This window comes from Chiloscyllium plagiosum, unplaced genomic scaffold, assembly GCF_037043375.1.
Source record: "Chiloscyllium plagiosum isolate Xiang-an unplaced genomic scaffold, Cpla_swu_hap1 HiC_scaffold_32, whole genome shotgun sequence".
Classification (NCBI taxonomy): Eukaryota; Metazoa; Chordata; class Chondrichthyes; order Orectolobiformes; family Hemiscylliidae; genus Chiloscyllium; species Chiloscyllium plagiosum.
In genome coordinates this window covers 3,535,032-3,599,768 of record NW_028270170.1, presented here as the reverse complement: position 1 = coordinate 3,599,768, position 64,737 = coordinate 3,535,032, and the positions used below count along the sequence as shown (strand labels likewise).

Below are 64,737 nucleotides of genomic sequence, written 5' to 3'. Positions count from 1 at the left end.
AAATGAATTTATTCATCGCTCTGGAAAATAAACACCAACTACTTAATTCGAGCCCATTGACACAGTGAAACCCAAATGCAGATTTCAAGCAGTCAAACATTACGTCATAATCATTCCGTTAGTGTCATGTGGTTAATATCATGTGATCAGACATCACATGATTGAATTTCCACAAAAGTATCAAACCAGAATCAGCGACCAGATTACCAGAGAAGATGATCAGGGAGAGAGGAGACCAGATAAATAACTTGTTATTGGTACAAGACAGTTTTTTCATGGATCCTTACACAAAAACACTTTTTGAAAACAGAGAATGAGGTTTTCACAATATTGTTTTTCAGATGTAACACATTTCCTTATGAAAGTCACACATTCAGGGGTCTGACTGAATGTTTTTAACTTCATCATAACTTATGATTGTCTGGGATCTTGGTGGTCTGTGACAGATGAATGTAATACAATCACAATAAGGGACAGAGCATTCGCAGGTGCATACATCTGAAATTTGAATCTACATCTCTATCCAAAAACATCCCCCCCAGTGTGCGGTTTTTCTTTAATCATCTCTTTCACCTGTTATTTCTCTCCCTTGAATCAGGCAACAATTCACCTTCCAGCATTTTGCCCAAGTGGCCATTCTATGCTTGTGACTATTCAAACACAATAGGAATCACTGCCAAGCCTTAATGTGCCCTCACTCTTGTCATCCACATCCAGGAAGCTGCAGCCAGTGGAGCTTCCTGGTTTTACTCCCAGGATGCGGGTGTCACAGGCAGGGCTGGCATTTAGTGCGTATTCCCCATTCTCATCCTGGAGAACAGCAGCAAAACGAATTTGCATTTCTAGCATCTTTCTTGTAATAAAAGTTTCTGAGGTACTTGGCAAGAATGTTAAAAAGCAAAATACTGCAGATGCTGGAAAGCAAAATAAAAACCAAGAAGAAATGCTGCCATCCTCAGTGTAGAGAGCCAGGTCACATTGGTATTTAATCAAAACTGATCAAACATAAAGTTTGACACGGAGTCTCTAAGACAGCATTGCGGAAGATGACCAGAGCTTAGTTATAGCAGTAAAATTTAAAGAGGGTCATTAGGGAGGAATGGAGAATTTTACTCAAGAAATTCCATGTTTAGGATTCAGATAGAACTCACAACCATCAATAGTGCAGCAACTAATGTCAGGGACATTGGAAAGCTGGAATCAGAGGAGCACAGATTTCTTGAAGCTCTGTCGGTCAGGAGGAGGTTACAGAGACAGAACCAGCTGAGACCATGGAGAGATTTGAAATCAAGGATGAGGTGACAGTAACAGGCCACTTCTTTAACCACTTGCAGTTCACCTGGTTAAGGTACATCCACAGTGTTGTTAGGTTGGAGGTTCCAGGACTTTAACACAATGACAATGAAGGAATGGCAATAGATTTCCAAGCTTTAACACCATGGGTACCTTTGACGAGAGTTTTCCAATGGTGCGTGATTCCTTGTATCCAGAATGATTGAACCACAGTACATGTAGAATTGTAACAAGAAGGTTGCTATAATTGCCCCCTCAGTTCTCATTTACCATTGTAAATCTCTATAACTGTTCTCTTTGGTCTTTTCACAACAAAGATTAATCTTCAATTATTGGTTAGTTCAGCACAATCTTGGAAGATTGGGAGCTGTACTGTCCTACTCATGAATTTACAATAAATTTTTCTTCATTTGCTTGTGTGCAGTGTTGTAATATGTTGAAACAGGAATGTGTACATAGTGTTCACTTGAAGCTATTCTACTGAATAACACCAGTCGGTGAGGCTGTAAGAAGAATGAACAAAAATAATGCAGAAATTGCCAATAAAAGCAGGCATAGTTGTGTGCTGGACCATCTCCAGCTGTTTCTCAGTCCCAAGAGCTGCATTCTTAGCCATGAATCTCACACCTTGTTAAACTGGATTTGAACTCTCATACAGAAATGTTACATTTGCCAATTCATGTCCGATCAGAGTGAAATGGTCTTCAGATTCCTCTTTGAGATCAGATGATCAAATCAGGGGAAAGGTGCTTCAGAATAAGCTATACCCCAAGCCAAGCTGTTTCAGCAGGTTCTAACATGGCATCTAACTGACAGTGTGGAAATTTGACCCTGGATAGCCTGTCCACCAAAAGAAGGAACAATCTGATCTATTATCTTCTTATTAGTCTGCTATCAGCTTTGGTTGATGACAGTGCCATCAAGTGGCCCTTACTAAGCCACCTTCTTGATTGGCATCACATCCATCACCCTAAACATCCACTCCCTCCACCACGGTCTGTACCATCAACAAGACACATTGCAGCAATTTACCAAGGCTCCTTTGTCAGCACCTTCCAAACCCATGGCCTCTGCCTGTATGAAGGACAATACTAGCAGATACAGGTCACACACCATCTGTGCAGCAAATATATTGCTGTTCCTTCAATGCCACTGGGTCAAAATCCTGGGATTTCTTCCCCAACAGCTCTGTGGGTGTAACCTACACCACATTCAAGAAGGCAGCTCACCACCACCACCACCTTCTCAAGGGCGGTTAGGGACAGAGAGTAAATGCTGGCCTTAGCCACTGATGCCCACAGTGAACAAAAGGAACAGCTTGGAATAAAAATTGCTGGAAATATATCGCAGATCCGGTAACATCTGTGGAGACAAAAAGAGAGTTAACTTTTCAAATTGTGTGCTGCCATCATTGGGCTGGATTCAGAGTTCAGGGACCCGATTCCACACTGTGCCCTGAACTAGTATCTCACAGACAAGAGGAATATATGTGCATCTTTTACCGACTCCTCTGTCACTCTGTGTGAGCTGACACCAGTAATCATTTATCTTCTACAGAGGAATTTTTTTTTACACAAGAGTTAACCCGTCTGATAATCAGCAAGAACGGATAGCATTCCCTAATGTCCACCTGCATAAACAGATTAAACAGCAATTTGCATACCGCCTTCCATTCGCTTTCCACACTCAGCAATTACCATTTGTCCTTTAAGATCAGAACGAGTGTAGCCTGCGGGAAGTTTGACAAATGAATTTCCACAGCACTATTTCCAGGGTGTGGATGGGGCGACATTAACTGATAGCAAACACTGTAAACAGTTCATAACTCCTTTAACATTTCCCTGGTGAAAATAGAGAGCCTCCCACCCCCCTGCTCCCCTGGCCTGGTGATTAATTTGGGCCATCACTCTTGTGTCAATGTACCTCCCCAGCTCACAGAGTCCCCTGTCCTTACCACAGCGCTGATAACAAGCGGATGGAATAATGAGACATGTCATTTCACTTTTCATTCTGAAGGCAATCCCATTACATGAGTCAAGCTCCTGCCTGACAAGTCATGAATCAACCAGTCTTCTATGAAATTAAAATCAAATTATCAGAGCTGCTCACAGGATACCTGTAACTGCAGCAGGTAGAGGCAAAATAGAGGTTGTTTATTTGTTAAATGAGGGAAAGAACAGCATGGAGAGAGGGTGAAACAGCTCACCCACAGCATTAGAAACGATCCCAGAGCTAACATCTTGTCTTGAAATTTCAGCGTTTCAACCCCATTTGGAAAGTAAAGGGGTTTTCCAGAATTCCTGCAGCCACTGTTCAATCCTTCTTTTCACACTAGTTCAGAAAGAGACTATTCAGCCCATTATGCCTATGACAGCCCAGTGACAGTGCTGTTCAATCAGTGCCCCTCCCCATGATCCTTTCCCACTCTCCTGCAAAGTTGTTCTTTTTTTAAAGAGTTTGTCCAAATGTCTTCTTTCACTACCCTTTCAGGCAGCTCAACCAGACAGCAACAGCTCACTGCCTCCAAACTGTGTCCTCATCAACCAGCCCTTCAATCAGGTTCCACCTGACTTTCATTCTCACTGAGACTGAAGCTGGTAAAGTTCAACTCCCACTGCACAGACTGGGTCAGCGCTGAGGGATTGCTATACTGTCAGAGAGTATGTAGTGAGAGTGGGCTGCACTATTAGAGGGCCTGTCATGACAGAGCACGACACTGTCGGATGGAGGTTTGTGGGGTAATGCTGAGTAGCAACACTGTCAGAAGGGTAGTGCTGTACTGTCAGAGGGTCAGAACAGAGGGAGTGCTGCACTTTCGGAGGAACAGTGTTGAAGGAGCTATTATCTGAAATGTACTGCTTGAAAATGTTGGAAGCAGATTCAATTGTTTCTTGGGGAATTAGATACGTACGGAAAGGGAAAAATGTGCAGAAATGTACGGAAAGTCAGAATAATTTACTAATGCTTTCAAAGAGCCAGTGCAATCACAATGGGTCGAATGGCCTGTGTCCTGTCTCATTCTGTGATGTCCTATATGTAAAACTAAGCTTTCTCTGTGCTTCACCAGTAGGTGGGCCTTGGACCAGAGACAGAAACTTGAGAAAGGCTCTCAGTGAGACATGGAATTGTTACTGAATACAGAGACACAAATTGCCAAGGTCTTCGTGAACAGGGACAGCCTCTCACCACAGTATCACTGCCAGGACATGAAGGCTAATCAATAACTGCTGCCTGCTGTAAAGTCTATGGCACAGAGAACTTCTGGGATGTCCTTCAGTCATGGCTATGCTGGTCTGTAAAGGAGTAAGTTAAACATGATTACACTAACCCTGCCAGAACCCAACCTTGAACCAGTGACTGACCAGTCAATGACCAGGAACCAGCAAGGACTGTGTGTGCCTCAGTCACTGACAAGATACAAAAATAAATGTCCACAAGAAAAGGCTGAGCAAAGAGCCTGAGAGTTGATAAATCAACTCGGTGAGGGAGAATACAGGTCTGCATTACTGCTGCACTATAATCCACCTCAGGCCATCCTAACGTGCTACTTACTGACATGGATTCACTATTGTGATGGGAGAGAGTGATGATTAATTTATGCACAGCAAGATCCCACAAACAGCAAAAGAATAATACTGGTGTTTCCACCCATTCTTCAGCATTGAGAACACAGTTATGATGGGATTGTGCTTCCAGCAAGTTTAAAGGATTAAAGTGCAACACTCCCTCAGCATTGACCCTCCGTCAGTATTGCACTCCATCAGTAGTGACCCTCCGACAGTGGATCACTCCCTCAGCACTGACCCTCCGACAGTGTGGCACCCCCCAGCACTGACCCTCCGACAGTGTGGCACCCCCCAGCACTGACCCTCCGACAGTGTGGCACCCCTCAGCACTGACCCTCCGACAGTGCGGCACTCCCTCAGCACAGACCCTCTGACAGTGCAGCACTCCCTCAGCACAGACCCTCTGACAGTGCAGCACTCCCTCAGCACTGACCCTCTGACAGTGCAGCACTCCCTCAGCACTGACCCTCCGACAGTGCAACACTACCTCAGGACTGACCCTCCGACAGTGCAACACTACCTCAGGACTGACCCTCCGACAGTGCAACACTCCCTCAGGACTGACCCTCCGACAGTGCAACAGTCCCTCAGTACTGACCCTCCGACAGTGCAACACTCCCTCAGCACTGACCCTCCGACAGTGCAACAATCCCTCAGCACTGACCCTTTGACAGTGTGGCACCCCCCAGCACTGACCCTCCTACAGTGCAACACTCCCTCAACACAGACCCTTTGACAGTGTGGCACCCCCCAGCACTGACCCTCCGACAGTGTGGCACCCCCCAGCACTGACCCTCTGACAGTGCAACACTACCTCAGGACTGACCCTCCGACAGTGCAACAGTACCTCAGGACTGACCCTCCGACAGTGCAACACTCCCTCAGTACTGACCCTCCGACATTGTGGGCGGCACGGTGGCACAGTGGTTAGCACTGCTGCCTCACAGCTCCAGAGACCTGGGTTCAATTCCCGCCTCAGGCGACTGACTGTGTGGAGTTTGCACGTTCTCCCTGTGCCTGCGTGGGTTTCCTCCGGGTACTCCGGTTTCCTCCCACAGTCCAAAGATGTGCAGGTCAGGTGAATTGGCCACGCTAAATTGCCCGTAGTGTTAGGTAAAGGGTAAATGTAGGGGGTATGGTTGCGCTTCGGCGGGGCGGTGTGGACTTGTTGGCCCGAAGGGCCTGTTTCCACACTGTAAGTAATCTAATTGTGGCACTCCCTCAGCACTGAACCTGACAGTGCAGCACTCCCTCAGCACTGACCCTCCGACAGTGGCCACTCCCTCAGAACTGACCCTCCGACATTATGGCACTCCCTCAGGACTGACCCTCCCACAGTACTGACCCTCCGACAGTGCGGCACTTCCTCAGCACTGACCCTCCGACAGTGCGGCACTCCCTCAGCACTGACCCTCCGACAGTGCGGCACTCCCTCAGCACTGACCCTCCGACAGTGCGGCACTCCCTCAGCACTGACCCTCCGACAGTGCGGCACTCCCTCAGCACTGACCCTCCGACAGTGCGGCACTCCCTCAGCACTGACCCTCTGACAGTGCAGTATTCCCTCAGGACTGACCCTCTGACAGTGTGGCACTCCCTCAGTACTGACCCTCCAACAGTGTGGCGCTCCCTCAACACTGACCCTCCAACATTGTAGCACGCTCTCAGCACTGACCCTCCAACAGCGTGGTACTCCCTCAGTACTGACTCTACGAGAATGTGTCAGTGCAGTGATTCCAGTTCCATGGATGCTAATCAGTCTTTGGAACTTTACACAAATTCCTGATCCTCATTGGACAGTCTATTCAACTACAGTGACATCACAGCTGATCCTGGTGCTGTCCTGGATTATGGGTAATTGGGAACAGCAATCCCACATACTCCTCCAGTTTTAAGGTCCCTTCCAGAGTGGGGCCCAATCAACAATGACACTTGCAGTGCCTCTAGACTGGGTGCAACACTGTCAGGGCCTGTGGTTCAAATTCCATCATAAACTGAGGCCCGTTGTGAAGAAAAACAAGGGTGGGGCTGCCTATTTTTCAAAAACCATCTACACAAATTACCCGAGCACTTACTGCAGTGCCTGGTGTTGGAGCTTGCTGTGTGAAAATTGGTTACTGTGTTTCTACACTAGAAAAGCGCTATAGAAATGCAGGTCTTTCTTTCCTCCTCCTCCTCCTGAAATCAATTGCAGCAGTTTTTACTGCTTCCTGGGTAAACCCAGCACAGATTGGAATGATTGATGCTGGAATCTTCCTGTGCTGTCAGGTTCCATACGTAGCAAAGCATTCAGCAATCACATTAGGGATGGGTACAGGGTTGAAATGTGTCCATTTCTACATAGCATCAGCCACCCCTCAGACCTCTGCCTCCACTCCCCCTCAACTCCTCAGAAGTGAGTATTACTGCCTGGAATAACTTTTCACAGTCTTAAAGCAAAATGATTCAGCCAGCAATCATAATTAATCAAATAAAAGATATTCACAGCCCCCTGAGTTCAAAGTAGTAAAACTCACTCTGACATCCCTAACAGTTAATGTTTCCCAGCAGTGTTATACTGCTATAGTGCAACATTAAATTAAAAAGTAACCACGGTAACTGGTTATACCTACTGTCTAATTAAACAAGTCTCTGTGCTGTGCAGTAACATACCTGAAGAACTCACTCATTTGCATAAATCCAATCACCACACTCTCAAGACAGTAATCACCCTTAATAACTTCCCCCCGACAATCAATTTTCAATTAAATTAAAGTACTTGCTACCCTGAATATAAAGCACCCTATTTTTGACCTTTGCGACAGTCTGTCAGGACTAGTTATTAAGCTAACAGATTTGGTGAATTGTAATTGAGGGAGTACATTAAAGTTGGCAATGTGTGAAGCGGGTATTTGGATATTTTTGTGTCTCATTATCCGGAATCCTATCCCACTCCAAGACTCATTCACCCAATGCCCTTGTGTACACTGACTGACTCTGTCCAGCAAGGTCTAGATTTTAAAATTCTCACTCCAGAGTTCTAATCCTTCCCTGGCCTCACTCCCTATCTCTGTTGTCGATAACTCTCCAGAAGGTTGGGTGTTCCTCCAGTTTTAGATTAGATTACATTACAGTGTAGAAACAGGCCCTTCGGCCCAACAAGTCCACACCGACCCGCCGAAGCGAAACCCACCCATACCCCTACATTTACCCCTTACCTAACACTACGGGCAATTTAGCATGGCCAATTCACCTGACCCTGCACATCTTTTGGACTGTGGGAGGAAACCGGAGCACCCGGAGGAAACCCACGCAGACACGGGGAGAAAGTGGAAACTCCACACAGTCAGTCGCCTGAGGCGGGAATTGAACCCGGGTCTCAGGCGCTGTGAGGCAGCAGTGCTAACCACTGTGCCACCGTGCCGCCCAGTTCTGAGCTCTTGTCTGTCTTCCAATTTTCAATGTGAGTCCAGTGGCAGCCGAGTCAACCTGAGCTCCACAGTTCCCTTCCTCAACCCCTCACTCTTTTATCCAGCGTTATTGCCCATCCCTAACTGCCCCTACAGTTGAGGAGCTTGCAGGGACCATTTCAGGGCGGTTGTGAGTCTGGGTCACATGTTGACCAGACTGGGTAAGGAAAGGGGATTTTCTTCCTTCAAGGGGCAATGATGAACCAGATGGGTTTTTACAACAATTGGTGGTATTTTGTTTTTTTTTCATGGTCACCATAAGAAGTGGAAGTAAGGCCATTCAGCCCATCGAATCCACTCCACCAATCAATCAAGTCTGATGGGCATTTCAAATCCACTTACCCACACTCTCCCCGTAGCCCTTAATTCCTTGCAAGATCAAAAATTAATCAATCTCTGCCATGAAGACATTTAACGTCCTGGCCTCCACTGTGCTCCGTAGCAATGAATTCCACAGGCCCACCACTCTCTGGCTGAAGAAATGTCTCCTCATTTCCGTTCTAAATTGACCCTCTGTAACTCTAAGGCAGTGCCCACGGTCCTAGTCTCCCCACCTAACATCGCAAAGATGTACTTTATATTTCATGTTTTATTTATTTAAATTAAATTCCACCAGTTGCCATGGTGAGATTTGGACCCATGTGCCCATAACATTAGCCTGGGACTCTGCAGGACTAATTTAGTGCATTTTTCAACTGTGCCACAGACATCTCTTAAAATGTACCTCTTTGACCAAGGCTCTAATCACGGTCATGATATCTCTGTAAGAGGTTGGTGTCAATCTTTACAAGACCTTCTCTATTTACCCTAACCATGCCCCTCATGATTTTATAAATTTCTATAGGTTACCCCTCAGCCTCCGACACTCTAGGGAAAACAGCCCCAGCCTATCCCTAGAGCGCAAACTCTCCAACCGTGGCAACAGCTGAAGGAAGGGATGCCCCATTCTGTATCCAGCCTGGATCAATAGTACTTAACTCAAACTGCAGCCTGAACCAATCAGAAAAGGCGAACCCATGGTGGGACTGATAGAGGGAAGGAGTCACAAAGTGAAAGTTCCAGTGATGTGCCCATCCATAACCTGCAAACTTAATCCAATCTCAGTCCAGGGGGCGGGACATGTTGGTGTAACAGGGCAATCTTAAGGGAGCTGCCAGAGGAAGTGGTGGAGGCTGGAACAATTACAACATTTAAAAGGTATCTGGATGCATACATGAATAGGAAGGGTTGAGGAAAATGGGTCAAATGCTGGCAAATAGAACTGGGTCAGATTGAATACCTGGTCAGCGCGGGTCAGTTGGGCCAAAGAGTCTGTTTCTGTGCTATGTAAGTTGAAAGGGCTCAGAAAAGATTTACAAAGATGTTGCCAGGGTTGGAAGATTTGAGCTATAGGGAGAGGCTGAAAGGCTGGGGCTGTTTTCCCTGGAGCGTCAAAGGCTGAGGGGTGACCTTATAGAGGTTTATAAAATGATGAGGGGCATGGATAGGATAAATAGACAAAATCTTTTCCCTGGGGTCAGGGAGTCCAGAACTAGAGGACATAGGTTTAGGGTGAGAGGGGAAAGATCTCTTTTCCACACAGAGGGTGGTACGTGTATGGAATGAGCTGCCAGAGGAAGTGGTGGAGGCTGGTACAATTGCAACATTTAAAAGGCATCTGGATGGGTATATGAATAGGAAGGATTTGGAGGGATATGGGCCAGGTGCTGGCAGGTGGGACTAGATTGGGTTGGGATATCTGGTTGGCATGGAGTCTCTTTTGTGCTATACAGCTCTATGACTCTATAAAAAGGAAAAAGATGGAAAGAGATAAAATAGGAAGTTGGAGAAGAAGTTTGAATCATAATGAAGAAATATTCATTGACATTGATTCCTGGGAAAGCTCAGCAGGATGACAAACTATTTTTGGGAGAAAGTGAGGATTGCAGATGCTGGAGATCAGAGTCAAAAAGTGTGGTGCTGGAAAAGCACAGCAGGTCAGCTAACATCTGAGAAGCAGGAGAGTTGACATTTCGATCATCAGCTCTTCATCAGGAAACTACTTTTCACAAGATACATGACACAAGTCCTTAACGGTCCTTAAGCCATTAACGGTCAAGATATGCATAAAGGTCACCTGCTGGGTGGGTGTCAAATCTGGTTGGATAGAACATGGAACATAAAACAGCGCAGTACAGGCCCTCCTGCCCTCCATGTTGCACCGACCTGTGAAACCAATCTGAAGTTTATCTAACCTACACTATTCCATTCTTGACCATATGCCTATCTAATGACCACTTAAATGCCCTTAAATTTGGTGACTCTACTGCTGTTAGACTGCTACTTTCTGAGTAAAGAAACTATCTCTGACATCTGTCCTATACCTATCACCCCTCAATTTAAAGCTATGTCCCCTTGTGCTAGCCATCACCATCCGAGGAAAAAGGCTTTCACTGTCCACCCTATCTAACCCTCTGATTATCTTATATGTCTCACTTAAGTCACCTCTCAACCTTCTTCTCTCCAACGAAAACAACCTCAGGTCCCCCAGCCTTTTTAACAACCCAATCAACCTGGGTGGTAGGGATCTATGTACCTGAACACCGAGATCTCTGCTCATCTGCACTACCAAGAATCTTACCATTAGCCCAGTACTCTGTGTTCCTTTTACTCCTTCCAAAGTGAATCATCTCACACTTTTCTGCATTAAACTCCATTTGCAACCACTCAGCCCAGCTCTGCAGCTTATCTATATCTCTCTGGAATCTACAACATCCTTTGACACTATCCACAACTCTACCAACCTGAGTGTCATCTGCAAATTTACTAACCCATCCTTCTATGCCCTCATCCAGGCAATTTATAAAAATGACAAACAGAAGTGGAGCCAAAACAGATCCTTGTGGTACACCACTAGTAACTGAACTCCAGGATGAATATTTCCCATCAATAACCACCCTCTGTCGTCTTTCAGCTAGCCAATTTCTGACCCAAACCGTTAAATCACCCTCAATCCCATGCCTCCATATTTTCTGCAATAGTTTATCATGGGCAACCTTATCAAATGTCTTCCTGAATTCCATATACACATCAACCACTTTACCCTCATCCACCTGTTTGGTCACCATCTCAAAGAACTCAATAACGTTTGTGAGGCATGACCTACCCTTCACAAAATCGCGTTGACTATCCCTAACCAAATTATTTCTTTTTAGATTATGAATCCTATCTCTTATAACCCTTTCCAACACTTTACCCACAACCAAAGTAAAGCTTCACTGGTCTATAATTTCCACAGTTGTTTCTATGCCCTTTCTTGAACAAGGCAACATTTGCTATCCTTCAGTATTCTGGCACTATTCCTGTAGACAATGATGACATCATGTATTTCTGGAGAGATCATCATTTGAGCTATTCCCTCAAACTCTCCTCAACCATTGGTCCATCATAAGACCATGAAAAATAGGAACAGAAGTCCTTTGAGCGTGCTCCACCATTCAATAGGATCACAGTTGATCGAACATTCCTAATGCCCACTTTCCTGCCTTTTTCCCAAAACCCTCCATTCCCACACATGATCAAGAATTATCCCTCATTGCCCGAAAACAGTGTCTTATTAGATCACTTCAGAGGCCAGTAAGATTTAACCAGATTTAATACAACACACGTTGGACACAATAGTTCCTCTAGTATTACTATAAACCGTCACTCTGAGGAATGGGCTGTTGGTGGGGTTTTGGAGGAAGATTCCTGGTGATTTTTAGCAGGTTTACACTGGACAGTAGAACTAATTATTACTGATTCAGTCTACGCCTGTCCTAGCACACGTCATCAAGATCGAATTCTTTTCGGTCCATAACATTACCTCAATTTGTCCCTCCACAGATGCTGACCTGCTGAGTATTTGCAGAGTTTTCTCTCATTTTAGCAACTACTTGCAGAGGAAAGAGTTCCAAATCCATGAATTCTCACTGAAATTGTAATGGCGATAGCTGTAAGCTGCGGATGAAATCCCAGGTGTGGAACTCAAGAGCACAATGGAAGAGGATTTGACCAGTTGATCCTTGCTGATCTCACATTCACAGCTTCACCAAGACTGCCCATATCCACATCCATCACCTCAGCCAATTTCCACCCTCTCTCATGTTGTTAAAACCCACACTCATGTTTTTGTTGCCTCTAAACTTGATTGCTCCCATTCTTTCCTGACAAACTTACCTCCCACATAAAGCTCATCCAAAATTCTGTTGCTTGCATCCTAACTTCAAGTCGATTCTCCCTCACAACTCTATCAGCTGACTCTAGATCTGAAGGAAGAGATTAGTTCCAGATCAGACAGTGGATCAAAAAATTCTCATCCTTGGATGTTTTTAATCCCTCCAATCCCCTGCTCTCGTCACCTATGTAACCTCGTCCAGTCTTGCAAGTATTTGAAATCTCAACTCTACTGATTCTGGTGTCTCCTGCATTGCTGATTTTAACCATTAACAGCATATTTTCAGCTACGTTTTTGCCGGTGCCCGCTCCAAAGCCTTTCCCTTCAACCTCTCTCTCCAATCAGGCTTTTGGCAAACTTTTCCCAAGACGTTGTCCAGGTTGGCTGAGAGTCTAGATTAAAGTGGTGCTGGAAAAGCACAGCAGGTCAAGCAGCATCCAAGGAGCAGGAAAAACCGACGTTTCGGACAAAAGCCCTTCATCAGGAACAGAGCTTTTGCCCGAAACGTCGATTTTCCTGCTCCTTGGATACTGCCTGACCTGCTGTGCTTTTCCAGCAACACTCTAATCTAGGATCTGGTTTCCAGCATCTGCAGTCCTTGTTTTATCCCGAGGCTAGATGTTTTTACTGATAATATTCAAGATAAACACTAGGGGGAGCATTTGCAGCTTTGAAGACGCTATGTAAACACATAAGTTGATGTTGTTGTCGTCTACCATTCAGGATAGAAGATTGAGAGTGATCATACTAAGGTTTTTGAGACTTTCAAAAGGACTGTATAGGGTAGACAGACAATATTTCCACTGGCGTGGTGTTCACAACAAGGAGGCAAAGTATTAAAATTGGAGCTATACTGATAACGAGCAATTTCAAAAAGTCTATAGCAGGTCACAAATCAGCTTTGTCCACTTCCTGGTACATACCCTCTGCTTCAGGAGTGTCCTGTACGTGTAAGTTAATCCATTGTACAGTTGTGGTGATGATCAGATCACTCCCTTGAAGCCCCCAGCACTGCCACCCGGTGGAACTCAACTCTCTTGCTCGATGTAACAGCTCTTGTTTGATTGGCTGTGTTCACACTTTAATGGAAGTGGCGTAAATGTGTCACGTACTGATTATCACAGGTCACTGAAATTCTTGCTTCAGCCTGATTTCAAGCTGCATTACCTGAGACAGACATTAATGGGAAGTATATTCAGTGACAGAGACATACACCTGGCTGAGTGCAGCACACACAACTCCACCAGTGTCTCAGATATAACAACAATCAGGAAGGAGTGGTTCACTGTTTAGAAAGTAATTTATTGTTAGGGTTAATAATGAGTGATGTTGTCAGTGAGAGGCAGAATACCGAACAAATGAACTCTTCTACCCAAGTGTGTCTGAATGTGGTTGAACATTCATACATGTCTGGGTATGTCTCTGTGATGGGTGTGTGTGGAATTTGCCTGTTTATACGCTGCCGCATGATGTATACACTGAGATCACAGCTCCACCAGCTGATTCAACCGGGGGTTGAGGTACCGAGCTGTGGCCCTGAATGTGTTCAATGTTTTTCAACAGGAATGACAGGCTGCTCCTCAGTGTTAATATTAACCAGTGATAGTCAACAAGGACCACATCTTTAAACTGACTTAAAGAGCTCCTCCTCAGGGACAAAATACAATTTATTCAGTTACAAAATGTTAACCAGTACAGGGGAACCTCGATTATCCGAATACCAATTATCTGAAAATCGGATTATCCGAAGGAGATCTCCAGGTCCTGATGGAAACATGACATAAAGACGTGTCTCCAAGTGATCGTGTCTTTTGTTTACCGTGATTAAACAGGCACCATCTCCAAATGACTGACCCCCCACCTTCTCTCTCTCCCTCCCCACACTTTCCCTGGAGTTCTACACAGGGGTGTATCCTGAACCCCCCTTCCCCAGATAATCTCTCCAACATTGTCCTGTACAAGGCAAAGGTGCAAATTGTCAAAAAGTTGCAGTAAAGAGTTGTGTGTCTGTGTGCGCGCGTGTGTCTGTGTGCGCGCGTGTGTCTGTGTGCGCGCGTGTGTCTGTGTGCGCGCGTGTGTCTGTGTGCGCGCGTGTGTCTGTGTGCGCGCGCGTGTCTGTGTGCGCGCGCGTGTCTGTGTGTGCGCGCTATTTGGAGTCTTACCCCACAAAAGCAGCAGCAGTCTTGATGTTGGTGTCCAGTCCAGCTGCCCCGGAGAGGGGGGCGGTGTTGCACGGGGTTGTGTGGGGCGGGGTTGTGGGGGGGGCGGTGTTGCACGGGGTTGTGGGGGAGGGGGGTTGCGCGGGGGGGGGGGGGGGGGGGGTTTCACGCACTGTGTGCTGCTGCAGTCTCCTGAATAGGGAGCAGACTTTAGAAGTTTCGAACCCCAGAGGAAAGGCATTTAAATCGATTCACCATCTAATCGATTATCCAAATGAAACAGTACCCACCCATCACCTTCGGATAATCGAGGTTCCCCTGTATACAGCCTCGGATATACCATCTATAATCAAGGGCTTTGAAAATCTTTCCTTTCCATGTCTTCAAGGGGAGGTCACAGCAAATTTAAGTCTTTAAATCCCTCGCAGTTCTAAAGTACATCAGTGATCAAAGATTAAGGTCTTCATCTTATTCATTTTTGTGTTAAATCCTTAAAACTTGCAATCTTTGGCGTGAGCAGGAAGTCCATAAGCAAGTGCCACTCTTGAGTGTGAACAGGAGAATCCAGTGGGTCCGGGCACCGAGCGAGTGGTTATTACACGATGACCCCCATCAGGTGCACCTGGCGGTTCTGGTACCGTTTGGAGATATCGGTCTCAATCTGAAAGAGATAACAGAGAAACTCCCACTCACACTCAGGGACTCACACTCCCACTCACGGGCAGGGACTCACTCACGGTCACAGTCACGGTCAGAGTCAGGCACTAATACAGTCAGTGGCTGACACTTGGGATCTGTCACATGACAACAGAGTGGTCGCTGTTGTAATGTAGGAAATTGAGTGTCCATTTCAGCAGATTCCCACAAGGGAACATACTCCAATAGGAGACTATGATAAAGCACAGAGCATTGATATCACTGACTGGGAGGAGAAAACAGCATCCCCTGAACCAGCAAGGCTGGTTGGAGGCTCAGGGATCCAACTGTGGGAAGGAACAGAGTCAGCAGGTGCCGGAGAATGATGGAGATGGACCCCAGGCTGCAGACTCTAATCCCCGACACAATGTGACCCCACTGCAAAAACCGTCTTCAATCACAACTGGGATCCTCTATCAGGAGGAGTGGCCCAGCTCAAGCAATGTCACCCTCGATTCAAAGGGACCATCAGATGACTGAATACCTTGATGATACAATCTGATATCATTGTGCTGTTGATTCAGGGATAAATACTGGCAAAGACCTCACTACTCTTCTTACCAACAATGATGCAAAATCTTTCACATAAACCCAAAACAGTATATAATCACATCTGACAAACAGCACCCGTGGACAGTGTGGCGCTCCCTCAGCACTGACCCTCCGACAGTGCGGCGCTCCCTCAGACTGACCCTCCGACAGTGCGGCGCTCCCGCAGCACTGACCCTCCGACAGTGCGGCACTCCCTCAGCACCGACCCTCCGACAGTGCGGCACTCCCTCAGCACCGACCCTCCGACAGTGCGGCACTCCCTCAGCACCGACCCTCCGACAGTGCGGCGCTCCCTCAGCACCGACCCTCCGACAGTGCGGCGCTCCCTCAGACTGACCCTCCGACAGTGCGGCGCTCCCTCAGACTGACCCTCCGACAGTGCGGCACTCCCTCAGCACTGACCCTCCGACAGTGCGGCACTCCCTCAGCACCGACCCTCCGACAGTGCGGCACTCCCTCAGCACCGACCCTCCGACAGTGCGGCACTCCCTCAGCACCGACCCTCCGACAGTGCGGCACTCCCTCAGCACCGACCCTCCGACAGTGTGGCACTCCAACAGCACTGACCTTCGGACAGTGCGGCACTCCCTCAGCACTGACCCTTCGATAGTGCGGCGCTCCCTCAGTACTGACCCCAATAGTGCGGCACTCCCTCAGCACAGACCCCCGACAGTGCGGCACTCCCTCACCACTGACCTCCCGACAGTGCGGCACTCCCTCAGCACTGACCCTCCGACAGTGCAACACTCCCTCACCACTGACCCTCCGACAGTGCAACACTCCCTCACCACTGACCCTTCGATAGTGCGGCACTCACTCACCACTGACCCTCCGACAGTGCGGCACTCACTCACCACTGACCCTCCGACAGTGCGGCACTCCCTCACCACTGACCCTCCGACAGTGCGGCACTCCCTCACCACTGATCCTCCGACAGTGCGGCACTCCCTCACCACTGACCCTCCGACAGTGCGGCACTCCCTCACCACTGACCCTCCGACAGTGCGGCACTCCCTCACCACTGAACCTCCGACAGTGCGGCACTCCCTCACCACTGACCCTCCGACAGTGCGGCACTCCCTCACCACTGACCCTCCGACAGTGCGGCACTCCCTCACCACTGACCCTCCGACAGTGCGGCACTCCCTCACCACTGACCCTCCGACAGTGCGGCACTCCCTCACCACTGACCCTCCGACAGTGCGGCACTCCCTCACCACTGACCCTCCGACAGTGCGGCACTCCCTCAGCACTGACCCTCCGACAGTGCGGCACTCCCTCAGCACGACCCTCCGACAGTGCGGCACTCCCTCAGCACTGACCCTCCGACAGTGCGGCACTCCCTCAGCACCGACCCTCCGACAGTGCGGCACTCCCTCAGCACCGACCCTCCGACAGTGCGGCACTCCCTCAGCACCGACCCTCCGACAGTGCGGCACTCCCTCAGCACCGACCCTCCGACAGTGCGGCACTCCCTCAGCACCGACCCTCCGACAGTGCGGCACTCCCTCAGCACCGACCCTCCGACAGTGCGGCACTCCCTCAGCACTGACCTTCGGACAGTGCGGCACTCCCTCAGCACTGACCCTTCGATAGTGCGGCGTTCCTCAGCACTGACCCTCCGACAAAGCAGCGCTCCCTCAGCACTGACCCCAATAGTGCGGCGCTCCCTCAGCACAGACCTCCCGACAGTGCGGCACTCCCTCAGCACTGACCCTCCGACTGTGCAACACTCCCTCACCACTGACCCTTCGACAGTGCGGCACTCACTCACCACTGACCCTCCGACAGTGCGGCACTCACTCACCACTGACCCTCCAACAGTGCGGCACTCACTCAGCACCGAGCCTCCGACAGTGCGGCACTCCCTCAGCACCGACCCTCCGACAGTGCGGCACTCCCTCACCACTGACCCTCCGACAGTGCGGCACTCCCTCACCACTGACCCTCCGACAGTGCGGCACTCCCTCACCACTGACCCTCCGACAGTGCGGCACTCCCTCAGCACTGACCCTCCGACAGTGCGGCACTCCCTCAGCACTGACCTTCGGACAGTGCGGCACTCCCTCAGCACTGACCCTTCGATAGTGCGGCGTTCCTCAGCACTGACCCTCCGACAAAGCAGCGCTCCCTCAGCACTGACCCCAATAGTGCGGCGCTCCCTCAGCACAGACCTCCCGACAGTGCGGCACTCCCTCAGCACTGACCCTCCGACAGTGCAACACTCCCTCACCACTGACCCTCCGACAGTGCAACACTCCCTCACCACTGACCCTTCGACAGTGCGGCACTCACTCACCACTGACCCTCCGACAGTGCGGCACTCCCTCACCACTGACCCTCCGACAGTGCGGCACTCCCTCACCACTGACCCTCCGACAGTGCGGCACTCCCTCAGCACCGACCCTCCGACAGTGCGGCACTCCCTCAGCACCGACCCTCCGACAGTGCGGCACTCCCTCAGCACCGACCCTCCGACAGTGCGGCACTCCCTCACCACTGACCCTCCGACAGTGCGGCACTCCCTCACCACTGACCCTCCGACGGTGCGGCACTCCCTCACCACTGACCCTCCGACAGTGCGGCACTCCCTCACCACTGACCCTCCGACAGTGCAACATTCCCTCAGCACTGACCCCCTGACAGTGCAGCACTTCCTCAGCACTGACCCCCTGACAGTGCAGCCCTCCCTCAGCACTGACCCTCCGACAATGCAACACTCCCTCAGCAATGACCCTCCGACAGTGTGGCGTTCCCTCAGCACTGACCCCCTGGCAGTGCAGCACTCCCTCAGCACTGACGCCCTGATAGTGCAACACTTCCTTGACACTGACCCCTAATGAGGAAACACTGTGCTGGTGAAGTTGAGACATTTGTCCTTTCAAGTGGTAAGTAACAGATACTATGGCTCTCTGGGATGAAGAGCAGGGTAGCTCTCCCCAGTGTCCTTCAGCCACACACTGGAACAGTCTGATAGTTATCAGAACGCAGTTTCTGGGAGCTTGCTATGTGCAAACTGACTGCCGTGTTTCCTGCAATGGGAACAGTGACAGCACGTCACTGACTGGGAAGCATTTCCTGATGATCTGAACGTAAATTCAAATGTTCTCTCACCGATGGCAACAGAGGCTGCAACAAACCTTTTACATTTTTAATGTGAACCTCGCTCAGCGTGTGGGATCGAGGGAGTCACTTACTAGCTTTCGAAGCTCTTTGGTTTGCTGGATTAAAAGATCCAGTTTGGGTTCAAGGGCAGCCTGTTCCTCCAGAGATTGCTGTCGCTTCTTGATCATCTGATGTTGCTTTTCTCCCACGGTGCCTGCCTGTTTCAGCTTCTGTTGCAGGAGCTCAGTCACACGGTCAATGTACCTGCAGCAGTGGGGCAGCAGCACCGTTAGATACACATAACGTACTGAGAGTAAGGCTTTCCATTTCCTCCCCAGCCTGGTGCCTTGTAGACTCCCAGGCTTTCATTGCTCCTGGGGCCAGGGCAGGGGGTCATGGTGATAGGGGCCCCTGCAGAGAAGCAGCATCACTGGCCTCTTTAACCCAGGAGTTATCATTGTCGTTACTGATACACTGGTTAATGTGATAATAACCTGCTGAGCAACCAGGGGATTATCAGGAAACTTCAGATAATTTGGCAATGGTTAGGACAGTACAATATAAATTGGGGGAGAATGTCGGGACGTTGGGTTTCACTGTCATTGCTTATTGCCAGTCCAGTTCAGATTGACTCAGTTCAGTGCACAATCTTAGCCTGCTTGGCACACCTTCCTCATTCCTGAAGAAGGGCTTATTCCCAAAACGTCGATTCTCCTGCTCCTTGGATGCTGCCTGACCTGCTGCGCTTTTCCAGCAACACATTTTTCAGCTCTGATCTCCAGCATCTGCAGCCCTCACTTTCTCCAACTGGATTAAACACACATCCTAGATTCTCGAACTCACTCTCCTTCCTCACCAGCTAAAAAGTGGCTGAGGCCAGTGAGTCAATTCAACATTCAACACACAAAACCAGAAACCCAGATCCAACTGAGTAACAGAACAGGCTCAAAGGGCTGAATGGTCTCTTCCTGTTCCTATGTACCCCTCCCACTCCACCTAAACCACAGTACAGTATCACTCCCAAAGGGCAACTCAGTGAATGAAATGAGATCAGCATCAAACCTGGGAGAGGCATGGATCATGAAGAGATGTCGCATCTTTACATTGGTCAGTCTCTGGATGAGATCCTTCACTCGTGTTGTCATGGCAACAACCTTTGCCATATCCTGAGTCTGAATGATAGCTGGAGCTGTTTGGAACTGGTTGATGGAGAGGATGTCTGCCTCCTCATTCATCTCTACAAGCCTCTGGCTCAAGAATTCCTGTAACTGAGATCAACAATTCAAAAATGCAATCCGGAAACCAGCTGCCGACAACAGATGTTGATAGAAAAGCTCACCAACAAATTCGGAACAAAATGCTAATGGTGACCCTTGCAAATGCTGACTTGCAGAGATTGGGGAGAGTAGGTCAGTTCCTCTGATTCTCCCACAGATCAGACTCCAGAAGCAACAATCAATGAAGTAAGAGTGTCCGATCAATACACCTCTATACGTTGCCTGAATTGGCATCGCTAGGCTACTGGAGTATCCCAGGCTCCAAACAAGATTCCAGACTTTGCTACAACTCACTAGGGAGGAGGAAGAATGAAGGGGAACACAAAGGAATTCCAACCCACAGACGACCTTCCAGCTCAAGGACATTTTCCTGCACCATTCCCATGTCCCTGCATAACTAGAAATTAGAACTTCTAAATTGGAAGAAGGCCAATTTTGAAACTGTTTAGGAAAGAATTTTCAAAAGTTGACTGGGGTTGGATGTTCGCAGCTAAAGGGACGGCTGGAAAACGGGAAGCCTTCAAAGCTGAGATAACAGAAGTCCAGAGGTAGTATGTTCCTGCTAGGGTGGTAAGTGTAGGGAATGCTGGATGACTAGAGAAATTTAAGTTTTGGTCAAGAATAAGAAGGAAGCATATGTCAGGTAATACACAGCAGAGATCAAGTGAATCCCTAGAAGAGTATAAAGGCAGTAGGAGTATACTTAAGAGGGAAATCAGGAGGGCAAAAAGGGGACATGAGATAGCTTTGGCAAATAGAGTTAAGAAGAACCAAAAGGATTCTACAAATACATTAAGGACAAAAGGGTAACTAGGGAGAGTATTGGGCCCCTTAACAATCAGAAAAGCCGCCTATGTTTGGAAACGCAGGAGATAGGAGAGATACTAAACGAGTATTTTGCATCAGTATTTACTTTAGAAAAGGTCATGGAAGATAGAGAATGTGGTGAAATAAATAGCAACATCTTGAAAAATGTCCATATTATAGAGGTGGTGGTGTGGATGTCTCAAAACACATATAAGCGGATAAATCCCCAGGACCTGATCAGGTGTACCCGAGAACTCTGGGGGAAGCTAGAGAAGTGATTGATGGGCCTCTTGCTGAGATATTTGTATCACTGATAGCCACAGGTGAGGTGCCAGAAGACTGGAGGTTGGCTAACGCAGTGTATTCATGAGGGGTATGGATAGGATGAATAGACAAGGTCTTTTCCCTGGGATGGGGGCATTCAAAACTAAAGGTTTAAGGTGAGAGGGAAATGTTTTAAAAGGGGCCCAAGAGACAAGCCTTTCACATAAAGGATGGTACGTAGAATGAGTTGCCAGAGGAAGTGGTGGAGGCTGGTACAATTACAATATTTAAACGGCATCTGGATGGGGACATGAATAGGAAGGGTTTAGAGGTACATGGGCCAAGTGCTGGCAAATGGGACTAGGTTAACTTAGGATATCTGGTCTGCATGGAGGAGTTGGACCAAAGGGTCTGTTTCCATGCTGTACAGCTGTATGACTCTATGACACTACATTTGGTGGTTATGAAAGCTCTACAGAAAGTCAAGTCTTTCTTTCATTCAAATGTCAAAAGCGGGTGAAAAGAAAAAAACGTTGCTGGTTATTTCAGGCTGATGTTTTGGACAAAACCAAATCTAGCAAGTGTTCACAGCTGTAATGGTACAAGGACCATGCAATCTCCAAATGTCCCTCACTCGCTGCGATAACCACCAGGCCCACATCATGAACCCAGCCACCACCAGCTTCCCTCTGTCAGGCCTGTGCAAGCAGTGAGCATTCCGGAGGGCAGGGAACTGCACTGGATTCTGCCACCACCCTCATCAGCCAAGGAGTTCCTACTTCTCATTCCACTCTAGGGGCTCTCACACTGAATTAGTCCTGAAGGAGAGTCTAATCGGACCTGAAAAGTTAACTCTGCTTTCTCTCCACAGATGCTGCCAGACCTGGTGAGTTTCTCCAACAATTTCTGTTTTAATTTCCAGCACCTGCAATATTTTGCTTCTATAAGAAATTGATATTGGAATTAATACTGATAGTGTGGGTGTGCTTGATGGGTTATGTGCACAGTAATGCTGCCATACTCCGTCTCACCACAAGCAGCATTATTGGAGATCTGAAAACAAGGAGGAAATGGAGAAAAGGTGGAGGTGAACTAGGAGAAGAATAGATATTGTAACTTCAAGGGAGCAAAGTAGTGTTCACCCCAGGGTCCGTGAAGTACTTCACAGATATTTTCTTTATACTGGAGCACGGGAACAGGAAGAGACCATTCAGCCCCTCATACCTGTTCTGAACTTCATCAGATTATTGATCTGTACCAAACCCACCACAACTCCATAACTAGATAGGCATATGGACGAGAATGGAATGGTGTAGGTTAGGTGGGCTTCAGACTGGTTTCACAGGGCGGCGCAACATCAAGGGCCAAATCTACTGTACTGTGCTCTAACGTTCTATGTTAAACCTTTCTAATAGAAAATGTGCTCACTGGCACCACACTGTGGCCAGAAGTGGATCCATCCCCTCTGCAGTGTTTAACATGCACCTTTTATCACAGAGTCATACAGCATGGAAACAGAACCATTTGCTCCAACCCATCCATGCTGACCAATTTTCCTAAACTAAACTAGTCCCACTTGCCTGCCCAATCGTGAACACTGTATTTTGAACATCTTTCCAGTATTTACATTTCCAGCTGAAAATTACCTCCATGAGTTCGTTAATGAACTGGTTCCTGGTTTCCGGGTTTTCCAGGATAGTTAGAGCATCGTTCCCCTTTGCCACTCCACCATCACCTAGAATCAGAAAAATTAGAAAAATAATTCATTTGTGATAATAAAAGCATTGCATTGAGTTGAATTTCAATATTATCCTTAACTGGTCTGGTACCTGGTTCAGAATATAATATTCAAATAGGCGAAAGTGAGGACTGCAGATACTGGAGATTAGAGTCGAGAGTGTGGTGCTGGATAAGCACAGCTGGTCAGGCAGAGTCCAAGGTGCAGGAGAATCGACATTTCGGGCAAAAGCCCTTCACCACACTCTCAACTACAATATTCACGTGCTTACTTTTCAGAATTATAGCTGAAAAGTGATGACAGGTCAGTGATGAAGAAAAAGGGCTTCTCAATCCTCAAAAATCATGAATGACGGAGGTGGATGAACTTTGTCCATCTCAGTCTAACACTGGCACCTCCACATCAGAGGTGGGTGAGCATGAGAGAGTGTGAACATCTCTGTGTAAACTGCGGTCTGAGCCAGAGTCAAAATTCCATGAGCAGCACTGCCATCTAGTGTCTTCCTATTTAAACTGCGATAGTGCTACCTCTATCACAGATAGAAAACAGCAATCTCCATGTTGTGCTACCTTGCATTTATGTAGTACCTCTTACATTCTCAGGACATCCCAGAGCACATGATGGCCATACACAATGAGATAATCCAACAGGTTTTATTTGGAAGCACTAGCTTTCAGAGCGCTGGTCCTTCATCAGGTGGTTGTCGAATATAAGATTGTAGGACACAGAATTTATAGCAAACGTTTACAGTGTGATGTAAGTGAAGTTATATGTTGAAAAAGACCTGGATTGTTTGTTAAGTCTCTCATCTTTTAGAATGACCATGTTGGTTTCAATTCTTTCATATGTAAATCCCAGACCTTTGGTTAAAGTTACTTTCTCAAGTGAACTTTACCAATTGGTGCCATGTCGGCCCAGATAATGCATTGAAGGTGTGAGGTGCCCTGTGTGAGACTGTCTGTGCCCCAATGTTCAGACTGATTCTAATCTAAAAAAGGGATTTACAGAATCTTACATGGATTCATGCAGTTTTTGAGCAAAATAAAATGTAATTGCACAAGTACAAATTCACCTCACAAACCTACGTGTGAGTGTGCGCATTTTGGTATGTGTGTATACACAAAGCCAATACACCAGAACATCCATCATATCAGGCAATGGCACTCTGTGTGAGAACCTCTCTAGCTATGCTGAAGGCATTTTGAAACCCATTGTACAGGGGATCCCCAGCTTCTGTCGCGACACTACGGATTTCTTACAGAAACTCAGCACCCACGGACCAGTCAAACTGGGAACATTCCTCGTCACAATGGACGTTTCAGCACTCCACACCAGCCTCCCCCACAATGACGGCATCGTGGCAACAGACTCAGTCCTCAACACCAACAACTGCCAATCTCCAAACACCATCCTACAACTCATCCGCTTTATCCTCGATCACAACGTCTTCACCTTTGACAACCAGTTCTTCATCCAGACACACGGAACAGCCATGGGGACCAAACGTGCCCCACAATATGCCAACATTTTCATGCACAGATTCGAACAAGACTTGTTCTCTGTGCAGGACCTCTAACCAACACTATACACCAGGTACATTGACGACATTTTCTTCCTATGGACCAATGGTGAGGAGTAACTGAATCAACTACACAGAGATATCATGAGTTTCATCCCACCATCAGACTCACCATGGACTACTCTCTACTATCGGTCTCATTCTTGGACACATGCATCTCCATCAAGAATGGGCACCTCAGCACCACACTCTTCCACAAACCCACAGACAACCTCACAATGCTACACTTCTCCAGCTTCCACCCAAAACATATTAAAACAGACATCCGCTATGAACAAGCCCTACGCATACACCGGATCTGTTCAGATGAGGAGGAACGTGATGGACACCTGGAAGTACTCAGGGATGCCCTCATAAGAACGGGGAATGATGTTCAGCTCATCGACCACCAGTTCCGACGTGCCACAGCAAGAAACTGTAGTGGCCTCCTCAGGAGACAAGACACGTGCTGCAACCGACAGGGTACCCTTCATTGTTCAGTATTTCCCAGGAGCCGAGAAACTACGGCATGTTCTTCACAACCTGCAACATGTTTTCAATGAGGATTAGCACCTCACCAAGACCTTCCCCACACCTCCACTTCTCGCCTTTAAACCACCAAACCTCGAACAAATCACTGTTCACTGCCCGTCTTTCAGGACTACAGCATACAACCTTGTCATGGCAGATGCTGCAAGACGTGTCAGAGTATGGACATGGATACCACCATTATGTGTGGGAACACCTCCCATCATGTACGTGGCAGGTACTCATGTGACTCAGCCAACATTGTCTATCTTATACACTGCAGGGAAGGATGCTCTGAGGCATGGTACATTGGTGAGACTGAGCAGAGGCTACAGCAACGGATGAGTGGGCACCACACAACAATCAACAGGCAGGAGTGTTCCCTCCCAGTTGGAGAGCACTTCAGCGGTCCGGGATAATCAAACTTGGACCTTCAGGTGACCATCCTCCAAGGCGGACTTCAGGACAGGCAACAACACAAAGTGGCCGAGCAGAGGCTGATAGCCAAGTTTGGTACCCATGGGGATGGCCTCAACTGGGACCTTGGTTTCATGTCACACTACAGGTAACTTCACTTCACTGCACTAAACACAGACACACATACAACCCCCTACAGACCCACACACTCATGCAGACACTCTCATACACAATCTCTCTCTCATACGCTCACACATACACCCTCTCAGACTTATAGCCCTTTACACTCACACACATCTACACACTCTCTAACACAGACACTCATACCTTCCAGCACACACATACACATATACGTTTGTGGGGTGAATTTGTACTTGTGCAATTACATTTTACTTTGCTCAAAAACTGCATGAATCCATGTAAGATTCTGTAAATCCCTTTTTTAGATTAGAATCAGTCTGAACATTGGGGCACAGACAGCCTCACACAGGGCACCTCACACCTTCAATGCATTATCTGGGCCGACATGACACCTATTGTTAAAGTTCACTTGAGAATGTAATTTTAAGAAAGTTCTGAGATTTACATATGAAAGAACTGAAACCAACATGGTCATTCTAATAGATGATAGACTTAACAAACAATCCAGGCATTTTCAATATATAATTTCAGTTACATCACACTGTAAACTTTTGCTATAAATTCTGTGTCCTATAATCTTATATTCAACAACCACCTGATGAAGGAGCAGCGCTCCGAAAGCTAGTGCTTCCAAATAAAACCTGTTGGATTATAACCTGTGGTTGTGTGATTTTTAACTTTGTACACCGCAGTCCAACACCGGCATCTCCAAATCATGTATATACGAGGTTACCTTCAGCACCAGACTCCACGATATTGATTTCCACAGCAGCAGTTGTATCATCTCCCCAGTCGATCATGTCAGCACCATGCTCCTCGCTGTTCACCTTGGAGAAGGTACAAAATAAAACACACTAAAACCAGCAGAACAAACATTAGGACAGGAGAATCTGAGAGAGGAGCACTGCAATAATGATTCACCTCAGCATTGTCTTCTACTGTGATTCCCCAATCGATATCACCTGACTGATCCATTCCAGACACCCCATCATCTCCCCAGTCAATCTGAAACACAGTAGAAAGCACTTCTCTTACTGAAAATAACCAGATAATGCAACAAAGATCAGCTTAGTTACTCATATTCCTTAACCAGTCAGAGTAATTCACAGGACATCCAAGATAATGTAAGGCAGGATTTACTGAAGTGCATCTCAGACTCTGGCAAACTCCTGGCATTAGCCTCACATTGTACTGACTGGACAAGAAAGAACCAGACTCCAATTCAATCCAAACCTATGAAGCAGACAAGAGAAAAATCCCATGGCAGGCAGGCAGTCAGAGACTGAGTTAGATTCATTTTAGCTGGTCGAAATTGGTCCTAGTTCTATTCCAAGGAAAGGAGAAAGTCATTTGGTGAATCTCTGGGAAGTAGTTAAGGTTTCGACTTCTCCTAAATTTTAACATATTACACATAATAGTGGTAAAGATAATTAATTAAATAAAATGCGATTCAAGTGAGTGAATAATATCATTAAATAACTAAAACTCATCAGGAGCGGCAGTTCACGTGAGGTCAAATGAGCATCAAGGCTGCAGCGTGTGGCACTTTCTGGATAACAGTGATCCAGGGCAAACATACCCAAAATGTTCAAAGTTTATGAACTGTCGGATGAATCATAGACATTCTGATGGATCAAGGAGAACAATTACTCCGAGTAAAGGAAAGCATCAAACTTAAGGAAAATACATATAATTGTACAAAATTTCCTAGACTCAAGTAAGCTTCCATTGGACTGGAAAGTATAAAATCCTCATTCAAGGAGTGAGGGATGTAGAGGGGTTAAGAATGATCTGTACGGTCAAGGTGGTGCCGGAGTAGGATGCTCCAACCAGCACTCCTCTGCTCCTTCTGCTCATTTCCCATTTTCTTCTCTTTGTTTCCCCCTTTTGGTGTTTTCCCCGAGGTATGGCGGCTGGAGGCCTGAGCAACACAGGATGGCCCAGGGGATGGAGGCCCAGGGAGAGTGGGGGAGGGTGGCCCGGGCAGAGCGGGGGACGGGTGTTGGACTGGGGTCTGTGCGGGCGGTCAGCAGCTTGTGAGCCCGGGCAGACCATGTGTGGAAGCCCCCAGCCCTGACGTTCCACAGGTTCCTTATGGAAAATCAATAATGCTTATCTTTTTAACTTAATTCTCATTTTTCTAACTTATACTCTGAATAACTATAAGAAAAATAACATTTTTCCCTTTCTTTTTCCTTTATTTCTGTATTTTGTATCAGTGCCTGGGTACTTTGTCCATAAAATGGTGCCATGTGGGGTGACAGTGTAAACCTTCACGCACGCCTGTACTTCCAGACTTGTGACAATAAAAGGATATTCTATTCTATTCTAGAAACAAGAAATTACAGGCCAGTTGATGTCTGGCTTGGGGAAGGTGTTGGAATCGATCATGAGAGAGATCATAGCTGCACTCTTAGAAAAACTCAGGGAGATTTGACATACTTTCACCAAAGGTAAACACATTAAAACAATTTCTTGGAGTTATTTTTGAAGGAGTGACGTGCATTATGGTTAATGAAGATCCTGTAGACAGCATGTACTTGGATTTCCACAGAGCATTTCACAAGGTGCCACATCAAAAGGTTACCGCAAAAAAATTAAAGCTCCTGGTGCAGAGGGTAACATATTGACCTGGATAGAACATTGACTGGCTGGCAGAGAATATGTATTAAATCAGTCTTTGTTTGATTGGCAGGATGTATCAAATGGAGTCCCACAGCGGTCTGTGATGGGGCCTCAGGTTCTTATAATTTACATCAAGGACTGAGGTAAGAGGAATAAAGACAGGGTGGCTAAACTTGCAGATGACACCAAGATTATATTGGAAAGTATTTTGTGAAGAAGACATAAGAAAGTTGCAGCTAGATATAGATAGGGTTGAGTGAGTGGGAAAAGCCTGGCAGATGGAATATAACGTGGGAAAATGTGAAGTTTTCCATTTTGATTAAAAAAAAGCAGAGCTGTACTGAAATGGAGAAAGACTGCAGAATTGGAAGGTGCAGAGGGATTTAGGCATTCTGGTGCATAAATTGTTAAGAATTTAATAAGATACAGAATATAATTCGGGAGGCAAATAGATGTAATTCTTCATAATAAACAGAAAGTAACATGAAAGTAAGGCTATTGTGTGTCAGTTATACAGGGTATTGGTGAGACCACATCCCGAACACTAAATGCAGTTTTGACCCCCTTATTTAAGGATGAAAGTACATTGGAAGCAGCTTAGATGAGGATTCCTAGATTAGTGTCTGGAGTTACTGAGTTATGTTGGACAGGCTGGGCTTGCTTCTCCTGGGGTTTAGAGGAGAGTGAGAGTTGACTTATGTGAAGTGTCTAAGATCCTCAATGGTCTTGTCAAGACGGAGATGAAAAGAATGGTTCCTCTTGTGATTCAACTGGAGGGCACGGTTTTACAATTAAGGGTTGCCTTTTTTAGGACGGAAATGAGATTTCTGTTCTCTCAGATTGTTGTGCAACATTCGAACACCCAGCCCCCGAAAGGGTGGAGGACAGGGTCACTGAATACTTTTAAGGCAGAGGTAGACAGTTTCTTGAAAGGCAGAGGGTGGATGGGAGTGTACAATTTAAAACACAAACAGGTCTTAGTGAACCGTGGAACAGGTTAGAGGGGCTGAATGGTCTACTTTTGCCTCTAACTTGTTTCATCGTAAGTTCCAGCATCAATGGAACCAAATCTTGAGCAAAACTGGCTGACACTGTTCTGAATATTATGAGATCAGATGGACTCAAAGTCATGGGATGTCTATAAATCACCAAAGTCTTGAGTTTTTTCACATGTAAACTTTTAGAATGTTTCTTAAAACTCTGCAAATGCTGTGTTAAAACAAAAAAAAATTATCTGGGCTAATAGTAAATGGATTTACTGATTTGTGTTCCAATGTGTTTAAGTTATTTGCTTTTGACTCACTGATCTCTACCTCAGATAATGCTGTACTGAGCTGCATACAGTGACCCTGGTGTGGTCCCAAGGACAGCATTTGCTAAAAGGAATCTCCGAGTTGGGAAGAGTAGGCTCGTTCCAATTACACTCACCGTGTCTGAGGACTCTGTTGGTTGTTGAATCACCATGTTAGCTGGCCGCTCAATCGCTGAAGGCGCCTGTCCAGTTCTCCACTCGTAGACAGTTGTGTTTCCTTTCAGTTGAATGTGTTTCAGTAAGGGAGCAATTGGCTCTGAGACACTGTCATGCACAACACACTGGAATTAGTCAGCAGCTAAACACAGGCGAGTACGGGTTGTGGAGGGAGGGCGAGTGAGGAGGGAAAAGAGCAGATGAGGGTGTGGGACAGGCATGTTGGAGCAACTGGCCCTATCCTGCCCCTCAATTTACAACAAAAGGAAACACCTGTTTAAAGTACATTTTGAACAGTCTGACATTGGTGCATTTAACAATACATTTAAAAAGAGAGCAATTAGTCATTTTGGTGTCACCGTATACACTGACTGTATACAATTCAATGAATTTACAGGGTCTTCTGAAGGTAAGTACATCACCTCCCCTTTCACATGCTGCACTCTCTTCCTCAATTATCTCAGCATCAAGACACAGCTCAGGTGTCTTGTGCTGTGGATCCCGTGAACTTCCACCAGGCATGCTTCAGCAGCCCGGGATGGCTTGCAGGATTATATTGGATATATGATACAGAAACAGGCCATTCAGCCCAACCAGTCTGTGCTGGGGTCTATCCTATTGAGCATTTGCTCATTTTCTTCATCTAAATTGATCGTACTCCTTGATTCCCTTCCCCACTGTTTGTCTAATTTTCCCTTCTCTCCTTCTCATTTCAAACAGTCTCTGTGATGGTAAGCTCCATATTCTCACCATTCTCTGAGAGGATCCACACCGGGACTTTTGGGACAGCCCTGTAACTCAGTGGTTAGCACTGCTGCCTCACAGCACCAGGGACCCTGGTTTAATTTCACCGTCAGGTGTCTGTCTGTGTGGGGTTTGCACATTCTCCCTGTGTCAGTGTGGGTTTCCTCCCACAGTCCAGGGATGTGAAGGTCAGGATGAAATGGCCGTGCTAAATTGTCCCATAGTGTCCAGGGATGTGCAGGTCAGGATGAAATGGCCGTGCTAAGTTGCCCCGTAGTGTCCAGGGTTGTTCAGGTCAGGATGGACTGGCTGTGCTAAATAGCCCAGGGATGTGCAGGTTAGGGTGGATTGATTCCAGGCTCCAAAGCATTTTTGGGGGAAGAGATTTCCCCATTTTCATCACCTCTTGGGTGAAGACGTCCCCAATATCACCCCTAAATAGCGTGGCTGTAATTTTAAGGTTATGGCCCCATGTTCAAGTGCCCTCAGGCTGCACAGTGTTAAGGGGATATAGGAAATCAGCAGCTTAGGAACCCCACCTGGTGGCAGAAGCATGCAGCTGCAGTCTTGGCAATGTTTCATATCATAGCCCCTTGCCCAAAACAAGGATGGGGTCAAAGACAAACTGAACTTGGTGATTACAGAGTAATTCCTGTTCATTCATTTTGAACAAAACTCAACTGAATATTCCAGTTAGAGTGCTTCCTGCCACATTCTTACCTGCCACACACAAACTCCACACAGGCTTCGTACAGCTCCAGGGCATCAGTAAGATCACTGGTCCCCTCAGCCATACCGTCAAGGCCAGATGGGAGGTCATTGCAGAGAGATAGCAGCTCCTGGTGGACATCATTACCCTGGTCAGTGAGACAGAAACTTCAGTCATTGATAACCAGGGCAGAATGATCCACTCACCTTGCGTTACATTGGCAGGCAAGTTAATTTCTCGCCTTTAAAAGGGGAGCACGAACACTGATCTGGGGTACATGATTAGACCTTAGAAAAGTTACAGCACGGTAACAGGCCATTCAGCCAATCATGTCTGTGCCAGCTGGATAAACAAACTGTCCATTCTAGCACCCCTCCCACTCTGCCGAGGACATGGAGGTCCTGGGCCTCCTTCACCGCCACCCCCTCACCACCAGACGCCTGGAGGAAGAACGCCTCATCTTCCGCCTCAGAACACTTCAACCCCAGGGCATCAAGGTGGACTTCAACAGCTTCCTCATTTCCCCTTCCCCCACCTCACCCTAGTTCCAAACTTCCAGCTCAGCACTGTCCCCATGACTTGTCCGGACTTGTCCTACCTGCCTATCTCCTTTTCCACCTATCCACTCCACCCTCTCCTCCCTGACCTATCACCTTCATCCCCTCCCCCACTCACCCATTGTACTCTATGCTACTTTCTCCCTACCCCCACCCTCCTCTAGCTTATCTCTCCACACTTCAGGTTCTCTGCCTTTATTTCTGATGAAGGGCTTTTACCCGAAACGTCAATTTCGCTGCTCCTTGGATGTTGCCTGAACTGCTGTGCTCTTCCAGCACCAATGATCCAGAATCCACTCACCAGCACCTGGCCTGTCATCTTGGAGTTACAGATTCAGGTTCCTTTTTAATAAATTGAGGGTTTCTCGAGGTACAATTTTGAAGGTGGTTTGACAAGTTAATGAATTATTATGTAAACAGTTTAAAATTAAGATATTTCCCTTTTAAGACAGAGGAAAATTATTTTTCTATCAGAGAGTCATCGCTGTGAAATTCTCTATAGCCAGCAATGGAGGCTGCATTGAATTTAATCGAGACTGAGTTAGACAAAGCTCTGTTAGATAAAGAGGTCAAGGGTGATGAAGTTAAAGGCAGGAAATTGGATCAGCCAGTAGTACGTGTGTCAAATCCTTTTGTCTGTCTTAATATGTGCTCATTTGGGAGTTATGTAGTTGAAGTTGTATCATAATAGATTAGAATTTTTTTGTTAAAATTAAGTATATGACAATAATGACAAAACCTGGTGTGAATTTTTTTGTTCTGAATAGCAGTCAAATTGGTCACGTTCATGTTCTAATTGGGATTTTATACATTTTGTGAAGATTTGCAGAACAGTGGGGCTTGATTATCAGCCGGTTAAGTAGCGACAGTGTACTAGATTGGTCGCCTTATTTAAGGAAGAACACAAATATAATGGATACAGTTTAAAGGTTTACTAGATTAATACCTGGAATGGAACAGATTATTTTATAAGGAACCTTGGGAGAGACTAGGCCTGAATCCTCAGAAGAGTAGGAGGCAACTTGATGGAAATATACAAGGTCCTGAGCAGTCCTGACCAGTGGGATGTGAAGAGTGTTTCCTCTGGTGAGAGATTCTAAACTAGGGGGTCATTGTTAAAAAATAAGGGGGTCAGCCATTTAAGACAGAGATGAACTGAGGGTTTTTTTATATAAATGATCTGGATATGAACATAGGAGGTATAGTTAGTAAGTTTGCAGATGACACCAAAATTGGAGGCGTAGTGGACAGCAAAGAAAGTTACCTCAGGAGGATTACAATGGGATCTTGATCAGATGGGGTTTAATTTAGATAAATGCGAGGTGCTGCATTTTGGGAAAGCAGATCTTAGGAGGACTTATACACTCAATGGTCAGGTCCTAAGGAATGTTGCTGAACAAAGAGACCTTGGAGTGCAGGTTCATAGCTCCTTGAAAGTGGAGTCGCAGGTAGATAGGATAGTGAAGGCGGCATTTGGTATGCTTTCCTTTATTAGTCAGAGTATTGAGTACAGGAGTTGGGAGGTCATGTTGCGGCTGTACAGGACATTGGTTAGGCCACTGTTGGGATATTATGTGCAATTCTGGTCTCCTTCCTATTGGAAGGATGTTGTGAAACTTGAAAGGGCTCAGAAAAGATTTACATGTATGTTGCCAGGGTTGGAGGATTTGAGCTATAGGGAGAGTTTGAGTAGGCTAGGGCTATTTTCCCTGGAGTGTCGGAGGCTGAGGGGTGACCTTATGGAGGTTTACAAAATCATGAGGGGCATGGATAGGGTAAATAGACAAAGTTTCTTCCCTGGGGTGGGGGAGTCCAGAACTAGAGGGCGTAGGTTTAGGGTGAGAGGGGAAAGATATAAAAGAGACCTAAGGTACAACATTTTCACACAGAGGGTGGTGCGTGTATGGAATCAGCTGCCAGAGGAAGTGGTGGAGGCTGGTACAATTGCAACATTTAAGAGGCATTTGGATGGGTATATGATTAGGAAGTTTGGAGGGATATAGGCCTGGTGCTGGCAGGTGGAACTAGATTGGGTTGGGATATCTGGTCGGCATGGATGAGTTGGACCGAAGGGTCTGTGTCCATGCTGTACATCTCCATGACTCTATGACATATGGTTGAGAGTCTTGGGAACTTTTCCTCAAAAGGTGGTGGAAGCCTAGTTGTTAAAACTGTTTAAGGCGGAGGTAGACAAATTCTTAATGAGCATGTGTGAAAGGTTATCCATTGTGGACGGGAATGTGGAGTAATCAGATGATTCATGACTGTGCTGAATGGTGGGGCAGAGTGGTCTCCTCCATTCCTAATCCATATGCTCGTATGACCAATTTTACGTTAAATGTAATGTTGCTGTTCAAGTCAACCATTCCACATTCTCACCACTCTCTGGGAAAGGCATGTTGTAAACAGAGCTACAGAATACAAAAGTAACAAAGCCAGAATTTTAAAACTCACTGCTCAGCCCAACTGGAATATTAATCAAAATTCTGGACCACCACGTTTCTAAATGTATGTTAAGACTGTGGAGAAAATACAGAAGTAAATTTATTAGTGGTACCAGGGATGAGGGGCTCGGAGACTTGGGGATAGAGTTGGGGGGGGCGTTGATGGTATAAACAAGTCTTTTGGAGAGCGAGCACAGACATGATGGGCTGTGTGAATAATTTTGTTTTTTGATATTTTTGAAGTGCTCCTTTTGCCAGCACCAGGCTGAAGCACAACGTGCAAAGTATGATCTAGATGAGATTCAAAGGTTCAAACACGTGACCCCCCTAGCATCAAGGTATCGTTGACTTGCACCCTGTGACTGAAATCACACCAAAAATGCAACTGATTTAGCTTGGGTGAGCAACGAGTGTCTCTTGGTTGGTTACCTGAATGCTGTGTATCTCTGTGTGGATCACAGAGCTCCACAATACTGAACTGAATGATCGTCAAGGCCAAAATGTTCAACGTTCCAACCTACAGGACCTCTCTCCAGTGGTAACAGCAAGTACAGAACAGAACAGGCTGATGATCTGACAGAGATTACTTAATGAAAAATGTTTAAATCACAACAGAAGGACATAAGAAACAGGTGCATTTGGCCATGTAGTGCCCTGAGCCTGTTGCAATATTCAATTAGATGATGGATCACCTATCACCTCCACTTCCTGCACTATCTCCATATCCTTCAATTAACTTTATAACTAGTCTTAGTCTTGATCATACTTAATTATAGAGTATCCACAGCCACTGTGGTAGAGAATTCCAGAGATTACAAACCCCTGAGTTACGATCTTTGTCCTCAGCTCAGCCTTGTTGTATACCATGTGATTGTTTGTAAATGGCCAATCTCTGATCCCACAGCTGTGACTCCTATTCCCTGGCCGGGGGGGGGGGGGGGGGTGGTGGGAAACAGTTTTTGTGGAAAGCTCATGTTGTTCCATGATTGCAGCCATCTGCAAGCCATGCCTAGCAATGACAGGATGGAGAAATCCTATACCCCATGTTACCCTGCCCTGTGGCAATATATGGAATGGAGACCAGATGGGCAAAGAGAAAGGCAGAACTGGTGTTTCCTGATGTCAGGACTTTTCAGAGTCCTTCTTTAAGAGCATGTGAGAGAGAGTTTCCTTCTTCTAAATTAACCGTAGGTCAAGCAAAGCCAGAATTCTATGCTATAACCCAGCTTCAAAGTGAACACACTTATAGCTCACTTCAACATGGCTGAGCATCTATAGCTTCCTTCATAAAGGAATACAGACCTCGTTCTGAACAAGAGTCATATTGAAACGTTAACTTGGTTTTTCTTTCCACAGATGCTGCCAGTTTCTTCAGCATTCTCTTGTCACACCTAAACATTCCCTTCTCCCGATGTTTGGTTACTGTTTTGCTAGAATTATATGATGTGTCAAGAGAACAACACTTGCTGACCCACCTTTATTCCAAACTGCTTGCAGGAAGTAAAGAACCTGTCCCGTAAAGCAGCAGCATTGTTGATGTACTCCAGCTCCTTGCGGCTGTACTCCTGCTGTAACTGTTGGCACTTACTAATCTGCTTCTTCAAAGATGGAATTTCATAATTTACGTTTCGCACAAGTAAACTGGAGAGTTCAGCTGTTATTTAAAAAAAATACAGAAAGCACACTTCTGTAAGAATGCGCATCATACTTAAAGGGAAACTTTATAAACACACAATAGGAAAAAAATATATAACTGAGAGGAAAGACTTATCAAAAAAATAATCAGATGAATGGGTGACCTGAGATGTCTTTAAGGTCGACAGAGATATTTCCACTTGTGGAGGAACCGAATACTCAGGGTCATGATTGAAGGATAATCACTGATTTAAATACTGTACCTTTTCTATTTTCCTGTATTTTTGATTATGGACTGAAATGAGGAAAAAAAAATATTTTTAAACCAAACATTGACAGATTACTGCATGTTCCTGAAAGCAGATCACCTCACACTCATTGTAAGCACTGTTTACACAGCTGCTGATTCAAGTAATACATAGGAGAAGGTGTGGATGAGCTGCAGCCAAGGGTGTGTAAAAATGGAGATTCAGTCAACATCAAGTTGCTGAATGGTTCGTGGACTAGTGACCAGTAATCAATGATAAAGGCCCCACCTCCCAACAACAAAGTAATGGGCTCTCAAGTATTGGACCAGCTTGGGACTGTGAAAAGTCCAGTGAGAAGTCATCAGGCTGCCACCAGTTTAGGAGTTGTCCCTGTTCTCTGCAAAAACTACTTTAATACTGAAGAAAAACAGTTTATTTTTCTTTCAGCAATTGTTATAAGCTGTCACTTTTAACAAGGCAGAGAACTTGTATAGGTGTGACCCAGTTGTGGTGGACCTCCGAGAAGCAACATTCTGATCAGCACAAGATCCCTCTCAATTTATCCTGTTAACACTGAATTTTCTCAGTTCTCCCTTGTCATAACACTTGCTTTTTGTTCCTTGACTGTCTGTGTAAGGTAGATAGAGCTTGTAAGGAGTTAGAAGTTTACGTAGAAGAATTACATGCCAACGGTTCATGCTTGTTCACCAATAGCCGGAGATTATTTATCTGTAATAAACAATTGGTCTTATTAAGTATAACCACCTGCCCTGTGATTTCCATCAACCATAGTTTATAAGTCAGCACATTGGGGAAATCTGTTTTTTCAAATTTTTACCTTTTGTAATGACTCCAGGAATAGCTGGGCTGATTAACTGTGCACTACCCAGTAGTACGGTGGCTCAGTGGTCAACACTGCTGAGTCACTGTACCTGGTTTGATTCCAGCCTCAGGTGATTATCTGTGTGGAGTTTGTACATTCTCCCCATGTCTGCGTGGGTTTCCTCCAGGTGCTCAGATTTCCTCCCACAATCTAAAGATGTGCAGGTTAAGTAGATTGGCCATGCTAAAGTGCCCATAGTGTCCAGGCTAGGTGGGTTAGCCACGGGAAATGCAGGATTACAGGGACAGGGTGAGGAGATGGGTCTGAATGGGATTTTCTTTGGAGAGTCAGTGTCGATTTGATGGGCTGAACAGCCTGATTCCACACTTGGGATGCTATGATACCCAGTGAGAGGTGACAACAATAAATTCAATTAAAGAAAACAAGTTCTTTAACCCCGAAAGAGAGGAAAATGTGGAACCTGTTATGACGGTGAGCTGTTGGGAATAGGAGAAAGTGAGGACTGCAGATGCTGGAGATCAGAGTCAAAAAGTGTGGTGTTGGAGAAGCACAGCCGGTCAGGCATCATCCGAGGAGCAGAAGAGTCAATGTTTCAAGCATTAGAACATTCCTGCTTATGCTTGAAACATCGATTCTCCTGCTCCTCAGATGCTGCCTGACCTGCTGTGCTTTTCCAGCACCATGCTCTCAACACTGATCTCCAGCATCTACAGTCCTCATTTTCTCCTCCTGATCTGCTTCGTTGCTGTATGCACTGCACCGTAGGCTTATCTGCTGCAAGAGGGCACTGATCAAATGCTGAATTGTGGTTCAAGGCAGATCCTCATAAAAAACATACACTGCCCTGAAACACACTTCTCAAAACAGGGGAGTTTTGGGTAAAGTTTGCTCTGAGTTATGCATGTGAACAGCAATCTTGGATGTACTGCATGCAAAGCAGAAAAAAACCCAATGCAATATCTCATGGGCACGCCCAAGAGCTCTGGTGGTGGAGGTTCCACTTTGCATCTCCTGTCATTTTAAGACTCCCAATCCCATTTCCATTCGGCAAGCGAGCTGCTGAGAGCAAAATAGGCAGCTTAGGGTGGGGCAGCTGCTAGCAACTGCAGGTTTTTTTTACATTTGTTCACAGGATGTCAGCTTCTCTGGCTAGGCAGCATTTATTGCCCATTCCTGATTATCCAGAGGGCTTTAAAAGTCAATAACATTGCTGGGGGACCAGAGTCATATACAGACCTGACAGGTCAGGACGCCTTTTTCCTTCCCTAAAGAACATTAAGGGAACTAGATGGGTTTTTAATGACATTCAACAGTGGCAATACAGTCATCATTAGGTTATCTTTAGTTTATTCCAGATTTTTGTTGAAGTTAAATTTCATTATCTACCATGGCAGAATTCAAACTCATGTCTGAGGTCATTAGCCTGAGGTTCTGGATTGCTAGTCCTGTGACATTCCTGCCCCACTTCCCTCGAGTCGTGTGTGCACAGGAGAGTTTGCAATAGCAGAGATGCCAGGGACACAAGTGTCTCAGATTATTTCTGAGATGCAACCTGCTCCTTTGGAGCCTCAGAAATAATGTGACGCGTGGCCAATGTTCTCCAATTACGGAGGTGGTCAGAGGCCAATTGGCCCTGACTAAAACAGATCACAGATTAGACGCACCCCAGATTGCCATGTAACAGGGTGTTAACTTTCTACATTTATAATAAAAACTGGTCACGGATTAATGAGAATGGTCCAGCAGAGTAGGTGTTGCAGTGTGATAAGTGTACATAGCAACTTTCATAACACAGGGAGTTATGCTGGTTGAAATTTTTAAAAAATTTTATGTGTACTGCAATATGCTTCAGATTATTTGATTTGTGTATTGCTTGAGAGTATAATTGGATGTTCTACTATTCCTTCTTTCTTAGATAATGCTGTGGAATTCTTAACATCCTTGGTTTAGGATCTCATTAAAAAATAAAATCACCTAAGACAGGCTCGGCCCACCCTCAGTGCTGCACTGCAGTGAGGACAGAACTTACAGATTGAATTCCCTGGAATGAGGCACAAACCAAGGGGCTTCTAACTCCAAGATTATTGCATTACCCACTGTGCCCCAAGCAGACAGCTAAGCTTCAGGAGCACCTGGCCTTTAATGTGTATAATGTAAAATCTCTGCAAAACAGCTTCCTTACCGAGATAGACATTGTCTTTTTCATATAAACACACTATTTCCTGCCAGTCCTGTAGCAACAAAAAGACACAGAGAGGAGCTTAGTTTGGACTTTTTCTTAAAAGCAAGAAAACCTAAAAAAACCAACAAATTTCAAACAAGTTTACCTTCATTCGCTGAGAGGAGTAACCACCAAAAATATTCTTTGTAGAAGCTTCTGTTCTTCTGAGAATCTCTACAATTCGCAAGCAATGGAAATAATGGATATCTGCAGGAGAGGGAACATTTAATAGTCAATTGGAAAGAAATGGGATACCAACAAAAACACACGTGGCCTTACTTTTATCAGATGATGCTGGGTCTACCAAATACTCACAACCTCGGCGAAGGCTCAGGGCCCGATAGCTGTGAAACCTGCTACAGCACACGCACACTCTTTAACAACCTACATTTATATAGGACCTCTCATATAGCAACATGTCTTAAGACACATCACAGAAGTGTCATAACACAAAAATTTAAAACACAGAACAGGATATTCAGACAGGTGAACAAATATTAACCAAAACAGGTTGGAGGGAGGAACTCTAGAGCTTAGGGCTCAGGCAGTTGAAGGCATGACTGTCAATGATAAAGCGATTAAATTGGGAATGTTCAAAAGATTGAATTTACAATTGTAAGAAGTTGCAATGCAGGAGGAGGTTAGAGAGATAGGGACTAGTCAGAACAATTACAAACTGAAAGGGCGGCTGAGAATTTTAAAATCAAAGTGTAGCAGGTCCAATGAGCCAAGGAGTTGCGAGTGAACAGAATTAAACTCAAAATTATTGATATATTTAAGGGGATATTAGACAGGCATGAGGAGGAAAAGAACAGAAAAATGCTCTGAGAGGATGATATGAAGTCAAATGGGAAGATTCATATGGTACAAAATCACTGCCACAGACTCAGTGGAAATTGTGGCCTGTTTCGGTGCTGCAGTCTATTCAAAGTGCCAAACGGACAGAATTTGCCTCTGATTAATGAGCATTGCCTCTGGACTATTACAACGTTCATCGCAAATCCTTTTTACACATGCAGGCTACGGGGATGACACTTGCAGAAATGGCACTGACATGATCCTGACAGGAGCTGTTTGATCTCCTCATTCTCTGGCATATCCTGGATTGCGTTGTTTATTTTCTCCCGAATTACCAACACCGCATTCTGCCATTTCAGCTTGCAATGCCGTCTATCCACCAGCCAATCTAAGGAACACAATAAACAAAATACTTGTGAAGCACACTCTCCAGACATTCAGGAAACAACATAATTACAGGGATTTTAATATTCTCTTTTATTTGTTGTGCATGTCGATATATTCATCTGCCTTCTGGTTTGGCCTATACATGGTTTCTTGATGAGAAGCCCTACAAAACCCAGGCCAATATTGAGGGTGTATTGCAATGTCAAAGATGCCTTCTTTTACATGAGACTTTAACCTGAGATCCCATCTGTCATTTCAGGTGCATTGTTTCAAAGAAAAGCAGCAATGTTCTCCCTGCAGGCCTGGCCAATATTTAAACCTCAATCAATACCAATAAAAAGCAGATCATGTTTGTGGGAGCTTGTTATGGAATAATTGGCTGTTGTGTTTCCTATATCACTAGAGTGGCTTCAAACAGTACGTCAATGGCTGTAATGCAGTTATACAATGTCCTGACGTTCTGAAAGGTGCTACATGTGTGCAAATCTGTCTTTCCAAACTGTACTGGATGCTCCTGTGAACTGACTACAGGGTGTCAACTGTGAGGAGAATGGGAATGACCTTCACCCAGTGCCACAACAACCCCACCAATGTCATCCTAACCTTCACTCAGCACCCACAGTGAAGACTGACAGCAATCAGGGAACAGAGAAGGGAAATGACTGGGTTGGTGCATTCAGCACCAGCTCATTCCAATGTCATTTAAAAGCTGAAACTTAACACCTATCACATATACTTCAAAAATATGATTATGTTATTGACAACCTTTTAGGATTTTCTAAAAGAACTGTTTTATAGGGATTATTGATATTTAAACTCTTTGCAAGCCCCTGTCCCAGAATTCTAAGCATCAAACACTGAAGATGGTAAATTGCAGCAAACTGACTCTAACGCACCAGCTCTTCCTTCCTGCAAGGTTTGTGAAGGTTTGTAGAAAGATATAAATAGAAAACAGGAGACAATAGCTTCGCTTCACTTGGAGGTCACCACTGATGATGTTACCCAGCCAGGTAATGAAACGTCTGGATATCAAACCTACAGCTCAGCGAGCAAACCTACACCCTAAATCTTCCTTCCTGTTTACTGTTGCATTCCAATTGTGCACAAGGACACTGTCACAACTTTTCAGGAAACACCTTTTCCACACAGAGAAAATGAGAGCCACATTGTGGACAGCAAAAACAGCAATAGAATGTCAGTGTTGAATTTTGTGGTATCTGAGCCACTGAAGAAATGGCCTCTATTTCTCTCTCTCATAATCTTGCTTGAATCCACAGAGGACCTGCAGACCTTGAGACAGGATGCAGCTTCAGATTCAGAATAGCTGGTGCCTCAGGGAAAGTTTCCTTAGCTGACTCTGGGCAATTGCTACAAATCACTTAAAACACTCTCTGAAGTTTCACACTGCCTGACTATCACTTGCAATAAGACTTACATCCACTTGGCTTCTAAAGTTAAAAACAGCAGCAAAATATGTTTAAAGTAGATTTAAGATCAGTCACAAAAGACTCAAAGGTGAATGAGGAGAATTCTATTTTTGAATAACTTGCGATCTGGAATACACTGTCTGCAAGGCTGTGGAAATAAATACAGTAATAACTTCCAAATAGAATTGAATACTTGAATGTTTGCAGAAATGTGGAAAATTACAGTGGGGAGCAGAAGCTAATTTCAAAGAATTGGCACAGACATGTTGGGTCAAAAGATCTCCTTCTGTCCTGTACAACTCGTTGGAAAATGAATCACCAATGCAGACAATTACCCAAGAGTTTGCTTGTCTGTATATCGATTGGCCATTTCCTTTGGTCCTGTAAAGAAAATATTTTTAAAACTCAATGAAAATTGGAATAATGTGTTTCTATACCTGGGAGCAAGGAGACATTGATGTGAAAAGATTAGACTAAATGGGGTGGGAAAAGAGGGTTAAAGGGGGTGGGGAAAGAGGGGCAGGGGGAGAGGAACAGGGACAAGGGAGGGCGAAATGACAGTGGAAAGATGAGGAAGAGATGGAAGAGACAGGGAAAATGACAGAATGGGGGAAGAGAGTTGTAAAATGGGGGAAGGGCAGGAGAAAGGGGGTGCAGGGAGGGGATTGATCAGGGTAATTGGCTGTGGGTGGTGGGTTGTGACAGGAGGTAGGGACACGGGGTAGAGGGGGTTAGGAATGTTTATGGTGCCCCACCCCTGTCATTCACCCTAATCCTCCCCCCACCTCTCTCTCTCACCCTAAACCCCTGCTCCAGTAAGGGATGTTTATGACCACCCACCCTGAGTAAGAGATGTTTATTCTGTCCCTCCCCCTCACCTTAACCCTAACCCTCACTCACTCTCCCTCAGTAAAGGGATGTTTATGTTTTTGATCACGCTCTCACTCACCCTAACCCTCACTCCCCATACCCTCCCTCAGTATGGGATGTTTATGATCACCCTCCCTTCTCACTCAACCCTACACCCAGTAAGAGATGTTTATACTGACCCTCCCCCTCACCTTAACCCTAACCTTCACTCCCCTCCCCACCCCCAGTAAAGGGATGTTTATGATCACCCTCTCCCTTCTCTGTCTGTTCTCCCCTCACCCTCACCCTCACCCTCACCCTCACCCCCTCAGTGTGGGGTGTTTATGATCCCTATCCCTCTCTCTCACTCTGGGATGTTAATGTTTATCCTCCCCTCCTCCCTCTCACACTCACCTCCATCTCGCTCAGACCCTGCCCCCTCACAAACCCTGCAACGGCACCCAATCACAACGTGTGTTAGAATAGACGACTCGCACGCGATCCGCCGTACTAGCCATTCAGGCTTGAGCTAGTGGCACAAAGTGGGCCAATCAGATATGAGGATGCGCCCGCGTGACCACTCCGAAGTCATAACTTAACACCGAGCCAATTGGATTTCATTATCCAAACGGAGAGGGCACGGTCATCGTTAATTGGTGGACGTCACAAAGACGCTGCCCCTTATAGCCAATAGCACTGGTTCTCCTAGATGGACCAATCGGGTGGAAGTATAAATTAATTCCTTGTTTGTGGAGCTGCCAGCGCCATAGAAAGTGAGGTGGGCAGGTGTGTAAAACAAAGAGGCCGCGGGCTAGAGACACGGGTTCGAATCCCAGCTCAGCAGCTGGGGAACATCAAATTAATGTGATGGAACCAACTAGAAATAAGAGCGGGATTTGGCGATTTAGCCCATCGAGCCTGCTCTTCCATTTGATCTCAACTCTAATTTCATAGAATTTTACAGTAAGGAAGGAGGCCGTTCAACCCATTATGTCTGTACTGGCTCCCAAAAGAGCTAGTCCTATCTCTGCAGCCCTTCAACTTCATCACTTCCACTTAGATATCCAATTGTCTTTTGAAACCTCCAACACTCTCCCAGGCAGCGCCTTCCAAATCCTAACAATTGTCTGAATAAAGAGGTTTCTTTCTTCTCACCCCTAACTATTGTTGAAATCTTGAAACTGTGGCCCCTAGTTACTAACATACTAACTAGTAAACAGAATATCCTTCTTTGTCAAAGTAGAGCATAATTTTGAATGCTTCAATAAGGTCACCTCTTAATCTTCTCTGTTCCATGGATTAGATTAGATTCCCTACAGTGTGGAAACAGGCCCTTTGGCCCAACCAGTCCACACTGACCCTCCAAAGAGAAATCCACCCAGACCCATTTCCCTCTGAATGATGCAACTAACACTATGGGCAATTTAGCATGGCCAATTCACCTGATCTGCACGCCTTTGGACTGTGGGAGAAAACCCATGCAGACACAGGGAGAATGTGTAAACTCCACACAGACAGTTGCTGGAGGTGGGAATTGAACCTAGGCCCCTCGTGCTGTGAGACAGCACTGCTAACCACTGAGCCACCATGCCACCCCTAAGAGTAAGGGACAACCTGAAACTGAGCAGAATTGGCTGTGTGACTTGGCATTCATTGTCGACATTAGGCTGCACCTAATGATTGAACATTTCTCAACTTTTATTCTCCATCTTTGAAATTTGAAATCATTTGAAGCCAAATTAAAACTGCGACAAATGCAGCTGGAAATAAAAGACAGCCATTGACAAACTCCACACAGATAGTCACCCAAGGCTGGAATCAAACCTGGGACCCTGGTGCTGTGAGGTAGCAGTGCTAACCACTGAGCCACCATACTGCCCCAATTTCTCTCATCTTGTATCTAAAATCCTGCCCATACTTCATAACTCTTCAACCCACTACTAATTTAAAATCTATCTCCTCCTTAAACTTACTCAGTGTTCCAGCACCCATTGCACTCAGGTTGAGTGAATTTCACAGAATCATGACCCTTTTACAGAAATAGTTTGTCTTTGTCTTTATTTTAAATTTTGCTACCCCTTATCCTAAGACTTTGACAGCTCATACTAGATAGCCCCACAAGGAAACATTCTTTCTATGTCTATTTTGTTAATCCAATGGGATCGTGTTCAAATGACAACAGAAATTGGTGACTGGCTAAAATAGCATCTTTTATTTAGCAATCACAACACAAGTTCAAGGCAGCAATAGAATCCTGAAATATAGTTGTTGCATATATTAAAATTCCATTACTGTGGTGTTACATTTTTTATCTATAAGTACATAAAGGTTTGAAGGGTTTCTGTCCTGGGAGACGAGATGGGTTAAAATGTGCTAAATGCTGCCTATTACTTCTGATGGGATTAAGGGTGTCTGTCCGGTTTGATTGTATAATCAAGAGTTGTTAGTTCTTTTGTCTTTTAAATTAGTAAATGTTAGCAAAATATTAGGCCTATATGCTCGAAATAAGTTAAAAATCGTAATAAAAGATTAAAGGATATTAAACTGATTACAGGGCAACCTCGATTATCCGAAGGTCGATTATCCGAATTTCAGATTGTCCGAGCAAGATCTCAAAGTCCCGATGCTTGGGTAAACTGTGCTATCCGAACATTCGATTATCTGAACAAAATACTCCCTGCCGTGTCATTCAGATAATCAAGTTTGCCCTGTACTGCAGCTTTGTTGTGACATTTATTTACTATTTGCCTGTATGAGTTTTATACATTCATGCAATTCCATGGAAGCTCTGTTTTGTCAGTTAGTTTCTTAAAGGTATTTAACAGGTACTTACTCATTTGGGAATCTGTACAGGTTGAGGAGATAGTTGGTAAGGGCGGCACGGTGGCACAGTGGTTAGCACTGCTGCCTCACAGCGCCAGAGACCCGGGTTCAATTCCCGACTCAGGCGACTGACTGTGTGGAGTTTGCACATTGTCTGTGTGGGTTTCCTCCCACAGTCCAAAGATGTGCAGGTCAGGTGAGTTGGCCATGCTAAATTGCCCATAGTGTTAGGTAAAGGGGTAAATGTAGGGGAATGGGTAAATGTAGGGGAATGGGTGGGTTACGCTTCGGCGGGTTGGTATGGACTTGTTGGGCCGAAGGGCCTGTTTCCACACTGTAAGTAATCTAAAAAAAAATATTATAACGTTTTGTGGAGACTTGATAGGGATGGTATTGTTCTGTGTGCTACATTTATTTAGAGGTAAACATTGCTTGTAGCAAGGGTTGATATTGTATGGAAATACAGTAAAATATAGTGAGTTGGTAAGTGAATTAATAAAGATAACCTACAACACAATATCTCACAATCCCCTTTAATATCTTATACCCCTCAGTTAGATCTCCTCCTCATTCTTCGAAACTCCAGAGAGTATAGGCCTAAATTGCTCAATCTCTCTTCATAAAACAAACTCCTCACCTCTGGAATTAATCTAGTGAACTTCCTCTGAATTGCCTCCGATGTAACTAGATTCCTCCTCAAGTAAGTGAACTAATGCTATATGCATTAAACCAGGTATGGTGCAGTTACTTGGCAACTGATTGAATCTACAGGATTGTTGCAAAAACCCAGCTGACTCACTAATCTCCTTCACTGATGGAAATCTGCAGTCCCCCACCTGGTCTGATTTATATTGCAGAATTATCATAGCACTGGAAGAGGCCACTCAGTCCATTGTGCCTGTGCTGATTGTCTCAATAAGCAAGTCACCAATTGCCACCCTCCTGTCTTCTCTCTGTATACCTGCACATTATTTCTTTTCAATAATTCACTTTTGCCTATTTCCCTTTTGAATGCTTATATTGGCCTCCACCAAACTCTCAGGCAGCACATTCTTTAACCCCTCGCTGTGTGAAAATATTGTTGCTTCAGACATTTTTCCTACTTGACCAATCTTATCAAATCTGTACTCTCCTGTTTTGATCTTTTCATTATCAAAACAGTTTCTCCCTATTTCCTTTGTCTAGACCCTTCAATCCTTTTCAAATCTTCTGTCAGCCTTCTTTTCTACAATAACACCCGTGATCTCTCCAGTTTTTCTTCAAAGGTGAAGTTCTTCAGATAGAGCTGTTCTCCTGAGTATTTATTGCACTCTCTCTAATGTCTTCACAACCTTCCTAATGTGCAGAGCCAGAGCCAGGTGGAATACTCCAGCTGAGTCCACACTAATGTTAGAAGTTTGTTTACTCTGGATCACGTTGACATAAGGAAGGAGGATGTATTGGGTAGGCTAGAGGTTATTAAGGTGGACAAATCCCCAGGACCGGATGGGATCTATCCCAGGTTGCTGAGGAAGAGAGAAGGAATAGCTGGGACCCTGACAGATATCTTTGTAGCATTCTTAAACACAGGTGAAGTGCCGGAGGATTGGAGAGTTGTTAATGTTGTCCCCCTGTACAAGAAGTGTAGTAGGGATATTCCAGGTAACTACAGACCAGTGAACCTGACATCAGCGGGAAAGTTGCTGGAGAGGTTACTGAGGGATAGAATCTATTTATATTTATATTTGGAAGAGAATGGGCTTATCAGTCATAGGCAACGTAGTTTTGTACAGGGGAGATCATGCTGTACCAACTTAATACAGTTCTTTGAGGAAGTGACCAAGCTGATAGATGAAGGAAGGGCTGTAGATGTCAGGTACATGGACTTTAGTAAGGTGTTTGATAAGGTTCCCCATGGCAAACTAATAGAGAAAGCGAAGTCACATGGTGTGCAGGGTATTCGAGCTAGGTGGATAAAGAACTGGTTGAGCAACAGGAGACAGAGAGTAATAGTTGAAGGGAGTTTCTCGAAGTGGAGAAAGATGACCAGTGGTGTTCCACAGGGATCAGTGCTAGGGCCACTGTTGTTTGTGATATACATAAATGATCTGGAATAGGGAATTGGTGGTCTGATCAGTAAGTTTGCAGATGACACTAAGATTGGTGGAGTAGCAGAATGCATAGGGTACTGTCAGAGAATACAAGAGAATATAGATAGACTGGAGAGTTGGGCAGAGAAGTGGCAGATGGAGTTCAATCCAGGAAAATATGAGGTGATGCATTTTGGAAGGTCTAATTCTAGAGCGACCTATACTGTAAACAGAAGAACCTTGGGAAAAGTTGATGAGCAGAGAGATCTGGAAGTTCAGGTCCATTGTACCCTGAAGTGGTTTACACGTGGATAGAGTGGTCAAGAAGGCACATGGTATTCTTGCCTTCTTCGGACAGGTCATGTTAAAATTGTACAAGACTTTGGTTCAGCCGCATTTGGAATACTGTGTGCAGTTCTGGTCGCCACATTACCAAAAGGATGTGGACGCTTTGAGAGAGTGCAGAGAAGGTTTACGAGGATGTTAAGGGTATGGAAGGTGCTAGCTATGAAGGGAGATTGAGTAGATTAGGATTATTTTCATTAGAAAAAAGAAGATTATGGGGGAACCTGATTGAGGTCTACAAGATCATGAAGGGTATAGACAGGGTGGATAGAGATAAGCTTTTTTCCAGGGTGAGGGATTCAATAATGAGAGGGCACGTTCTCAAGGTGAGAGGTGAAAAGTTTAAGGGGGATATACGCAGCTAGTACTTTACACAGAGGGTGGTAGGTGCCTGGAATGCATTGCCAGTAGAGGTGGTAGAGGCAGGCATGGTAGATTCATTTAAGATGCGTCTGGACAGATACATGAGTAGGTGGAGAGCAGAGGGAGACAGAGGCTTAGGAATTGGGCGACAGGTTTAGACAGTGGATTTGGATCGGCTCAGGCTTGGAGGGTCAAAGGGCCTGTTCCTGGGCTGTAAATTTTCTTTGTTCTTTATTTTAATGTGTTATACAAACTCAACGAATGTTCCAAAAGAACTGCAGATGCTGGAAATCAGAAACAAAAACAGAATTTGCTGGAAAAGCTCAGCAGGTCTGGCAGCATCTTTGGAGAGGAATCCAAATTTCGGGTTAATATTTCGGGTCCAGTGACCCGTCCTCAGAACTCTTCCTGGTTCTGGGACTCTGTCCCTGTAAATGAAGCCTTGTCATGACACAGCTCTTAACTGACCATTGAAATGACCTACTCAAATTATATTCAAGAAATTGGCACACCACCACCTCTTCAAGGAATGAGCAATCAATACTGCTTACTCAGTGGGCAAAATCCCAAATATGAACACAAATAAGAAAGGGTGGTGGGAGAGGAGATGGAGGCTGCTGAATGGACCTCTCTAATTTCAAATCTAATGTTGACCTTGTTTTGTGCTCCTCCTGTGCTTCTAAGTACTATACGACCTGTATATCTTTGTATATTATGATCTGCCTGTACTACTCGTAAAACAAAGCTTTTCACTGTACTTAGGAACATGTGACAACAATAAATGAAATCAAATCAAAGTCTGAACTATCTAAAATATTGGGATGGGGACCATTCTGTTACAAAGTAACCTGAAGGATCACACAGTCTTTTACAAATGTCCCTCCAGGGACGATCCAATGAAATAGCAACAATTTTATAATAAAAGTGCTTGAAGGTGTGATGATTATGTGGTATATTTTGTCCTTTTTTTATGAAGATAGGTCGAGGCAGAGGTACCCAGCAGCCTCCTCAAAACCAAGAAACAGCTTGTGAGGTCTTTTTTTTTTAAAAGGTTGGAACAGTAGAAGCAGGCCGAATGGGTGGGGTCGAGCTCCCACAGAACCAGGATTTTTAGTTTTAGCTTTCAGCAGTTGCTGGGGTCTTGAATCTGGATGTGAAAACTCTTATTCCTCTCTGTTACAGCTAAAAGCTGGGGTTATCTTCCTGTTGCTAGAATTACAAGTGAGACAATCTGTTTTACTGAATTTGCCTTTGCCAAGGTCGTGTTTATGGGATATTACTATATTGAAACAGTCATTTAGTCATAGTTAATATACATAATATTTTCTGGATCAGTGGTGCTGGAAGAGCACAGCAGTTCAGGCAGCATCCAAGGAGCTTCGAAATCGACGTTTCGGGCAAAAGCCCTTCATCAGGAATAAAGGCAGTGAGCCTGAAGTGTGGAGAGATAAGCTAGGGGAGGGTGGGGATGGGGAGAGAGTAGCATAGAGTACAATGGGTGAGTGGGGGAGGAGATGAAGGTGATAGGTCAGGGAGGAGAGGGTGGAGTGGATAGGTGGAAAAGGAGCTAGGCAGGTCGGACAATTCCTGATGAAGGGCTTTTGCCCGAAATGTCGATTTCGAAGCTCCTTGGATGCTGCCTGAACTGCTGTGCTCTTCCAGCACCACTGATCCAGAATCTGGTTTCCAGCATCTGCAGTCATTGTTTTTACCTCATACATAATATTTTGTTAAGCATTTCAATAGAGTTATAGTTAGGCCAATTCTTTTATTTTATTTTTTCTGTATTTTAACTGTGGTGTATAAACAAAGTATGTTTTTCTTAAAGTCGAGTAATTTGACCAATTGAATTACATCTGGAACACGGCACCTTTAAAATAAGAAAAAGTTAGGATCTAGGCTATCCTCTTAATATAATTTGAGGGGCTTTAGGCTGGTCCATAACAGACACCATTGAGAAGATGTACTTTAACAGACTGAGCATCAATGAGAAGGTTATTAATGAATAAGTGAGAACATTGTCAGTTACCCTTCCCATCACTTTACTGACGATTGAGATGAGACTGATGGGCAGTAATTGACCAGGTTGGATTTGTCCTTTTTTTGTGTCCAGGACATACCTGGGCTAATTTTCCACATTGCTGGGTAGATACCAGTGATCTAGGAGAAAGTGAGGACTGCAAATGCTGGAGATCAGAATCGAGAGCGGGGTGCTGGAAAAGCACAGCAGGTCAGGCAGCATCCGAGGAGCAGGAGAATCGATGTTTCAGACATAAGCCCTTCATCAGAAATTAGGCTTGTGAGTCGAAGGGGTGGAGAGATAAATGGGAGGGGGTGGGACTGGGGGGGAAGGTAGCTGACAATGCAATAGGTGGATGGAGGTGGGGGTAAAGGTGATAGATCTGAGAGGAGAGTGGAGTGGATAGATGGGAAGGAAGATGGACAGGTCGTGAGGGCGGTGCCGAGTTGAACAATTGGAACTGGGATAAGGTGGGGGGAGGGGAAATGAGGAAACTGATGAAGTCCACATTGATGCCATGGGGTTGGAGGGTCCCAAGGCAGAAGATGAGACATTCTTCCTCCAGGCATTGGGTGGTGAGGGTGTGGCGATGGAGGAGGCCCAGGACCTGCATGTCCTTGGCGGAGTGGGAGAGGGAGTTAAAGTGTTCGACCACGGGATGGTGGGGTTTGTTGGTCTGGGTGTCCCGGAGATATTCTCTGAAGCACTCTGCAAGTAGGCACCATGTCTCCCCAATGTAAAAGAGACTGCATCGAGAGCAACGGATACAGTGAATGTTAAGTCTTTCATCTTTTAGAATGCAGGTTTCAGTTCATTAATATGTAAATACCAGAACTTCTTTTAAGTCACCTCCTCGAGATAATGAAGGTTTTATAACAAAAGGTGACATCTCAGCTCAGACAATGCATTAAAGACGTGACGTCAGAGTCTGTCTGTATCCCAACCTTGAATCAGATGGGTTCTATTTCCAAAGTGAAATTCACAAAATATTACATGAGTTGACTGCCTGCAGATTGTGCATTTTTGAGCAAAATAGAATGCATCTGCAAATATAATTCTGCAAATTCAACTTCACCCCATAGATCTCTCTCATGCGCACACACACACATTCTAAAAGATGAAAGACTTAACAATTCAGGTTTGTTCAATATATCACTATATGATTCTGTAATCTTTTGCTATAAATTCTGTGTATTATAATCTTATCCTCCACAACTACCTGATGAAGGAGCAGCACTCCGAAAGCTAGTGCTTCCAAATAAACCTGTTGGACTATAAGCTGGTGTTGTGTGATTTTTAACTTTGGCTGAAGGCTGGTATCTGTGATGCTGGGGACCTCAGGAAGAGGTCGAGATGGATCATCCACTTGACACTTCTGGGTGAAGATGCTTCAGCTGATCTTTTGCCCTGACCTGCTGATCTTCCCCATTTTCCCATGACTCCAGCTGCATCATGCACATGTGTGGACAGAGATGCACGTTTGTGGACATTGGATGAAGACAGAGGATTGTTGTCCGCATTAAATCCTCCATAGATGGTCAGCAGCAATTCACGTTTACTTTGTGAATTTAATACCAGGAGATATCTATTGACAGATAGGTATTTGTGCCTCATCTCCCACATTATATGGAAGCCTATAACATATTCTCCGTATGTAATAGCTGTAAGCCTTCCTCAGCTGGGTAAAGAGGTTCATGGCTCTGAAGAGGATGTTCACGTTGCAGCTTCTAACAGGGACTGGGCAAGTGGTGAGGGCAAATACTGGATCCTCACTGAAATGGGACACACAGAAAGTGCAGTTTGTCAGAAATTGCTCACTGCTTTTCTCATTCTCCTCCTGCTCAGGGACAGTGTCTCTCTAATGCAGAGGAAGAAAACGAGTTTCCAATCTGGTATGTGTTGAAAAGTTTCATTAGTTGTACTCCAGTAAAGAAAAGGAAATGCACCGTCCTTCTACAGACTGAATCATTTCCAACAGAGCGGAAACATGCTATATTCACAGTATCCAGCAGGGGTCACCCCAACCATTGTCACCATAAACTTAGTTAAAAATCACAGATTCAACAGGTTTACTTGGAAGTACTGTACAAGCTTTGGGAGCGACGCTCCTTCATCGGGTAGCTGTGGAGCAGTACCATAAGGCACAGAATTTATAGCAAAAGATCACAGCGTCATGCAACTGAAATGATATTGAACAAATAAAAGCAAATTACTGCGGATGCTGGAATCTGAAACCAAAAGAGAAAATGCTGGAAAAATCTCAGCAGGTCTGGCAGCATCTGTAAGGAGAGAAAAGAGCTGACGTTTCGAGTCTAACTGACCCTTTGTCAAAGCTAAAAAAAGGGAGAAATAGGGAGGTATTTATACGAGGCTGAGAGAAGGTGAGTCATGACTCCAGAAGCAAAGGTAGCAATAAAGAGATGATAATGACAGTGCAGAGAGAGATTATAGGGAGATTGGGAGCTGTGAGTGACCAAGGCTGAAGCCAGTGCTATGTGACAAAATATGTGGGGGATGTTGAACAAACCTAGATTGCTGATAGCTGCTCCACAACTCCCTGATGAAGGAGCAGCGCTCCGAAAGCTAGTGCTTCCAAATAAACCTGTTGGACTATAATCTGGTGTTGTGTGATTTGTAACTTTGTCCATCCCATTCCAACACTGGTACCTCCACATCATGGCTACCATAAGCTTAAACTAAGATGCATAGCAACAGTGTGAGAACAGATAAGGTATTTTCTAAAGTTTCTTTCTGTAAAATGTGTTCAGTGCAATAATATGGGGTGGAATCTTGAACTTCTCCTGGAGGTAGGTGGGGGAGGGGAGTTTTAATTAGTCAAGTGACTGGGAATCGGGTTCCCAATGGAGAACGGAAAGATTGCATCAAAAACCGAAAGAACTGTGGATGCTGGAACCAAAAACAGAAATTGCTAGAGAAGCTCAGCAAGTCTTACAGCATCTGTGGAGAGAAATCAGAGTTAACATTTTGGGTCCAGTGACCCCGTTCCTCAGAACTAATATTAGCTAAGAAAAAGTTGTTTTTTATGTAGAAGATAGGGGGTAAGGAGTAAACGAGAGGTGGGGATAGAGCCTAAAGAGAGAGAAGAGCAGTTGGACAAACAAAGGAGTGGATAATGGTCAGGGTGGGAGAATGAATAGCTATTTGTGGACAATTGGTAGCTAACAGTGGGTTGTATGTAATTGTGTGGGGTAAGAATATGGATGCCTCAAGCCTTAAACTTTTTTTGACCTGAACTGTTTAAGTTTGCAATACATTACTCAGACTTTTCAAGGTGGGTGGAGCTTTCTGACACTTAGCAATAAGCATTTTGCAGGCATTTGCATGCCATGAAGATTCATTGCAAAGATAGTTCTCCAGAATTAGGTTCCTCTTCCCAAAGAAGGTCTAACCTTGAAGGAAAAGTCAGTAAAATTTGTGAATGATGCACAGTGCTCTGACTTGTTTCATATATAGAGTCATAGAGTCATTGAGATGTACAGCATGGAAACAGACCCTTCGGTCCAACCCGTCCATGTCGACCAGATATCCCAACCCAATCTAGTCTCACCTGCCAGCACCCGGCCCATATCCCTCAAAACCCTTCCGATTCATATACCCATCCAAATGCCTTTTAAATGTTGCAATTGTACTAGCCTCCACCACTTCCTCTGGCAGCTCATTCCGTACACGTACCACCCTCTGCGTGAAAAAGTTGTCCCTTAGGTCTCTTTTATATAGAACATAGAACAGTACATGACAGAACAGGCCCTTCAGCCCACGATGTTGTGCCGACCATTGATCCTCATGTAAGGTAAACCTAATGTACGAACTCTCAAATTTCTGTGACCATATGCGTGTCCAACAGTCTCTTAAATATCCCCAATGACCTTGCTTCCACAACTGCTGCTGGCAATGCATTCCATGCTCCCACAACTCTCTGCATAAAGAACCCACCTCTGACATCCCCTCTAAACTTTCTGCCAAACAGCTTAAAACTATGACCCCTCGTGTTAACAAATTCTGCCCTGGGAAAAAGTCTCTGGCTATCGACTCAATCTATGCCTCTCATTATCTTGTACACCTCAGTTAGGTCCCTTCTCTTCCTCCTTTCTTCCAATGAAAAAGTCCGAGCTCAGTCAATCTCTCTTCGTAAGATAAACCCTCCATTCCAGGCAGCATCCTGGTAAACCTCCTCTGAACCCTCTCCAAAGCATCCACATATTTCCTATAATAGGGCGACCAGAACTAGACACAGTATTCCAAGTGCGGTCTAACCAAAGTTTTATAGAGCTGCAACAAGGTCTCATGGCTCTTAAAGTTGAAACTTTATTGCTGGAACTGCACAGCAGGTCAGGCAGCATCCAGGGAACAGGAGATTCGACGTTTCGGGCACAGGCCCTTCTTCAGGAATTCCTTGTAAATTTTTTCTGAACCTTTTCAAGTTTCACAACATCTTTTCAATAGGAAGGAGACCAACAGTGGCCTAACCAAAAAACCAGTACATTCATTTCCACATCATACTGTTTTTTTTTAAACTGGGTTTTCCCTCATAAACATAAGTGAGCAATATATGTGTTTGGATTAATTGCTGCGCAGAAGTGGAGGCTGTAGGTAGGGTCGTCACCTTCCTGAACTTTGGAATGAGTAACCACTGCTTTGTCCTCTCCATCTGAGAGAGTTTGTCTGTGTCAGGTGATGATTGAATGGGAGCTTGGGTTGCCCAGGGCTGGGAAGATGACTGAGGGAGGGAGGCTGGTATATAATGGGTACAAGGCACAAATGCTGGCTAAAGGTGGAGTCTGTCTGGGAAAGGGTGAAACGGCCAGAACATTTAGCTGCAGGCATTCACTTTAAGGGCCCAAGTGGCTTTCAGGTAAAAAGTACCTGCCCTTAAAAATAGACCTTTGAGCCTGTCAGTTAACAGTGGCATGACAACTACCTGTATTTACCCAGCCATGCACAATATGCTCTTTGCCCGTACAAATGCAATGAGCTGACAACTGTGTATTGCACAAGAAAATCCAACCTGCCCCTCATCTCCCAAAGCAGAAGTGACAAACACTTCTATGTTCACCTCTGAACCTGTCCTCCAGAACAGAAGATTCCAGCCCTAGTTTTTTGTAAACAGCCTGGCCTGTTAGAGATTACATCAGGCCCCAGTTAGGTTTATTAACCAACTGTTAATCTCGACTAGTTTATGATTAGATTACTTACAGTGTGGAAACAGGCCTTTCGGCCCAACGAGTCCACACCGATCCTCCGAAGCGCAACCCACCCTGACCCATTCCCCTACATTTACCCCTTCATCTAACACTACGGGCAATTTAACATGGCCAATTCACCAAACCTGCACATTTTTGGATTGTGGGAGGAAACCGGAGGAAACCCACGCAGACATGGGGAGAATGAGCAAACTCCACACAGACAGTCGCCTGAGGCAGGAATTGAACCCGGGTCTCTGGCGCTGTGAGGCAGCAGTGCTAACCACTGGGCCACCGTGCCGCCCATTTATGTTTGAGGAATATGGCAATGCACCATTTATATGCCAAAACTTTTGATTTCCAGGAGTTTTTCTGTAGGTATATGAGACAGTAGTGCTGGCACAAGTGTAATGTAAATGGCATCTGTTTAAAAAGAGTTAGAACTGGGCTGCATTGAACTGAACAGGTTGTCTTATTTAAGGACAGATTTTATTACTTTTAGACTTGAGTATTCTAATGCAATACCAGTCAATCTCTTGCATTGTACCCTCTGAGGTAATCTGAGGTAATGCGTGTTTTAACTTGCATTATCCTTGTGCTTGCTGACCTACAAAGTAGCATTTCAATTTTCACATTTCCATCTTTGTTCCATAGTCTCTGCTTTCCCATTTCTGTAATCTTCCACCCCTCCACAGCCTCTGAGGTGTCTGCAGTTCTCTAACTCTGGTCTTTTCAACATCCCCAATTCTAACCAATCCATCGTTGACTACTCAGATACCTGGGCCCGAAACCTCTTCTCCAGTTTTAATACACTCCATAAAACATAATTTCTTTGATCAACATTTGGTCACCTTTCATAATATCTTGTTGTATTTGTGTGTCACATTTTGTTTGGTAACACACCTGAGAAACACCCTGGAATGGTTTAATATGTTCCATTCTATTTGTGCTCTGCCCAGAGCCCAGTCCTTCACTCATTGTCTGCTGATGGGGCTGTTTTATGGCAGTTTTTGTCAGTGGTGGTTTGTAACTATTCTTCACTTTATTCTGTCTTCCTCAGGGACAGTGGGAGGAGGTAGGTGGCAAGCCCACCTCAGCTAGAACAGGAATTGAACTCATGCTGTTAGCACTATTCTGCATCACACACTAGCCAACTGCATCAGATGGTCCCTATTTGTGATACAAAAGGTGAAATATAAATGCACATTATTTTTATTGTATGGAACACCTGATACAGTATTGCTTGGTTGTTCCAGACCAAGTTCCTCTTGTCACTCCCCTGTGTGTGCTTTGGGAAATGAAGGCCTCTGAATACAAAGTTTATTTAGCCAACAAAGACCTGATTAACCAGTGCTGGGGTTTTGAATAGAATCCATTTTATTAACCTCAGCTTTGAGAATCAATAGTATTACGAGGACAAAATATTCAAGCTGAGCTCGCAGCCAGAGTCTGTATAATTCACACTTGGCATCAAATGTGAGTGCCTTATAATAAATCGAACTGATGATAGCAGCTCCCATTGTCAACGAATTCTCAATCAGCCTCAGGTTTCTCAGCCCAGGGTGGGGTTAAACGGCTGGTTTCAAACTTCACCATTCCTAAATTCTTCACATTTTTGACACCCCCACCTCATCTATCCTAAGCAGCCACTATGTTTAATTTTTAACTAGGTTTCGTGCAGGACTCTGGAATCTTCTATCATGGACTCATTCATGCCAGATGTAAAAGAGCCCAATATGCCGAGAGGTTTGGAAATATTCTCAATGGAGACACCTTCTGGTGAATCTCCTGCCTTTTACTGGTCAAGACTGGAGTATAACAGCACAGACATTACTGCCTGACATCAGCACTCAGTCTCTGTATCCAAACAGGGTCTGAGACACCTGCAGTTTTAGTTCCTTTCCCTGTACAAAATGCAACATGTCCCTGCCTTACTGAGATCAGATCTCCCTGTCACTGAATATCTCAACGATTTCAAAGGGAAGCCCTAAACTGAAGGCTTCCCTGAATGTGGACTTCATGGACTCTTACAGCATTGAGGTGAAAGTGAGGGCTGTAGATGCTGGAGATTAGAATCGAGAGTGTGGTACTAGAAAAGCACAGCAGGTCAGGCAGCATCCGAGGAGCATGAGAATTGATGTTTCAGGCAAAAGCCCTTCATCAGGAATGAGGCTGGGAGCCTCGGGGGTGGTGAGATAAATGGGAGAGGGGTGGGCCTGGGGGGAAGGTAGTTTAGAGTGCGATGGATAGATGGAGGTGGGAGTAATGGTGATAGGTTGGAGAGGAGGTTGGAGTGGATTGGTGGGAAGGAAGATGGACAGGTATAACAGGTCATCAGGGCGATGCTGAGTTGGAAGGTTGGAACTGGGATACGGTGGGGGGGAAGGGAATGAGGAAACTAATGAAATCCACATTGATGCCATGGGGTTGGAGGGTCCTGAGGCAGAAGATGAAGTGTTCTTCCTCCAGGCGTTGGGTGGTTGGGGAGTGGTGATGGAGGAGGCTCAGGACCTGCATGTCCTTGGTGAAGTGGGAGGGGGAGTTGATGTGTTTGGCCATGGGGTGGTGAGGTTGGTTGGTGTGATGTTCTCTGAAGTGCTCTGCTAGTAAGCGTCATGTGTACCCAATGTCGAGGAGACCACATCAGAAGCAACTCCCCCTCCCACTCCGCAAAGGACATGCAGGTCCTGTGTCTCCTCCATCTCCACTCCCCAACCACCCAATGCCTGGAGGAAGAATGTCTCATCTTCCGCCTTGGGACCCTCCAACCCCATGGCATCAATGTGGATTTCACCAGTTTCCTCATTTCCCCTCCCCCAACCTTATCCCAGTTCCAACATTCCAGCTCAGCACCGCCCTCATGACCTGTCCTACCTGTCCATCTTCCTTTGGGCGGCATGGTGGCTCAGTGGTTAGCTCTGCTGCCTCACAGCACTAGGGTCCCAGGTTCAATTCTAGCCTCGGGTGACTGTCTGTGTGAAGTTTGCACATTCTCCCCGTGTTCTGTGTGGGTTTCGTCTGAGTGCTCTGGTTTCCTCCCACAGTCCAAAGATGTGACGGTCAGGTGAATTGGCCATGGTAAATTGCCCATAGTGATAGTTACATTAGTCAGAGGGAAGTGGGTCTGGGTGGGTTACTCTTTGGAGGGTCGGTATGGACTGGTTGGGCCAAAGGGCCTGTTTCACACTGTAGGGAATCTAATCTAATCTTCCCACCTATCCACTTCACCCTCCCCTCCGACTTATCACCTTTACCCCATATCCATCTACCTATTGTACTCTCAGCTACCTTCCCTCCAGCCCCAACCCCGTCCCATTTATCTCTCCACCCCTGAGGCTCACAGCCTCATTCCTGATGAAGGGCTTTTGCCAGAAACGCCGATTCTCCTGTTCCTCAGATACTGCCTGACCTGCTGTGCTTTTCCAGTGTCACACTCTTGACTCTTATAGCATAGAAACAGGCCCTTCAGCCCACTATGTCTATGCTGACCAACAAACACCAAACTACATTTACCTGTATTTGGTCTATAGCCTACTATGCCCTGGCATTTTCTGTGCTCATCCTTAAATGTTGTGAGAGTCCCTGCCACACTCCCAGAAAGTGCATTCTCCTACCCTCTGTGACCTCACTGATGCCAGCTCAGCCCCTTCTCGATTGCCTCCTTTCATCTAATACTCACCCTCCCTCCTGATTGCTCCCTTCCCTCAATCACCAATCCCTTCAAATTGTGCTCACCACCCTAACTCCCCTCCCAGCTATTTCCCAGGAAGCTGCCACAGTGCATTGTCCTCAGCAACCTCCCCGTGATATTGCACAGGGCAAATCAAGAACGAGGAAAGAAACAAACTCTATTTGTGAAGACATAACCTAACTTCTACACCTGCCTTTATGCCGTCCCTATGAATAATAAAACCTATCATTCCTCGATTTGTTATTTAAGGGAAAAAAAATACACAGTGTCTTTCACAACCACTGAGTCTCAGAGCACTCTGTGGGCACCTTTATAATAAAGAAAATGCCAGTTTGCACACAGCAAGCTCCCTCACATCTGCTTTGTGATGTTGAAGAGAAATGTTAGCCAATATATCAGGAGCAAATTCCCCACTCTTCTCCAAAATCATGCCCACAGGGGTGACAGCAACATCCAGAGGGGATCAGTTCATTGTGTCAGCATTCCTGCCACTGGATGAAGTATTCGAGCCAAAAGCAAATCTGATACCAACAAAAGTAGAAATGGCTGGAGAAACTCAGCAGATCTGGCAGCACCTGTGGAGAGAGAGAACGAGCTAAATGTTAACTCTGTCTCTCCACAGATGCTGCCAAGTTTCTCCAGCACTTTCTGCTTTTATTTGTTTCAGATGTCCAGAATTCACAACTCTTAGTTTTATTTAAGTATTGAAACTATTTGCCATTGATTTGGTTGCGGGGCGGGGGGAGGTGAAGAGCAGTGGGGGGGAGGGGAAGGGGGGAGTGGGGGGAGGGGGGTGGTGGTGTTTGCTACTGAATCTAACTCAGCAGACATCAGTCTGGCTTTGCTTTACAATGACACTGGTGTGTGCTAACCTGATACTCACTCCTTTCTCACCGGTATCTCGGCCCATAACCGCCCCTTAACTTTCACTCCAGTTTTTCATTCTCTGTCATATTATGAACCCTCTGCTCTCAGGCTCTGGTATTTTAATGATTAACTCCTCATTGAGGAAGGAATAGGAGAAAATCTTGGCAAATTATTGTGGATATCCAGATGCTCTGTGGTTGTAGTTTGTACTTTGTATGGGAGAAGTCACAGCCCCACCCACTGCTGTGACCTCGATACAAAGAGGAACAGAAACAGTAATGTCAAGGGAACTCCCTCAATTCCAATGTAAGAATCCTACAATCCTATAGCACAAACAGGAGGAGGCCATTCAACCCTTTCAGCTGATTAAACTATTTGCAAAGAGCGTGTCTAATCCACATATCCAGAATTTATCTGGTATTGTTTACAGTTTACAGAAGGAAACCCAATTGTCTAGCACTTTCCAAATGAAGGTTTCCTTTTGCTGCTGAAAGGTCTGGTTGTAACTTAGACCCTGCCCTCCAGACTCCCCAACCAATCAAAGAGGTTTTCCTCTCTGTCTATCCTGCCTGTTCCCTTCATTTATAGAAAAGTTTGATAAAATCATCTGTTAACCTTTGACATTGTACTCCCCTACTTGGTGCAATCAGTCTCTGGTGCAGGTACAAATGGCTAAGTAGCCCCCTTACTGGCTCATAACAATTATGTGATTCTCTGGTTCCTTGGAGTCTATAAGGAGGCCATTCAGCCATCCTTCCCATGTCAGCTTTTAGAAAGAGTTAACTAATTAGTTCCACTCCTGCTGCCCTTTTCCTCATGCCCCCTTGTCATGTGTTATCCTAACGAGGACCCACAATCACGTACGACATTAAGATGTAGAACAGAAGTAGGCCATTCAATCCATTAAATCTTCAACACCACTTCATTACATCACAGTTGATCTGATAATCCTTCCTGTCACTATCCTGTCTTTGCCCATAACCCTTGAGTTCCTTAGTGATTAAAATCCCTTCAATCTCAGTCTTGAATATACTTAATGACCCAGCCTCAACCACCATCTGGTAAGGACTTCCACAGCCTCACTCTCCTACTGAGAGAAGAAATTCCTTTCCATCTCTGTTTGAAATGTACAGCCCCTTACTTTGAGAAGGTGCCGTCTGATTTGAGACTCTCCTACAAGGAAACACAACCTTTCAGTATCTACTTTATGAAGCCACTTAAGAATCTTTTATGATTCAATAAGATCACCTTTCATTCTTCCAAACTCCAAACATTACAGTCCCAACCTACTCAATCCCTCCTCATTAGAAAATCTTTCCATACCAGAGATTAGACAAGGAAATCTTCTCTGGATGGGCTCCAATACCAGTATACCAATTCTTCGGTAAGAGAATTAACACTGTTCACAGTGTTCTAGGTGTGATCTAACTCGCACCCTGCTTAGTTTTAGCAAGAGTTTCCGACTTTTCTACTGCATTCCCTTTGAAATAATGGCCAATGTTACATTTGCATATTTTTAAAAGTCCATTACAGGGATTGAAGCTCCGCTGTTGTAATTAGAATCATCGAATCCTGACAGTTTGGAAGCAAGCCATTTGGCTCATCAAGTCCACACCAACTCTCCTACCCTATCCTACACCACGGCCTAACCTACACATCCCTAGACACTATGGGTAATCTAGCGTAGTTAATCCACCTAACCTGCACATAGAGTCATAGAATCATAAAGTCATAGAATCTTAGAGATGTACAGCACGGAAGCAGACCCTTCGATGCAACCCGTCCATGCCGACCAGATATCCCAACCCAATCTAGTCCCATTTGCCAGCACCCGGCCCATATCCCTCCAAACACTTCCTATTCATATACAAATTCAGATGCCTTTTAAATGTTGCAGTTATACCAGCCTCCTCTGGAAGCTCATTCCTTACACGTACCACCCTCTGTATGAAAAAGTTGCCCCTTAAGTCTCTTTAATATCTTTCCCCTCTCACCCTAAACCTATGCCCTCTAGTTCTGGACTCCCCCACAGGGAAAAAACTTTGTTTATTTATCCTATCCATGCCCCTCATGATTTTATAAACCTCTATTATGTCACCCCTCAACCTCCGATGCTCCAGGGAAAACAGCCCTAGCCTATTCAGCCTCTCCCTGTAGCTCAAGTAGGAAACCCACACAGACACAGGGAGAATGTGCAAACTCCACAGATACAGTCACTTGAGGGGAGAATTGAACCTGCGTGTGAGGCAGCAGTGCTAACCACTGAGCCATTGTGCTGTAATTACTCTGAGAAACATACCAACCCTCTCGCCAACTGAACTAACTGATCCCACAATTCTTTTAACATTGCTGTATCACTATTCTGTAATCAGTGGAGTCAATTTTGTTAGGCCAATTTTGACAGTATGAGGCAAGAATTTTCAAAAGTTGACTGGGGGCAGATATTCGCAGGCAAAGGGACAGTTGGAAAGTGGGTCACCTTCAAAAATGAGACAATATGAGTCCAGAGGCAGTATAGAACATAGAACATAGAAGAATACAGCGCAGTACAGGCCCTTTGGCCCTCGATGTTGCGCCGATCCAAGCCCACCTAACCTATACTAACCCACTATCCTCCATATACCTATCCAATGCCCGCTTAAATGCCCATAAAGAGGGAGAGTCCACCACTGCTACTGGCAGGGCATTCCATGAACTTACGACTCGCTGAGTGAAGAACCTACCCCTAACTTCAGTCCTATATCTACCCCCCCTTAATTTAAAGCTATGCCTCCTTGTAATACCCGACTCCATACGCGGGAAAAGGTTCACACTGTCAACCCTATCTAACCCCCTAATCATCTTGTACACCTCAATCAAGTCACCCCTAAACCTTCTTTTCTCTAATGAAAACAGCCCCAAGTGTCTCAGTCTTTCCTCATACGATCTTCCTTCCATACCAGGCAACATCCTGGTAAACCTCCTCTGCACCCGTTCCAGTGCCTCCACATCCTTCCTATAGTATGGCGACCAAAACTGCACACAATATTCCAGGTGCGGCCGCACCAGAGTCTTATACAACTGCATCATGACCTCAGGACTCCGGAACTCAATTCCTCTACCAATAAAAGCCAGTACGCCATATGCCTTCCTCACCGCACTGAGGTATGTTCCTGTTCATGCAAGGGGCAAGACTGGTAGGTGTAGGTAATGCTGGATGACTAGAAAAATTGAGGCTCTGGAGGCATATGTTAATAATAGACTGCTGGGATTGAGTGAATCCCTAGACAAGTATAAGAGCAGTAGGAGTATACTTAAGAGGGAAATCAAAAAGGGCAAAAAGGGGAAATGAGATAGCTTTGGCAAATAGGGTTAAGGAGAATCCAAAGAGATTCCACAAGTATATTAAAAGCAAAAGATTAACTAAAGACAGAATAAGGCCCCTTAAAGATCAATGTGGTTGACTAGTGTGGAACAGCAGGAGATGGGGGAGATACTAAACAAATATTTTGCCATTGGGTCAGTTTGATAAGATACAGTGTGAAAACACTCCAGTCCTCACAGTGGAAGTCTCTCCAGAAAAACATGACACAATTCAGGCTTTGCCAAAGACGCCCTGTCCCTCTGGCATCTCTCATGTCTGAATCTGGCCCCAACTTACTGCACACCATTCCCACAGCAACTCGCCACTCAGTGAGCACCCCAGCATGCCCTGCCATTGTGTCATCTTTCAAAGCCCATTGTGCATCCAGAGCAGCCATGTCTATCCAAAGCTACCCTGCACAGTTTCTGATATTTGCCCCAGCCATGGCAGAGAAGGGAAAATGGTGCTCAGCTTGATGAGCAAAGACCTGGGGGAACTGCTGGACAGGGCAGTACAGAGGTAGGACTTGCTCCTCCCCAAGGACCATCTGACAAGACCACAACCCCAGACCCTGCCCAGCCTGGTCTGAGGTTATCCCCTGGGTCGGTGCAGTCTCAGCCACCTGGAGGAATGCCCAGTACTGTAGGACGAAGGTCAATAACCTTCTTCAATCTGCCAGGATAGGTGCCACCATCTTCTCCCTGATGACTCGCACTTACTCTATCTTCAGTATTGTCCTCACTTCCCAAGGCTCAGGCTGACGCCCTCTAATTATTGTCTGCAAATCTTTCCTTACTGTTACCTACACCACCGTTCGACACACCTAACCCTGCATTCCCCTCTGTGCTGCCTAGCCACTCACTCAAGACACCTCCTCCCTGCACCAACTGTAATCGCTATGGCAACCACTTTCACCTCCCTTCATACCTGCTTCTCTTTCATTCCAGAAGAAGACAGCTCACAATGGAGCAGAGAGGCAGGATAGGATGCTGGCCTGCCCAACATTCAACTCCTCATCTGTTACGTGGACAGCATTCTGACTCTGACTGCTCCAATTGGCTGACTGACCTTGAAGCCCCTAGTATCGGAGACTGTCCTTGGATTTACTATACAAACCAAGAAACACTGACTGAAAGCTAGCTCTTGACTTGACTGAGACCCGCTGACAGCCATGACAAATTTCTTAGCTTTGTGTCTGCATTAAACAACAAGGTGCAAGTAATGAGCCTTGTATCTCTGGCTGAGGAGGCAAAGAGCAAAAAGACAAGGCAAAGATTCTCTATGTCCTTTCTCCATAGAGTATAAAAGAAGGAA

At 45.4% G+C, this 64,737-nt stretch overlaps 1 protein-coding gene across 1 annotated transcript; it reads right to left on the bottom strand.

Moving 5' to 3' along the window:
• Positions 1–14,152: 14,152 nt before the first annotated feature.
• Positions 14,153–43,186, bottom strand: cdk5rap3 (CDK5 regulatory subunit associated protein 3). The gene is made up of 14 exons (XM_043674749.2): positions 43,116–43,186; positions 42,188–42,233; positions 40,295–40,426; positions 39,347–39,447; positions 39,202–39,250; positions 35,768–35,946; positions 31,303–31,439; positions 29,799–29,946; positions 26,667–26,750; positions 26,479–26,572; positions 23,010–23,098; positions 20,078–20,283; positions 19,108–19,279; positions 14,153–15,323 (listed from the first exon to the last, which is right to left on the bottom strand). The coding sequence occupies exons 1-14, from the start codon at positions 43,119–43,121 to the stop codon at positions 15,258–15,260; spliced, it is 1,509 nt and encodes a 502-aa protein (XP_043530684.2). The 5' UTR covers positions 43,122–43,186; the 3' UTR covers positions 14,153–15,257.
• Positions 43,187–64,737: the final 21,551 nt, after the last annotated feature.

Excerpts from the sequence above, each read along its gene's own strand:
- cdk5rap3 (XM_043674749.2), bottom strand. Across the intron at positions 31,440-35,767 it reads GCAAGCAGTTTGGAATAAAG|GGTAATGATGTCCACCAGGA; the intron begins GTGGGTCAGCAA and ends CTCACTGACCAG. Across the intron at positions 23,099-26,478 it reads CGTGGAGTCTGGTGCTGAAG|GTGATGGTGGAGTGGCAAAG; the intron begins GTAACCTCGTAT and ends TTCTGATTCTAG.